Source organism: Apaloderma vittatum, unplaced genomic scaffold, assembly GCF_000703405.1.
Source record: "Apaloderma vittatum isolate BGI_N311 unplaced genomic scaffold, ASM70340v1 scaffold16753, whole genome shotgun sequence".
Classification (NCBI taxonomy): Eukaryota; Metazoa; Chordata; class Aves; order Trogoniformes; family Trogonidae; genus Apaloderma; species Apaloderma vittatum.
Window position 1 is genome coordinate 1 of NW_009708875.1, and position 52,507 is coordinate 52,507.

Sequence of the window (52,507 nt, forward strand, 5' to 3'; positions counted from 1 at the left end):
AAAATCAGAGCTTGTTTCGTGCAATCTAACTTAGCCTCATACACGAGGCGTGGTCCGGCTGTCTCCTGTGCTGTGGGGTGGCCGGCGGCGCTTTAACGTGCCGGGTGTTGGAAGGTGCCTGGAATCCTCCGGCACCGCAAGCGGCTGCTTTCGGGCTGGAACAGAGGCAGGTGAGGGTATCGCGAAGGAGAAATTCGGCATTGCGTGTTAGAAAACTGAATCGGGGGGAGGGGGGGGAGAAAAAAGATACTTTTGGCAGTATTTCATGTCTTGTAAATAGAACCCATGTATATTCATGCATATTTTAAGTAGTATGCTGCAATTTCTGCTATCTAAGCAAATATCTTGGTAGAGTAATTTGAAAATGAGCACTGCACCAGTTAAATAGCAATGCTGGCCTGCGTCAGGCGTTCTAAGCCAGGCTCTTGCCAGCTGTATGTAGATAGGTAGGTACGTATGTATGTATATGAAGACGTTCAGGAACTGACCTAGCAATGAGCGAGGTCAGCAGGGGCTGGATCCTACCGCACAGAACTGCGCATGGATTGGGTGCTGCAATGCACGCTGCTGCAGAAAGGACCCATTTAAAAAGCAAGAAATGTAAATCGTTTTCAATTGCAGGCAGCAGGCAGGATTCTTTCTCTGTAATACCCAGATAAACCTCTGTTTATGTGACTGTGTCATTTCTGCAAGTAACTTGTCTTTTGGGTGGGGGTAGGATGTGATAATGGTATCAACACTGAACTACACTTGATGACATTCATTTTATGTAACTTCCAATACATGTACATACCTATTTGCATCTCTTATTTCCCTCTGTCTAAAAATATCCTAAGGTTACACATTCCAGACTTAGCAGAAGACATAGAGTGAACAATAGCAATTTTAAATGTCAGTGACATATGTGCAGAATTATTGTAAGATGGCATGCAGTAGTAACACTAAGTTAAATATTTCAAAATGTAAACAAGACATCATAGTATTATGTCAGTCTTTAAAAGAAATCCTGTGAACCTTGCTCTTTGTTGCTGCGTTCTTAGCATAAATGTGAAGAATTAATGTTTTTGAAAAATTGTGTAATATCCAGTCCCCTGTGGAAACCCCAGTGAGCGGAGTCTCTTGCTCACTGATGCTTTGCTAAAAAGTTCTAAGGTTGCAAAGTTTCAGCCAGCTGGGAATCTCGGATCTGTGCTAGCAGTTATCTCCAGATGGCTGCACTTTTATTTTGTACCAAGCCTTCTAGCATCTCAGCGTTTGCATGTTTGGAATGATGATGTATGCTGTTCCACTTGTTTTTGCCAGAAAATGTACAGAGCATTGTATGATAGGTTTTGACACATGGTATAGCTCAAAGAAGAGGTGAGAGAGAGAGAATGAGAGGGAAAGAAAAGGGGAAAGGAGAGGAGTAGGACAGGAGAAGAAAGGAGTAAGAAAATGCAGCAAGAAGATTTTATGTCAGTGTAATGAATTCAGTCTGACTGGCAAACACAATTTGACTGCAAGTTGTGAATTTCATTGAATTTGATCCAAGAAAGACACAGCTGAGCAATCTGCAGGAAGCAATCTTTTCCTAGAAGTATGCAGCTCCAAACTGTACAGATTCCTCCACTGGTCGTAAAATGTCTGTGCACCACTGAACCTGAGTAATTGGATATTTTTGAAGAGAAAATAGTGTATTGAGACAGTCAACTGAAGGATAACAAAAAAACCCATCACTGAATGTAGAGTTTTGAAAGAAGAAAACCTGTTTGATTTGAAGTTGGCCAACAAAGCTCTAGTGATAAGGACAGTTAATCATTTCTGATGCAGCTGTTTCCTGACATTTCTGCAAAATGTTGTGGAAAAATTAATGAAGGTTGGTTCAGTAATGGTTTCAAGCTTGGCTAGTGGAAAATATGACATATTTCTATCGTCAATTAAGAACAAGCAAGACGTTTTTTGTTTAGTTTTTTCTTTTTTTCCATAGGGGAAGTGGTATGCAGTTTGTACTGCACAGGAAACTGTAGACTTGAGAGCAGCTGTGTGATAGTAACAGGTATGCAGAGAATACGGAAAGGAGCCTGGGCCCTCCTCTCTTATCACACGTGTTTCAGTGAAGTAGAACTATCTCTGTCATATACTGGAAAAAACAGCTTGCACTATCTAGCACGTGGGGCATTCCTTCGAGTGTCCGGCTCTGAAAATAAATGCCCTTCTTGTCACTTCAGTAGCAAAGCTTGTATCAGTAAGATTTTCATCACAATTGTGTTTTGTTGCTGCGATGTCCCGAAAGAATAACTCCTTTAGGCAGAGAGGCGCAGGATTTTTTAAACCAATCTCTGAAATTCACATTGCTTGTGATTCGATCTCGGCATGTATGATTTTCACAGCTGTGCGGCACGCCTCAGTGAGCACGCGTGGTGGCTGCGCTCCCTGGGTGCAGACCGGTGGTAGCCCTGTTGTGAGTGGCTGCCCATATTGTAGTTTTAGGGGCAGAGAGTGGCTTAAATCGGTTTCAGCAGGGACACAGGCTGTGTGCGAACTCGGTGCCACATGTGTGTGCGTTGTGTTGCAGATAGCCAAGGAAGTGTGTGGTTTGGAAACACCAGCATGGCCATGGCGTGCATTCCCATTGCAGAGCAGCATAGCTGAAGGTCACTGTGGCAGCTGAGCAGTGGCCTTTGTCCACTCCTTCACCTCGTAGCCCGCAGCGCCTGGCAGGCGGCCAGCTGCCGGCAGGCTCCTCCATGGCACCTTGGGGCTCCTGCCACAGCTCTGCTGTGCTTGAGCTCCTCCAACTCGACTTGATTTGGGGGATGCTGGATCTGCTCTGCTGTTGGATAGTCTGTAAGTAAAGAGGCAACATCTGCTCTTGAGAGTGACTCAAGCAGACCAGTCCCACACAGTCATTAGAATTAACTTTTTTGCTCACAGGGATCTACATTTTATTTTGTGTTAAAAATGCATTAAGGTGAAAATACAGGGCTGGTACAGACGTACTGTAAATCATTACAGATATGTAGATGGCCAATTCAGGTGCTCGATACCTTTCTGCACTGTGAGGCTTTGTACAAGCTGCCTCCACTAGTAGCTTTTTTCTTCCTCTGACTTTCTGGGATGCTTTGAGCCCTGCCATAGGTATGATTTCTAGCCTGTTTACACAGTGTGTAGATTCATGCTACAGTGGTTGATGGAAAGAAGATGCATTATAATGAATGGTTTACGCTTTTATAATACCTCTCTGTAAAGGAGACACTTACTCAGTGCTCTTCCTAAATTTAGAAGATCCTTAGCAAGCAAAATGTTTGTCTTAGTCTCTGTGATGTTAGCTGTGGAGCATGTATTGACAGGTTTAAGCCAGTGTAAAACAGTAACAATGGAGTTACATCCATGATTTGTGACCATTTGCATAGAAGTCTGCCCAGAGTTCCCTTCTGGTGCAATCTACTATGAGGAGCTTCATTTAAGACTCTCAGTCTCTGGTGCAGGCAAAGCGGTTGCTGAAGTCAATGACAGCTTTACCAGTATCAGAGCGTTAGGGGCAGATTATATATAAAAGCCTATAATTAATCTTGATTTAGGACATTAAAAGATTAGTCTTTCAAGCATCCCATCTGTAACCACATGTGTACTGCTGCTGCTGTCAATACACTGTCGTGTCCACGATGGGACAATGTGTGTGCTGCAGGGTATGCATGGGAGTAAGGAAAAGAGGAGGGCTCTGCTCTTGCAGTTTATCTCATGTGGGAAATCTGAGGGCACTGGGTCAGACATGAGCCACTTTTAAACTTCTCAGCATGAGGGCTGTGCGTACAGCTGCTTAGGAATTTCCCATAAAAACAATTTGTCAGTTGAAAGCAGAATTTCCACAAGAACAAGTTTTCCACTGGAAAATCTCCATATTGCTATTTTTATTTTTTGGGTTTGTTTTCCCATGGAAATCTCTGAATGAAATACTTCCCTTTAAGTCACCTTACTCTATGGAGAGGATCGGTAACTAGCTGAACTGAGCAAAAATGGTTTCAGTTGCCATTAAGTTGCATCTGACTGTTATGTTACTCTCTCATCTCATGGCAAATGGCAGTACAAAAACTTCGTGCTGAGGAAGTTTCTGTGGGCAGGTCACCTTGACAGTCTTTCATGTCCCACACATTGTAGTCACCTTTGTGAAAAAGTCTACTAACTACTGAAAAAAAAGTCATAGTGAAACAGATTATAAAACAGAGGCCCCAAACCCTGGGAAACCGGAGAAGCTTTGGCCATTTGTGACCTTGTATCTTTGCTGTTCAGATTTCCCAAATTTTTCTCTGTTTTACTGGTTATTTAAAATGTCTGTGGGGGTTGTGAAACTCTTGGATTCCATTTGAGATTAGTGGGGAATAAAAAGTAAGCATATATAAGTGATTGTGAAATTGGCTAAGGTCACACAATCAAAGTGATCAAAGTGAAGGATTCCCACACATCTTACTTTATTGCCTGCCCTAACTGTCCCTACGAAAGGCAGCTGGGTGACGACTGGGACATTACTGTAGGTGGCTGGACACCTGGTGCTGAACATATGGGATGGGAGAGGAGTGCTGCTGACACCAAGATGTTCATTGTATCACACAGTGACCTCTTATGGATGAACATTAAAAAATAATTAATCTCATACCACTTTTACTTTTTAAAGTAACAGGTCAAATAGTTGACCAAGTTCTGTGGTAGATGCCGTGTTCTACTTATGATTCCATATCTCCAGAGTTGTATGAATCTTTGTCTTTCTGTCCGTCATCGGTTCTTCATTCTGCTCTCATTTAAATGTGCTTCAAGTTCTGCTTAAAGCACTAAACCTTTGACAATATCGCATGGTGACCAGCTAGCAGATTTGATGATCCTGTCTGGTGGCATGCACAGAGCATTAACCCCCACTGTGCCCGAGGGAAACATCCCCCAGAAGGAAATGGGCTGTACCCGAAAGCATGCTGCGTGACAGCCGCTGCACCGGAGGAAGCTCACTATCTGCATGAGGCTGAAGGCTGGTGCAGATTTCTTCATCTTGTACACACAGGAAGCAGCAGATGTCAGGACTTTCCTTCAGGCAGCCTCCTCTGTGCTTCTCAGAAAGGCACGGGAGTTGTGGTTAAATATTACAGTCTAACCTTTTACTTGCTCACAGACCAAACAGGACCTAAGTAACTTTAAGCTGTTAGCTCCATTTTAAGTATCTCTTCCATGGGACAAAGGGCAGTTGACTCTCAGTCATGTTTAGTCTTCCAAACGAATGACTTAGAGTGAACATCAGGGACTGCCCTTACCTAGAGCAGAGCACGGTGCCAGTGCATCTAATGAAACAGATGATAAGTGCTCAAGTCCTCCTCTGTCCCTCGTTTTGTCCTTCTCATGGGATTCTCTCTAGTCCCTCTCCCTTCTTCTCTTTCACTGGTTTGTTTTGGCCATCGTAATTTTCACTGGGTAGATTGAATCAGATCTGAACCTTCCCACTTCTGGGAGAATGGGAGTGACAGCTTATGAAAGAACTCACTTGGCTGTGAAATTAGAGGGCTTTTTGAGGGCTACCTTAGCCATTAGCCTCTCCAGGATCCCCATTCTCACCAGGGGGTGCTGGGAGCCCCCCCAGCCCCAAACTGTTCTGCTTCCCCACTGCTCAGCTGCCCCAGCGGGACTGAGGATGAAGGAAACAGGTCTGGATCGAAACAAGAGATAGCACAAAGGACTGGTCATTTGTTCTTTATTTAAATATGTCGAAAATTGCATTTAGGAGATACCAGTATAACTCTCTGACATTCAAGGGAACGCAAAATAGATTTTCCAAGCTAACAGCCAAGATTTAATTGTAGCTGAAAAGCCGAACACAGTTGCAAAAATGACACAATGTGACACCACCGTTTCCACGCGTGAACTGTCCTTTGAGGGAAAAAATAAAGCCCATCTCAATTTTAATCCCCTATACTGAAAGACATGGTGTTCCCCAGTTACAGCTGAAACTGGAGATCTCATTCACCTGCTAGAATGTAGAGTAAGTGAAGGAGGGATCATAGCAATTATTCAGACCATTTGGCAAGATGCACATTGGTGACAATCAGTTGTATTTCACACTTGCATTGCAAAAGCTACGAACGTCTCAGTTCTAAATTTAAGATAGGCAGAAATTGTTCTGTTTAGCATGTCCTAAAATTATCCAGCACAGAAATACTTTGGGGAAGTGTAAAAATTATTTCTCAGTTTTTCAAAAGGCAGCTTAAAGAGGAAGGAGTGCTGATGTGGAAGTATGAAATAAATGCCATTTCGGTACCAAATGTAGGGAAGAGTCATACACTTCATGTCCTTGTTACAGGATTCTTGGAGAAAATACTCCTACTCAGAGAGAAATTCACTGTAAACAGCTCTCCTGCTTTTAGAGTTGATGTACTTTTGAGGATGCAGTTGCTCTTAGAAGGAGTGGAGCGTGTTGTGCAATAATGTGACCTTATGTTGCATAGACGCTTCCAGTTTTGGAATGTGAAATGTCTGAAACTGGGAGTGGGTGGACAAGAGGTGGAGCCAGCCAGGAGCCTGGGTGGCTGCGTTTCTGAGAAACTCTCTTCTGCTGGTGAGTACTGCTAATTTGCCAAGCATATGGCTAAAGCCCTGAATAGTGCCAAGCTGAACCACTAAACAACATCGAGTTGCAAGCAGACTTGAAGCTATAGGGTGATATTTTGGAAGTTAAGCATGTAAAACGTAATCAAAACCAAGGCTGAATTCTTTCAGACCCGAAACCACAGCCTCCCAAAATGCGTCAGAGACTCTTGATGCTGCAGCGAGGTCAGCTTCCCTGCCCCCCCTACCTGTGAGTCAGGACAACTCTATTAAAGGAAGTTTTTATTGGAAGCTGTCAATAGAGAGGTGGACAGCATGCAGGTGGTGAGGACGCAATGGGAAAGAGTTTGGATCCTGTGCCTGCATAAATGGTCACAAACAGGGAGAAGACCATTTTTCTGGAGAACAGAGGGATACTGAGGAAAGAATAGTATTTGAGCAAGAGGTAGGTTTGCCTGATTTCACCTTACATCTAATTAAAACTAGGATTCAGAGTCCACTCAAGCTGGCACTGTATCCATTCATCAAGGGGGACAAAGGCTAAGTCTCTCGAGGGCTCGATTCCCTCAGTGCTTGTCCACAGTTCCTTCTGTAGCTGCCTTTGCTGAAAATCACAGAGAAAAGAATCTTAGAGCAGCTCAGTTCACGGTAGAGAGAAAAAGAAAACCAAGGAGGAAACAGAAAGTGTTGGTCAGGTGGGAATTTCAGCAGTGTGATCTTGATTTTCAGGCAATGCAGATACTTTAAATAGAAACTTTCTGAGGGGGAGCCATGCACTTACTCTTTTCTTTGCTATAAATCCAGACTTGCTCATTGGTGGATCAACACTACCGGGGCTTAAAAATGTCAGTGAACAATGCTATCCCATTTATATTAATGCTCCTGTAACCTTTTCCTTGTTTGTTATTGCTGTTATTACCTGGACTTCTCTAGGCGAGTGTTAGTATAGATGAAATTCCTCTACCAAGCAGCATTTTAACGACTGGAACCTGTGGTTTTAGATGTGCTTTTCTTCTAATGCTCTCAGGTGCTCTGTGCTTCCTGAACTCACTGTTACCGGAGAAGAAGTATCTTGCAGCAGCTTTATGATTAAAAAGATACTCCTAAAACTAATTTACAATGTGAGTACTTTTATAGTTCCTATGTGAGATTGCTAGCAGAAGGAAAGAGATCCTGGAAACCAGCTGCAGGGTGTGCACAGAGCTGACATAGCTGAGCTCTCAGTGCACTGGGTAGCTCTGTGTTTGAGTGATTTTCCTGAGAGCATCCCATGTGGGGTTTTCCACTGTCTTGAAAGCTTATGTTGTGCTGGTTTAATCCACGTTCCATTTCACTGGTGGAATATTCCTATTAAGTTTCCCAGAAGTTGATTCAAACTGCATTAAAAGGGGGGAAAAAGTGTTACTCTTGTTTGCACCTTTAATTTGCATGTCAATGTTCAGATTTGGATTTGAATCCATGGGTGGTACATTTTATAAACAAACTCGGCAACACCTTGTTCCTAGAAGTGTAAGTAACCTTTTCTTTAAAAAAGAAAAAACAACTGGGTGCACTTGTGGTGTTGTTCTGACTGCCAGGCATTCGTTAGTAAACACTCAGGCAAATGGGCCTCTTTATGCAGATATGTCTGAGCCCATATGTGGATGTGTTCATGTGTGGAGTTTGAGTTGGAGAAAATAAGCTGCTCTTGATAGACGTTCTGAAGCAAGTTTCTGCCTGAAATCGGATTTATGTTTTCCATTCAGAAAGCGTTCAGTCTAAAGATGGTTGTGAAGGAAAAATAAACAGAAATACATGTTCCGAAAGCATCAAGCAAGGCAGTGGTTTATCCCAGCTGTGTGGTGAAGAAAGGAGGGGGTGGACAGAGAAACCTGAGCACAGCAGCGTGGGATCCCAGAAGGGGCACAGAACTGGCCCTGGGGGCCTCGGTGACAGGCAAAGGGGGCTCCTGAGCATCTGTTGGACAGGATGGAAACATGCTTCCTCTGCCGTCTGCCTGGTTGCCTGCTGTCCAGACCTGCTCTGATCAGCCAGCAGGACGTGTGGCTGCCTCTGACCTCCCTGAGCCTTTTTCTGGCCTTCCTCTGCCCTTTGCACTTTCTGGCAAAGTTAGGCTGCAGGATAGCAATGTAGCTGCCAGCATCTTCCAGATGCCATGTGAAACTGCAGTTTGGTTCACATCAGTTCTGTTCTTGCTACTTTTGCTAAGCGGGTTGACATAGAATATGAAAGTCCAAATCCTCTCTTAAGATTAGATTTGACATCCTTGAACAGATCAAGGAGAAAAATAAATTGTTACCTTGAAGAGAGGTATGAAAAAAAAACCCAACAGACTGATAGCTTCTTTACTTTTAAGTTTTGCTGATCAAAAATCAGAGGCTGAATTTTGGATCAAACATCCGTAGCGGTTTTGCAATCAAATACTCCCAGCTTGTGAAGGTGCAAACAGCAGCTCCTCCAGCTTGCTCTAATGAACCAGCAGCTTTGTTGGTGCTGGCAGAGCAATTAGGCTCCCTGCTAGAAGAAAATCCCAGTTGCATCCGAGTGATTGGGGTTATTCTACTCAGCGGACCTCACTGATCTGCAATTAAAATGGTATTTTTATCTCACACTTAGAGGTTGAGAAAAAGCTTTTGAAGATCTTAGTTGCTCTGATGATGAGCTTGGTAGAGGAACAAAATCAAACAAGGGTCTTTTGTTGCACCAGTTGGGTCGTGACTGAGACAGTTGGCTACTTTATTATAGCAAACATGTAGGTGGCCTTTCTCATGTTTTGAGGTCCAAGAGAGGAGCTGTGACTTTACCAACACCTTTGAGGGGAGTGGAGTCAGTCCTTTGCAGAAGCAGGGTCGTGTCAGCTGTGCCATTTGCAGCAGGTGCTGACAGCGAGCCCTTTCCTCTCGGCTACTTTGAAGATACTGGCTCTGTCTTTCTGGCAGGATCAGCTCTGAGGGGCGAGATCGCCCTGGGTTTGGGCAACTTAAAATCTGTCTGTAATTTTTTTGCACCAGTTTGACTGTGGTATTTATAGCTCATTTTTACCTGTGCTTTCTCTTCAGCATAGTTGTTACCAGCAGCCTTCCCTGGTGGTACTGGTTCAGCTCTGAGGGAAACCCTGTATGTAATTTGGAGGATGACTAGGGTGAGGTCAGCTCTTGAAACTGGAGTCAAGTTAATGATGAAACCTGAGTTTTGTTAATAATACATTGTAATTATTACTGCTGTCAGGGCAGCTGTCTCATATTTCTCATCTTTTAGCTTGAGGATCGTAGTTGCAGTGGTCTAACTTCTTGGACATTCTGCCCTTTGCTCGGGTCTGCAAAAGGAAGGTGTCCCATCTCCTCCACCAGATTTCGGCTCAAGCTTTCCTGGGTAGAGCAGTGCCTCTGCAGACGTTGGTGCATTACACAAGCTGGGGTGCAGAGAGGCTGAGAGGAGGATACGTGATCGACAGATGAAGCAGCAGAACGTTAATAATACAAGACACCTAATTGGACCTGCCCTTTTGCCCAGCAGCAAGGACGTATGTCAGCCCGCAGCAGGCACCAGGCCCGTGGCAACCTGCTCCCACCTGCTACAGGTCTTCACAAGCTAAAAATTGCATTACGAGCTGAGCTGCTCGCCTGCTGTAATTGCCAATAAAGCATTAATCCTAACCTTTTGTAGACTGCATCTATTGCTTGCACCTCAGAGATGCCGGGCCAGATTGGAGAGGTGACATAAATCACGTTGGGGAGTGGGAGGGGAGCGCACGCCAGTGAAAGTGACACCGCACAGAGGCGGGAGGGAGAAGGCTGCGGCAGGAAAAGCAACCTGCGGCAGGATGTAGGAAGATGTGAGATAGCGCAGCCCCTCATTACTTAACCTCGTATCTTCTTACTGCCTCCCGTGGCTCCCGTTGCAGCCCCCACCGCTATCCTGTGCTGGAGCCTGCTGCTTCCATTTCCCCTCAGTGGGGTAGCCCTGTTCAGAGTGTGAAATCTGTGATGCCATCACCGAGTGTAGATTTCCATTTTGTGGATATGAAACTTTCCAGGGGAGATTTACATTGGATATTGGGAAAAATTTCTTAACCGAAAGGGTTACCAAGCATTAGAACAGGCTGCCCAGGGAAGTAGTTGAATCACTACCCCAGAGGCATTTAAAAAATGAGTAGCTGTGGTGTTTAGGAACATGTTTTAGTGGTGGACCTGGCATTGCTAGATTAACTGTTGGACTCAATGATCTTAGAAGTCTTTTCAATCTAAATGATTCTATGACTCTATGAAATTACCATTGTGGAACCACTGTCCCACCTGAGGTGCAGGCAGCCACCAACTCCAGGCTCCCACCCCACCCATGCCACATGCTTGTGGAGGCACAAGTTAGGGACTAATTGACACTCAGGAAAATAACTTTCCAATACACAGAATTTGTGTGCCGATGAAGAAAGCCTATAGCAGGGCTTTATGCACAGAAGAACTGCAGCCCTGTTTCCCTTTATCTTGCCTCTATCATGACCAAGTGTTGTATGTGACACTGAAAAGAGAAAGCTTTTATAGTGTTGAACTCCCCATGGGTGGGTTTTGTACTGCTCCAGCAGATCCTCATCATGGTTTGGCCATCAGAGAAGGTGAGGTGGCAGCCCTGGAGCACCGGGGCAGGAGGGAGCTGGTGCTGAACAGAACGGGGCTGGATGTGTTCACACAACCCCTTGCCCTGCTCTGCTGGGATATGTGACTGCCCCTTCCTGCCCCTGGCTGCCAGTGATGCCCCTGCACACCATTTCTTTCCTGCAAATTATTCTCAACTATGCCCATTTCTTGGGTTTGAATTGAGTTTGTGTGCGGTTAAAGCTGTATCTTCTGGGGGCCCTTAAAGCGCAGAGGCCAAAGGCCCATCTGGGTGTAAGGTGCCTGAGGTAGCATTTTTGTAATTTCATCTTCTCCTTTTGTATATTTTCCTTCAAATAGCTGAAATCTTAAAAAGATAGGTAATATATTGCTGTAACTGCTCCAAGTCTGGGTGGGGAGATAGGGTGAGGTCCTTATCACTATGCTTTTAGCTTTATAACTTATAAACCCCATAGTGGCTGAGGATACATGGTTCTGTCTCCTATTAACTTTATGTAAATGTACTACCAGAGTATGATCTTCAGTATTTAAACCTACTAATAATTATTGTTACATTCGTATTGCCTCTAAAATAACAATTTAATTTCAGATGAAAATTAAATTATCTGAAGAATAATGTCATCAGCTGATTTATCTTGCATTGCAATGTTTATCTATTCTAGTAAAAAAATCAGTGACTATTAAATTTAGTGCTAAGGCATGGGATGAAAAGACAAAACTATGATGCTGAACAAAGAATGGTTGCATCAATGGAAATTAATCACAGCATAGCAAGAAAAGAGCCTGCTCTCAATTTTCCATTGGGTTTAATGATAAAATATATAGTCTTATTAACTTTAGTTACCCTTTTATTAATTTTAAAATCAGAAGAAAATGAAACGTGATGTCAGAATAATCATTTTCATTGAATCTTGCATGTGAAGTTGGCAATATCTCACAGCATTGGGGTTTTTTCCCTGTTGTAAATGAGAGAAAAAGTCCGGTATAAACCTGTGCATTTCTGTTTAACCCCGGCTCTGAACGATTGATGTAAGGTATTTGGAGCCACACAGGAAGGCTGCATAATAATGAAACAAACCCTCATGTATGCATCAGTCAAAGGAGTCATGTTATTACAGAGAAGAACCATAATTGCAGAAAAGACCATTTCCTTTCACAGCTCATGCAGAGCTCTAGAAAGCTGGCACGTGTATTACTTCCAGTAGTGGTACTGCAGCAATGTACTTTAAAGAGTTGCAGACATTCTTAAGAGATTATTTGGTAGCTGGCTTGCCTTCCCTTTCAGTTAGAGGGGGCAAAACTCACACCATGCAGAAGCACAAAGTCACCCTGGGAAGAGAGGTTGCTGAACATCATTGCAGCTCCTCCAGTTGCAGTTGAACCTGTGAAGGTTTCAGGACTTGGGACACAGTGAGGCGGGGTGAGCAGTGGGCTCAGAGTATCCTCAGCACAGCACTGTGAGCAAGGTGAGCAAGTTGATGTTTGGACTTGATGGTATTAAAGGTCTTTTCCAACCTAAACAATTCTATGATTCTGCAGGTCAGGGCCAGGGCTCATTGTGAGCCCTCCTGCTCCCGGGCGTGAGGCGTATTCCCATAGGTGCAGCCGTGTGGAGCAGATGGTGGTGATGGACGTGGTGTCCAAGCACCGACCTCCACTCACCGCAGTGTGTGCACTGGCTCCCATACGCAGATACAGCACCAGCGCTTTGAAGGCACATTCATTAATTCCTGTAAGCACAGATACTTGGGAGTCATTCAAATGTGCGGTTGGAAGCCCTTCTCGATGTTGCTCATAAGATACTGCACTGTATCTCTTGGCCAGATGGTCGTTTGTACTCGTGCCACTTTATCAGGCAGCATAGGAGTGCCTTAAGTAGGAAGCAAGTTGTATTTACACCCTTCCTAAAAGTTCTTTTGAGCTGACGAAGTGATGGCCTCAGAGTAAATGAGACCTGCAGAACAGGGCTGTAAAAGTGCAGCTGCATCTCTCCAGGCTTTGGGCCCATGTGTCTGCTTCTGGTGGGGCACAGCCTTCTCTCAAGGGCAGTGTTGGCTCAGGCAGTAGAGCTGGGATGGGGAGTGTGACCCTGCCTTCAGAGGTTCGTTTCTGGTCACTGGAGAAGTTTGCTGGTACAGCTTCTGTTCTGCTTCTGAACCTATTTCCTAATCCAATAGGCTATATTAGGATATCTTAATAGCAAACTCTTGTCTATTTGTTGTAAGATGTCAGGATGCTAAACCCATGTGGAAGATCTACTTGGTCTTTTGACATTTAGTCTTTTTGTAATCTGAGTGAGAAAGGGACAATGTCAAAATTCGAATTTTGCCCCCTCATGTTCTCAAGTTTTGTTTAGAAACAGGAAGCTGTTTTGCATAAAGGTAGGATTGTGTTTTTAACAAGAAAAGTTGGTGTTAGACTGACTAAATATACCCACACAGTCATACTCAGTGGATAGTCCTGGCTATTTTTAGGCTTTATTTTTGCCTCTCTTTATTTATTTATTTATTTTTTTAAGTGACACCTCCACTGTACCTTCAGCTCATAGTGAGGCACTGCTTCCTGTGCTGGTATGAAACTTGCAATTACAGGAGCAGTCATCTTGTCAGGTGTCATTTATCAGGCATTGCAGAGCGCTGGTTTCAGCAAAGGAAGAACAAAACCTAATAAAAAGAAAGAGAGGGAGAAGCATTCTCTTAATAATTTGCCCTTTGCAACAACAGACCCTTATCTGATCACCCACGCTCATCTGGCTGCTGACGCTGTACTTGCTTCATTAGTACGAGCTATTTTTACACCTTTTGTATCTTTTGAGGAACCGAGTGGGCCTGCTGGCTTGTAGTGATTCACTGTCTCCAGGCGAACAGGGTGTCCTCAAATCCCACGAGGGGGGTAGGAAGAGAGAAGTAAGGGGAAGAGTTCAATTGAATAAGCAAGTTGATTAATTGTGCTAAAACATTGCACTTGAGTCTTCAGGAAAATAGCCTACGTGCTTTTGGTTTGCAGCACAGTTTTTTTGGAATGTTAGGAGCTGTCCCAAGGACCATTTAGTAATTAATTAGTTTAAGCGTAGCTTAGCAAACGTGATACTCGATGTGGTTCTGGGTATGCCGTATGTGTTCATTTCCCCGTCTGTAAAGGGGGTGTTGGGGGCTGGAGTGGAGGATGTTTAAGAGCTGAACTCAATGGTGTTTAAACATCTCTTCCAATCAAAACCATTCTATGATTGTATGCTGGTGATGCATCCCATGCACCCAAGAGACTTTGGGGCCAAATCGTTAGCTGATTTCACTTTCACTTCTGACGATGGAAAGAAAACTAGATTTTGTGGAATGTGCCAAGCATGATGCAGGAGGAGAACCCTATATGAAGTTATCTGGAGTTTTCTAGGGTTGAGCAGTGGTTGCTTTCCCTTTCAACAGGCCATCAGCTCTGAAAATGTCCTCTGGGAGCCCGCTGAGCTCTTGCCTGGTGGCTGAAATTAAGATTTTTGCTGTCCTTACTTTGACTTCTCCTGGGTAGGAGTGATTTGGCGTCCAATTGTGCCACTCACTAAATACAGGATAATCACTTCCTAAATTGATGTGATGCAGGATACAGATATGAGAATTTAAGTGCTGTTTGTACTAAAAGTGCCTGTAGTACCGCACCTTGGCCTAACTTTGTCTGATACAAAGTCATCATGAAACCTGAGCAGTGTCTTTCCCAGAAAATGTTTTGGGTTTTATTGTGTTGTTCTTGTTGAGAATCTGTAACTGAGCTGTCAGCTTGGCCTGTCCCTCAAGCATCAACAGAGCCCTGTGGAATAACAGAGGTTTTATAGGTGTATTCAGGCATTTTGGTAGATCTTCATCTTTTCAAAGGTAGTTGCTCAGGAGAGTAATGCTCATGTTAGCAAACGCAGTTGATTTGTGTTTTGTAGAAAGACACTTAACTACAAAGAGTGAAAGTTCATGTTTACCTACAAAACACGGCAGAAAGTGTATGCGTATTTTGCTGAGATTTTTTAGGAAGTGTTCTGATGAAATTGGATATTATACATACTGACTCCAATGCTTCATGCAACAAAAAGAAGTAAGTACTGTAAAATATGGCCAGAGTAATTTTAAAGAGGTTTATTTATTTATTTTTTCCGCTGCTAGGCATCCTGGGAGTTGTAAAGAAAACAGCATCCTTAAATGTGCAGTCTAATTAATGTACCTCATATTACTGCTGTAGTGGTCAGAATCTTTAGGCAATGCTAAGTGACTAGATTTGTTACAGCCAAATGCCTGTGTTCAGTCACTAGTTAAAACAAAACATTATGGCTGTGATAGCTGTGCAGTATATAAAATCTGAGGCTTAATAGCTGATCTCAGCTGAACTTTAACGACGTATTCAGAATGTATTGAAATAAAACAGCCGCGAAGGCCTGTTCTACTTTGGGTGCAAAAAACGGAAAAAAGATGGTAAGAGCGTGCTACTGATGTTTAGCATGCGTCTGTTTTTGTTTTGACATGTGGTGACCACAGGGCACGGTAAACAATGACAGGTTTTAAAATAAGCTTGTATAATAATTGATGTGAGTGAAAAACAGACACAAGCTCAGATACTATAAATGTCTTCCTATGTAATTCTTCCCGGGGGGAGAGCGTCCGTCAGAGGCCGTGCATTTGCTCATTCAGGAAAGTGTTTGAGAGACACAGATATTTTCATGTGAAATGCAAGTGGCTACTTCTGACATGGTGTGAAAGGAGGCATAGCTGTTCGCAAAATCTGCCGTGGTTGCATAATTAGGATTGTGTAACTTTGAAACTAAAACAGCCTCACTTCCTAGAAAATTCAGCAGTATTTTCCCTCTAAGATGAAAATACTAGGCAAAAGCCTAATATTTGTCTAATATTTTCTTTTGGCAACAGAATAATAATTACTTTGTACCTAAAAACGATGCAAGATTTAGATAAATTTTTATTTTTATTTTTATTTCCTGTGACAGCTTGGGAGAAAGCTGTATAGTATCTTATCAGTGACTTACCAGCACAGGTCTGTTAGCCCCAGTGGCTGCCCAAGGTTGTAGTTCTTGTGTGAAAATGAAGAGACACTTCAGCCTTTGCATGTCATTTCAGTTAGGAAAATTGTTATCTCTGAAAGCTTTGCGGGTTTGAACTCTACAGTGACATTGTTCTTAACCTTCTTACTGACAATGCGGTTTTATAAATCTAGAAATTACTACAAACCGTGTCCGCACGGGAATCTTGCTCTTTGCATATACTTTATCTTTCACAAGTGTTGCTAAATTTATAGTTTAGTTAATCTGTCCTTTATAAGGTACGAAATTTCCCTTTCTGATTAACATGTTTCTTTGTGTTGAACTGAGAAAAAAACTAATATAATCTCAGTTATTTTCACCAGTTCTTGCAAGTGCAAAACTTTCCTTGCAATCCTAATGGCATCATTGCATTAGCGTCATTGCATAGTGTCCGAGCCTTTGTTTTTCACAGATTTTAGATATTTAGCCTTTTTGGGGCTACATAATGCCTTTTCCTTTATATGATAGTAGATTGGGGCCAAGAGCAGGGTAAAAGTTCCATTTCTTTTCTACACTGCAGGTGCAGATTAAAAAGTAACCCTACAAATAGTGATCAAAAATTGTTTCACACTTTTACGGTTTGGCACAGTATCTTTCTATTTAATTTCTGTGACTCAGAAGAAAGTGAGATAGAGTTTCTGCTGGTGAAGAGAGCAGCCCAAGAATTAAGAGCTCATTTGTATCTCAGCACTGCTTTGGGTAATACCATATGTTGTTGATGTGTATTTAGTACATACTCTTTACTCACCCTTGAGAGAAACTCATTCTTCTACAGGTTAACCAGTGGGGTTAGGCATCATACAAACCTAACTTCAACCATCAAAATGATATTTAAAGAAGACCTTAGTGGTGGGCATCTGCTTCTGACTGTTCTCTCCATGGGAGCTACTCTCAACTCCCCTAAGTCACTGCATAGTATGATTCGAAGGAAAATGGGGGACACACATGCGCACAAAGCGACTGTGATATTTTTGTTGCTTTCTGAAATTTTAATAACACTGCAAGTGTTGTCTGTCAGATCTGCTGTTGATCTGCCATCACATTTTAAGGTATTTTACTCGTCTGTTTTAATTTTTTAATTTTATCCCCAAGGAAATAAGTAGCAGTGTGAGGTTAGCAGTTAAAGTAATTCTCTTATTTAGTTTTGTATCTGAATAATCCCAATCTTTTGTATAGAGATAGATTTCGGTTGTCCATGTTGGAAGATGGGCAGCTGGAATGGGTAGATTTTGTGCTGACATGCTTAAGCACTTCCAGCAGAATCTTACGTGCACACCAGAAACAAAATATTTACCTGATCTGTTAAAAGCAGTGAGATCAGAGAGATCAATTAGCTGCTAATTTACTGAAAAGATTGTTTGTCCTGTTGGTTGTTTTGGCATCTCTTTCATAGCAGGTTTTTCTTCAATTCATGGAAAAGAGCTGGGATTTGTTTGCAAACTTCTCTCTATAGAGGAAGTGTTTAAGATGAATTTGGCTCCTGTGTAGCTTTTTCTCTTTTCTTTTTAATAGTCATCCTGTGGAAATAAGTCTATATTCAGTTGGACTTTGGCAACATGAAAGCTTTTTTTTATACAATTTTTCCATCCAGTAGTAATGTATACATTATGTATGATGCTGAAACAGGAACTGGTGATGCACTTCAAGTGAGCAATCCTTGTCATTATAGTGAAAAGGTCAGCGTTAAAGTATTTCTGCTGTAGGATTGTTCTATGGCTTCTTAAAATACACTCAACTTTAATTCAGTTTTTCTGGGGGTGCTATTTTTCTATAGAGAGTGGCAATTTAAAATTATATTTAAGATACTTAACATAGCAAAAAGCAAGTGTTTTGCTGCAGCTGTGCTCTAAGCATTTACCATGCAAGCCACCATCACTCAAAGGAGATCACCCGTGTTTTCTTACTACTGTGTAATTGAATATGTATTGCAATATATGCTACGAATTTCTCTGTAGTCATCTTAGAGGTGTTGGATTACTGTATTTTCACCTTGTAACAAATAACCTCAGATATTTAGTCTGTAGGATCTAAGAGCCTAAACTCAAGTGATGTCTGATTCTGTTTTTATGAGGAATAAATCTGGAATTATGTCCTTGAATTTGTGACTCATTGCTTCCTACTCCTACCAGGATAATACAGAGAAGAATCTATCTCTTGCTTTTACTTGCTATTGGAATAATTTCTCTCCTTTTAGTTACTCTCAGTCAAACCTTGTATCTGTTCAGATCTCCTTGAAGTCAAATGAGAGATGCCTGTTTCATACCTGATTTTTCTGTAAGGTCACTGCAGAAGGGGATAGTGTGCCTGACCTCTGACTTGGTGGGAACACATCCAAAGGGGGGAAGGAGAGACTTGTTCTTCACAGCATATGCCCATTGACATTTATATGAAATGTCTGAGGCAGGTATATGTTCTTACAGTTGAGGTTAACAGATGTTACAGTACAGTAGGTCTGATTATTTGTTTTTCTAGAATAGTTCTCAAAATGTGAGCACGATCTTGTGCGAGCACTGAAATAATAATTGCACAAATAAGAATACCAGTTTCTGTCTCTTGAAACCAGCAACAACTAGGTACACAAATGTGCGTTCATAGAAACCTGAGAGTAAAAGCCTGAAATTGGGTTTGGTCACAGTGAGCTTCATGGGTCGTAACTGGATCTTCTCAGTCAGCCCCCTCAGTTCCTGGCTTCTTGGGGAATCAGTGTGAGCACAGGTGTCTACCCAACATAGCAATGGAGAACAGATCCTGCCCTGTACCTTCTCCTTAAGTAAGCTTGGTCAAGTTTATTTGATCATGTAATAGTAAATTCGCAGGGTACTATGTGTGCTTGCCGAGCAGTATTTGGCTTTGTATTGGCTAGTAATTTAAATGACATTTTAAAAAAAACATTGTAATGATTAGTTCAGCTTCCCAAATTTAAAAATGTGTGCTATTCTAAACCTTTCGAGGTGTTTTCAAAACTGTGATTCTCTGCCTACTTTTGGAGAATGGCAATATATTCCATAAAGCACTGAAATCCGGAGGGCAGGCAGGACATCTGGGGTGCAATTAAATGAACAAATTAGAGTAGTGTCTTCAAATGTAAAGAAATAACAATAGCAATTCAATACAGAAAGTGGTAGATTAAAATAAAAACACCTAACCTGTTTTAAAAGGGCTGCCTTCTTGGAATTGCGTGTGCAAAAGGAAATCTTACAACTCCTGCCAAACTGCAGCAAAAGCACAGGCATCCTTGCATTCCCCAGTAATTCAAGACTTTGCCAAGTGCCAGTGGTTGACACAGGAATTTACAGTCATTCCTAGAGGTGATCAAATAGACAGGTAGAAGGCCAGCTACAAAACCACAGTGACATGAGACCCCTGACCAGGGCCTGTTGAAAATGCAAGAAGAATCTGATCAAGAATGGGAAGCCTTTTTACAAAACTGGGGAATTTGAGAAGTGTTTCTTCTTCCTTATCTTTGTGGTAAGTGCAGTTCAAAGACTGCAAGTGTGGTATTAAGTAGTATTAAAAAAAAGCTTGCAGTTGGTCATCTTTTTTTTTTTTTCATTTGTGTAAAATGCCAAAACCATATACCCCAAGGGCAGCATTCTTTTTGTTATATTGCTACGTAACATCTTCAGCCCATGAATGAATACATGACCTTGCAAAGAAGGATGAACAGATGCTTATCTATCTTCATGCCAGTTAAATCCTTCAGTTCAGAGATGCATGCTGAATGCTGGTCGAGGGCCCTTCTTCAGACCTAGCCCACCTGTGACTTTGCCTGGGTAGTTTCAGTAGGACTCCCAATTTTTTTATTTTTTTTTTTTTCCCCTACTGGCAAGTCAACACCAAACAGCTCTTATGGGAATACCATTAGTGGGACAGAGGGAAGCAGAATAGAACAGCAAGCTGAAGGTGTGCTGTCGTTCGTCCTGAAAGGCCAAGGTTGTTTTCCTCTCAGTTGCAGGTGGGGAAGAGCTCAGAGGTGGCCTCTGTTTCTTGTAACGCTGCTTGACTGCTAGGCTTATCCCAGACGTAAACGAGACTTGCCTAATAAGGGTCTTGGCAGAGGTTCGTGCGTGAGTGTAAGGATTTCATAGGAGTCACTGCAGCTTGTCTGTGCTAACGCTTGCCCTATAGAATATGAATTCTTCAGGGGCCAGTTACTGTGGTTTTAGCCTGGCTTTGTGCTGGCAGAGCTGGACAGAAAAGATTTAAAACATGGCCGGATCTGACCCTTAGTCCTTACGCTAGAGTCAATATTTATTCTGTATGGTGCACTCAGGATTTATCCTGGAAGACATAAGCTTCCAATTTGTTCACTTGCAAGAGCTGTAATGTGAGCTACAAATTGGGTAGTAAAAGTTGTATTTTGCCAAATTTTATTTTAAAGCTGTTGCATGTAACCATTTTAATGCTGAAAATAAACAGGGAAAAAGAAAAAAGAAAGGAAGGAGTAATCTTGGAGCTCTGCAGTCAACCAGATACACGTCTTCTGCGTGAGGCTCACAAAGGCACTTTACGAAAAGGAGTGACGGGATAATACTTCCTAGAAAGTTTTAAAAGTCTTGATTTAGTAGGTGCATCTGACACAAATACAGCTCCTGGTTTCCCAATAATCTTCTCATGTTCAAAGTTTTCAAAGAAGTAAAATGTCCTGGGTTGAGGTGGGTAGATAGTGCAGTTAGTGTGGCTGGGGAAGCTGGCTCCGGGGCTGCATTCCTACTGGGAAACCTGGCTTGGCCCCCAGCCAGGCAGGACTTTGCAGGTCCTGTCAAACCATGTGCTCAGTGCAAATCCCACACGGCTTCTGATCCGTGTAGGTGGGCTCCTCTTAGTCACTCCAGCGGAGCTGAGCCGTGCCAAAGGTATTAAAGAAAATGTGCATTTTTTATCATCCTTAGTTCCTCGGTTTCAAATATGTAGGACTTGAAATGTAGGGAGTTTCTGTCTGTTGAACAGTACCTGTTTAATGAAGAGCAATATTGAAAAGTGTATTTACAGTGTTTTCTAATGTAGAAACATTAATCCGCTGAAAAATGTTGGCTTAAGCTAGGCTGGGAATGTAAGCAGATGAGATAGACACTTGACTGGAAAGAAAAAGACATAATGCAAACTAGCTTTGCAGTGTCTTAGATTTCACCAGTTAGGTCAGTCTTCCATTAGGGAGGAGGGGGGAAAAAAAAAAAGAAACCAAAAGAAATAATAATAAAGCCATCTTTGACAGAGGATGTATGGCAGCTCAAACCAAACCAGAAATTATTATGTTGGTTCTGGAAAGAGATTTATTTTCCCCAAGAGAGTGACTCTGACCAAAGTTAAGACATCAATAATCCCTGTAATTAGTCTTTACCTGTTCCATAGTGTAGGTTGAAAAATTATATAGAACGTTCTGAAAATAGCAGGACCAGAGAATGGCTTGAACTCTGTAAGACAGGTCTTAGTCCAGAACGGAAAATTGTTGAAGGTGTATTAGCATCATCTTCTGCTCAGATGAAACCATTGCTGTCACAGTTCCGTGATTGGCAGATTTCTCCTTTAAAGGTGCTCGCAATAGAGGAAGCGTGGAACAGAAAGAATACTCCCATCTTCTAGAAATGTCTTCTTCACCATTTGCAAAATAGCTTAATAAGGAGGAAAGTATTTTTCTTTGAAGGTGACTAATAACTTTATGCTCTCTCAGTGAGGAATGCTTCCTCTCACCCTGTTTCTGCTTCTCAAGCTCAAGATGTTTTTCCTTTACATCCACGCTTGTATATTGGCATCATTACTGACCTGCAATTCAGCTTCGCTCAGCTGCCGAAAATGATTTGCCACTTAACTGCCATTTCCCTGTAAGGTACTGCAGGGGTGCTTCATCCTAACCACTTCTGATATATTGTAAGCCATGCAGGAGGATTTCTTTTTCGGTTTGTAGCAACACCTTTTATTTGAGGAAGTTGATCAGGAAAATTTTTAAAAACTTTTGTTTGGATTACCTTTTTCTTTTCTATTTTAAAGAATCAGAACAGGAGGGTTATTTAAAAAGCCATTAGTGCATCAAGGCTGAATGGCATTGTGACCTAAAATATGCTGATTTTATTTGATAGCTTGCTATTAATTTGTGCAGTAGGGGGTTTCTCTGTAGTTACAATTTTAAAATATGTTATCCATATTTGACTAGACCAACAGCCCATTAACTATTGCTGTCCGAACTATTGATGTGTTATTTGTACTTTTAAATAAATAATTGACAACAGGTGGCACATGTCAAATTACAGTGCTTTACTAATGTCCATTTGTTCTTTGAGAGCGTTACTAATTATGAAGAATTTTAAATTATTTTTCAATTTTGATGATTTTTTTTATTTTAGAGACTTTACTGTTTTATCATCAGTTGGTTTTATTCAGTGCAGAACGCATGAGTGCTCTAGCTGTTTTTCTGAGAGTTTCTAATTGAGGATCATTACAGTAGCCTATATCCCATCCTTTGAAGCTAATACTCCAGCTATTTCTAAAGATCCGTTCTTAAGCAATACTCTGAATTTCACCCTGAGTAAAACAAAAGCCATGATCTTGCTTTTGTTATCACAATTGAGCAAACATCCTTTTTTAACGAAGCAAAAGCTAAAAATCTGTTTTCAAGATAATATTTCTTGAAAACTGGAAGTCAGAGTCCTCCTTTGATGGGAGAAATGCGCTTTAGGGCAGTGAGATGAGGTTCAGGCTCCCTGTTCTCTGTGCTGGTCTTTTTGGTGATACAGAGAGTCTGGAGGAGGTCAGACCATCTAATCCTGGCAGTCACAGAACTCTTTTAACCATGTATTTGGTCTGTATGTTTCTTCTTTGAGAAGGCAGCCATAGATACTTGAGCAATATCCCACTGGTGTGAACTGATTTGGAAACCCGGTCAGGTTTCATTACATTTTGTTGAACCTTAATGATGACACCCTGACCAGGATTTTGTTCCGGTCCCTGAAACATTTAATAAGAGGCCTGGAGTTTAAAAGTATTAGCTGGAGAGAGGCAATGAAAGAGGATTTGCCAATAGGATTCAGGGATAATCCAGGCTTAACAAAGGCATAGGAATGAAGAGGGACATTGGCAGCTTTTTTTTTTTTACTGATTCAGGAAGGTGAGACTGCATTAGTTTAGACTTGCAGTTATTCGTGTACACAACAGAAACCTGCGTGCTTAAAAGAGACGCATGCTCACAATCTTCAAAATGTGGTTGCTCAGACCTCTAAGACACAAAATGAATTTTTTCCAGTGGATGGATAAATTAAATTTGCAAGCCTCTGCTCTGAAGAACAGAAAACTTTCTTCAGCATCTGTACTTAGTATCAAGAGTTTCTTATGACTGTTTTTTCTCTTTCTTACACAGGAAATTTGAAGATAGTCATGCCTGTTAGATGCCTACAATATGCAGGTAATTGTTTTATACTGAGAAAAAAAAATAAGTTCCCATTAACTGTGTATTTTCTTCACTTTTCTAATATTTATTCAAGCCAAATTAACTTTTTTCGCTGTGGGAATGAAAAATATTCCAGTATCTCTAATACCTTTTCCTTGCTGCTGTAAAATCATGATTGTCTTTGTAATTCTCACTGTTTCATCAACAAAATGTCCCATGTTTGGATAATATGGAAGCAGGAAGCCTATATTGCGCTTCAAGTTCAAATGCTCTACTTGTCTATGAAAATCGTACCTCTGAGCTTTTCTTCTTTATAGTAGAACTGTGGAAACTTACTGGATTTAAACATAAAAAGTGCATGCATAGCTGGTTGGAAGTGCTTCAACATTGAAATTTAAAATGCTAAAGTCACATAAACACAGTCATAGCTCATTTCCCTAGTAAATGTTTTATCTCTGGCAAGACATTCTCACTAAAATTTAATGTAATGATTGGAAGGTGGAGATGTGGAAAGGTACCAGTAGTGCTGTTTTTGAATGCTTATGTGATGTCTCTTTTCTGACTGTTTAAAAGTAGTTTAAAAGGGTGATCAAAACCTTCTTGTAAAACCCGTTAGATGATCTAAGGTAAGAACTATCTCACTTTGGCCATCTTGAAATTTGGTATGTACTCCAAGGTAGTCATCTAGGATTTCTGCCTAGCTGACAGTAGGAAACAGGCAACTCCATAGTGAAGGGCCATGAACGTAGACATCCCCTGTGTCTGAAGCACCCATCACGATATGGGAAGATTTCTCCTCTGGAAGTACAGATCACCCTCCTCTGACTTTAGAGGAAGGCCGGGTGACTTAGAGTGCGTGTCTGAACTGTAGGCGAGTAATACTTGGTAAGGTAATTCCCACCCACAGTGTTAGGACTCTATTTTCAGCAGTGATTTGCTGAAAGAGCTTTAAAAGTAGGTGGTGGACTTTCTGAGAATCGAGTCTTTAAACTGTCCCCAGAAAGCCATCTAAAGCTACTGTTTAATTTGGAAAGTGTAGGTCTCTGTTTTTATTGAGTAGTGATTGTGCTTTTGTGCAGTCTCTGGAGCCAGTCTTTACTGTGTCTGCTCACAAAAAGGAGTTTTGTGAAATATAGTTACCTCTGCTTAAGTCCATCAATACTTTTCATATAAGGCTCAATAAAAGTGCAACTGACTGCATCAGTTTTATTTAGCACAACTGTATTAATCAGTGCGGGGGGTTTCTTTGTTTTTGATTTTTCCATACAGATAGCTGTGTCACCATGGAGGAGATGAAGAGAACTTTCTTCTAGTAGATCACAAATATCTCTGGGTCGTTCTGCATCTCAGTATTAAATAACAATGAAAAATGTCCAAATGCTATAACGAGTCTTCGCAAATGTGTAATAAACTGCTTAGGAAAGTTCCTGCCATGAACAGAACTGTGTAATACTCACGTTAGTGTACAGACACAAATCTAATGCCTATAGACTACTGTGTGGAAAGTTCCAAAGAGAAAGAAAAGTCTGTGAACTTACAACAGCCCTGGAAAAATGGGAGCAACAAAACTTTAAAAAGCACAGCTCCAGACACACTCCATGTGTCTGCACAGCTTTCAAGTGAACTAGCACTTAAGACCTTGTGTAACAAAATGGACTCTGGGGACACAGCTATAGGGCAAAAAGCTACCTCAAGGTCTGGGGAAACTGCTAAAGTACCAAGTAGATGGAGGCAAGAACATTCAGCTGTTATTAAGATGAGCACTTTTGGCAATCAAGAAGTACAGAGGCAACCACAAATAGATCATGAGCAAATAGGAAACACAGCATCAGCACAACTTTTTGGTTCTGGAAAACTGGTATCGTCAAATGAAGCTACGCAGCAAGTCACGGAGAAGCAATACCCACAGCATCATCCAAGTCCTTACTCATGTCAACATTCACTTTCTTTCCCACAGCACTCATTGCCACAAGGCTTCTTGCACAACATAAAGCCACATCAGAGCTTGGAAGGCCCTCCGTGGCAGTTTCCTAGCCACTTGCAATCAGTTGCCTCAGAGGACTTGTTCCCTTTCCATGTGCATAGCCATAGTGGAGGTTTCTCCAGGAAGAAGATTTCAAGTTTGAACCCTGCATACAGCCAATATTCACAGAAATCTTTAGAACAATCAGAAGATGCTCACAAAAAGGAGCACAAACCGAAAAAGCCTGGCAAGTACATTTGTCCTTACTGTAATCGGGCCTGTGCCAAACCTAGCGTACTTAAAAAACATATTAGGTCTCATACGGGGGAGCGGCCGTACCCTTGTGTTCCTTGTGGTTTCTCCTTCAAGACGAAGAGCAACCTTTACAAGCACAGGAAGTCACATGCCCATGCAATTAAAGCAGGACTGGTACCTTTCACAGAGTCGGCAGTCTCTAAATTGGACCTAGATGCCAGTTACATCGACGTCGAAGCTGAAATACATTCAGACGGCGAGCAGAGCACGGACACTGATGAGGAGACCCCTCTCCTAGTGGAAGGGTCTGACAAACTGAGCCCCGTCCCGCAGATCCCCCTGGACATTGCTGGCAGGAGCAGTTTTCACTCCTCCATGGAAGATTCCTTGGTGGGGCCAATGAAAGTGCCCATTCTGATTATCCCTAAAAGTGGAATTCAGTTACCCAGTGAGAGTTCACTGTATATTGGCTCCGATATGTTGCAGACCCCATCCTTAAGTACTAAGTCTGATGACTCTCATACAGTTAAACAGCGACTTGCACTAAGACTCTCAGAGAAAAAAGGGCAAGATTCTGAGCAGTCATTAAACCTCTTGAGCCCACACAGTAAAGGAAGCACTGACTCTGGTTATTTTTCCCGCTCAGAAAGTGCTGAGCAGCAAATTAGCCCACCAAATACTAATGCAAAGTCTTACGAAGAAATCATCTTTGGGAAGTTCTATAGGATTAATCAAAGGACAGCAGTAACAGTGGCGACAACAAATCAGGAACACAGTTTAATGGGTAGAAAGGGCAAAGCAGAGCCATCACCTCTTTTAAATAACAGATTAGAAATCAAGATGCTTGAGGAACATATTTCTCAGCTGACTCCAAGTAAAGAAGAACTCCTCGACTCCAGTAATTTGAGCACTATTAAATCTACACAAGTTTATCCAGGCAGCAATACAGAATCCAGACAATCCCACACCACCACGTCATCCATCAAAAGTGAATCCAACCTATACCAAGTCAGTCAGCAGGGTGATGTGCCCGTCCTTCTAGAGCCCCCAGCAGATTCCTCTCCTCTTATTCGAAGTAACTCCATGCCAACCTCTTCTGCAAACAGCCTAAGTATTCCCCCATCTCTGAGAGGAAGCCATTCATTCGACGAGAAGATGACTGGCTCAGATGATGTATTTTACCCTGGGACAGTGGGAATATCCCACCAAAGAATGCTGAGGAGACAGGCTGCCTTTGAACTGCCCTCTGTGCAGGAGGGGCACTCAGATGCAGACTATCACGGAAGACCAGGGAAAAACATCATTATTGCTTCCAGCAGACAGACAGCAGGTGACAAAGGACCATCTTTAAAAGAAAAGAAAGGAGACAAGAGCTTTTATGACTATGATGCCGGTGGTAAGCACTACAGAAAATGGGAAGAATTTGAAGTCCAGAGGCAGAACTACAGGGACTCACCATCCTTAGGTGGGATGAATAAGGCAGGAGAGTACTTTGTTGATCCGCTTGGACAATCTCAGGCGGTGCCATCCATGCTCGGAACAACGCTCGAAAACAGAAAGCGCAGGAAAGAAGAGAGTGTCGGAGATGAGGAAGACAGCCCCATGCTTTGCAGCACTATGACTGGCACCACTGGGGGAATTCAGCCTTTGGACTTTGATCCCAAATCCCAAATGCAGGAAGTGCCAAGGAGTGGATTTGCCCTTCAAGGTCTAGACAATGCTGCCCATTGCCACACGGAGCGTTTTGAAATCTGCAGACCTTACCTACAGTCTGGAAGCCCAGCAGCTTCTCTGGAAGAGTCATCCTTAACTGCAGAACAAGAAAAGACTGCAGAGTCCCTGGCTAGAAAGCCCCCTGGAAATGTCATCTCTGTCATTCAGCACACAAATTCATTGAGCAGGCCAAACTCATTTGAAAGGTCTGAATCTACAGAGCATATTGCATGCCAGCAGGAAAAGATCTATTCACCATCTGAAACATGCGAGAGTGAGATTTGTGAGTCCCCAATGAGCCCAGACCGAGCTCCACAAACAGAAAATGTTGACGCCAGTAAACCATCTCCATCCCAGCAGCCTCAGCCATATCATATGCAGCCCAGGTTGGTTCGCCAGCACAACATCCAGGTACCTGAAATTCGGGTCACAGAGGAACCAGATAAGCCTGAGAAAGATAAAGAAGTGCAGAGTAAAGAACAGGAGAGACCCACCGAGGAATTCCAGTGGCCCCAGAGAAGTGAGACCCTTTCACAACTTCCAGCCGAAAAGCTGCCACCCAAAAAGAAGCGTTTGCGACTTGCTGACATGGAGCACTCCTCTGGAGAATCCAGCTTTGAGTCCACAGGTACAAGCCTCTCTCGCAGCCCTAGCCAAGAAAGTAATTTGTCCCACAGTTCAAGTTTTTCAATGTCCTTTGAAAGGGAAGAGAACATGAAGTTCGTCACGCCTCCCAAACAAGATGAGTTTGGAAGACAGTCTGAGTTTTTAACAGTTCCAGCTGGTGCTTACTCACTTTCCGTCCCTGGGCATCACCATCAGAGAGAAATGAGACGCTGCTCATCTGAACAGATGCCCTGTCCTCATGCTGCTGAAATCCCAGAGATCCGAAGTAAATCCTTTGATTATGGGAACCTGTCTCATGCCTCTTCGGCTGGGACACCTACTACGGCACTGTCTCCATCCCGAGAACGAAAGAAATGCTTCTTGGTTCGCCAGGCTTCCTTCAGTGGTTTTCCAGAGATTTCCCAGACTGATCAGAGCACAGAACAAGGTATAAAGCAGGAGCAGATGGAACATGCACAGGCTGGTCTTCGTTCCTCCCAGCTTGCCTGGCATCACTCCCCTTCCTCTGCACTTCAGCCTATTCAGGTAGATGACTCTGGAAAACAGGCTATTGGCTCTTGTGCTCAGCTTAGTAACAGCTCATCCCATCTTGCCCAGCAACAGGCTCTTCTTGCAGACAGCCCAGAAATGTTAAGGAATCCCTTGATCCAGCAAGCACCTTATATTCCTAGCAAGCATCCGTCAGAGCAGCAGCTATTTGCACATCAGGAAAAAGTCCCATTTCCCCCTATTCACAGCACCTTGTTTCAGTTCCCCTATCCAGCTGTCTGCATGGTTCACTTGCCACCATCTCAGCAGCCTGTCTTGTGGCAGTCATGCACAGAACCTCTACACTTCCAGCATCATTTTGTACAACAGCTGCAGAAATCTTATGTCAAACAGCCTTTCCAAACAGACCTTCCTCCGAGTTATCACCTGGAACATGTGCCAGAGCTTATTGGAAAGAAACCAGTTGATTATGTGCAAGCTAAAGAGCAAGCCTACCAGCATTACTCAGGAACATCTGGGCAGTTTTCAAAAAATACTCTTGCTAAGTACCAATCAGACCATAGTGTTAAACCAACAGATACCTCCTCTGAGCAGCATCTTCAGACAGACTTTGACTCCCCCAGTGATGGATCTGTACAGTCTTTGCCAGGAACAGTTGTGCCCGTCAGGATTCAAACCCACGTGCCATCTTACGGTAGTGTCATGTACACAAGCATTTCCCAGATCCTTGGACAGAGCAACAGTCCTGCAATTGTCATTTGTAAAGTTGACGAGACTGTTTCTCAAAGAACATTGGCGACTAATGCAGCCATGCAAGGAATTGGATTTAACATAGCTCAGATGCTGGGTCAGCATGGAGGGCTAGAAAAATATCCTTTGTGGAAAGTGCCACAGACACTACCACTTGGACTGGAGCCACCGATTCCCCTGTGTTTGCCTTCCACTTCTGACATGGCTTCTACCTTGGGAGGAAGCAAACGAATGCTTTCACCTGCCAGCAGCTTGGAGCTCTTCATGGAGACCAAGCAGCAGAAACGAGTCAAAGAAGAAAAAATGTATGGGCAGATAGTGGAGGAGCTAAGCGCAGTTGAGTTAACTAACTCAGATATAAAGAAGGATTTGCCAAGAATGCAGAAGCCTCAGCTAGTAAGGCAAAGCTGTACTACAGAGCCAAAAGAAAGTCTGCCGTCTGTGTCATCCTCCTCACCGTTGTCCTCATCATCTCAAGATTTCCCAGCTGTCAGCATGCCAACAGCTGATGCTTTCCCACCAAGCAGGGAGAAACTTTCCAGTTTTGATTCCACATCACCAGGGCAGAAGTCCAGTGGCCCTTCTGAAGGAAGAGACTCACCAGAAGAACTGGATGTGGATGAAACAGCTTCGGATATGAGCATGAGTCCACAGAGGTCTTCATTGCCGCCGGGAGAAATTCAACCAGAAGACCAACTGAAACATCAAAAATTGCCTCTCGGGATGTTAGTCCAGATGTCATCCAATGCCAGTGGGAAAGTCACGGGCTCAACCATTCTCCTGACAGATGTAGCAGATTTTCAGCAGGTCCTTCAGTTCCCAAGTCTGCGCACTACCACCACTGTGAGCTGGTGTTTCTTAAACTATACAAAACCCAATTCCATTCAGCAACCAACGCTCAAATCTTCTGTTTATGCTTCGTGGTGTATCAGTTCATGTAACCCAAACCCATCTGGGCTAAGTACAAAGACCACTTTAGCACTTTTAAGGTCCAAGCAGAAAAACACCACAGAAATCTACACTCTGGCTGCTATGCATAGACCTGGAGCTGGTAAACTGACGTCATCAAGTGCATGGAAGCAGTTTGCTCAGGTAAATAAGAGGCTTTAATAAAATTAAACTTGCATAGCTTTCTTTGAGAAAACATTAGTAAAATAAGTTAATGATTTTTTTTAGAAAAAAAGATTTCCCTTTGGGAGATCAGACATTGATGTCTTCTCATGACAACTTTTGAGCCTCAGTTTACCCTTCTAGAAGCTCTGCTACTTCTACTGTCTCTGTTTCCATTTTCAAAATCAGACATAAAAAGTGAGGCTTTTAAAGACCTCCCTTCATGTGTGCCAGAGCCTGATATATTATCTCCTTTTATTTTGTCCTTTGTGTTTGCCATGTTCTGATCCAAGCAGTAACAGATGCAAAGATTAAGCTAAAATCTGAATAAGGATCTTCAGATCCATTTAATGTCTTTTGTATACCAACTCTTCCTCATGAACTAAGCATTAGATCATGGTGCCAGGGAAAATTCTGTAATGACAATAAATTACCTTCTAAGGCTTTTCCATCTCTATTCTCCTTGATTTTTTTTTTTTTCTGAGGAAAGATATGATGCTCTCTTTTCTGTCAAGATTCTCATAAAACTTTGTCCATGCTGCCCCCTCTCTTATTCTGTCTTGAATTAAATGGGACAAATTAATTCATCTTATGGAGTTGCACCAAAATGAGAGTTTGGCTTTGACCTGGAATGTTAAAAGTACTTGAAATGAAGTGTACGTTTGTTGTGTGCTCCAGCAGTAACACCCTTCCTTGACTTTGTTCTACAGATGAAACACGAGCCATTCTTCTTGTTTGGCAGCAAGCTTGAAAAGAAAGTAGTGGGGAATATTATAAAAGAAAGAGTAAAAGGAGACATTCATGGAGATAAAGACATTACATCCAAACAAAATGAGCCGATACGAATTAAAATCTTTGAAGGAGGGTAAGAAAATGCAACTGGAAATTTCAAGCTCAGCCTGTCGTTTTAAAGAGATTTAAAAATGAATATGGATGAATTAGTATGTGAACAGTCTCCTGTATTCCTGGCATGTGTTGTAGCTCCGAAGCTGCTTTGTTTTTGTGTGTGTGTCAGTCTTAAACCAAGCTACAGAATACCTGTATACTTACTCTTGGCTCTACTTTGCTATTCGAACAATTACATTTTCTATCTGTGTGATAGCACTCACTCAAAATTACTACTCTCATTCCTTAGATCATAAAAAGTGGCTAAATGGTTAACATTTTGATATTTTCTATACCATTTCTTTGTATTTAATGGCTTCCATGAGGATAACTTTCCATTTTTAGACTCTGCCTACCTCCTCTTATGTGAGTGGGTTAGCTGGGCATACTTATTTTTGTAATTTTCTATTATTTGCTGAAGTTGGATTTTGGAGATAAAATGTAAGATGACAGTGAAATCTGTGATATCTAGGCCTAATCCACAGATCTGTCATGCGTGGTTGATAAAATACTGTTCAATTTTACCGTGGCCATCCATTACACAAGTGATAACAGAAACAAATAACAAAGAGAGGGAAAAGGAAAAAGCAAAGCCCATTAACATTGTTTTGAGGCTTATGAAGCTTGCTATAAGAAGCAAATGAAATGGACACTTGTTTGCCTTTGCAGGATACTCTAAAATGGCAGGTATTGTTTAATTTGATTTGCAGAATTCTGACGCAATGCAATTAATTTGCCAGTTGTTAGTAGTGAATAATTAGGTGGCTGAACAGGTATGGGTTTCAGTTTTTCCAAACTCAAGTGGCCTCAGAGCACTGTTTTATTGGGGTAGCTAAATAGATCAGGATGGAGATGTGAGAAATTTACATATCCTTTTCCGTTTCCTGTCAGTTTGGGCACTTTAAAATACCTGTTGTCCTTCATTAACATTATGTGTTTTGGCGCCGCTTGAGTAGCCTCCACGAACTGAACGGTGGCATTTCTCTGTAGTCTGCAGCACTGAAGGAGTATAGCCTACATCTGGCCTGAAAGCCTGAAAATGTTATTTTGGAGATTGTTATAGGAATGCTGGCCCAGACCCCCCGATCCTGGCTGTTCTCTGTAGTTGTACATTGCCCTAGTACCCAAGCCAGTAGGCTAGCTATGCAAAAGGGACCCAAATTTAGGGGTGAGCCTAAGTTTACAAGAAATCTAAGAGTTATTGCTTCAACTCACACCCACTTTGAATATAAGATTTGCCTGCTTCCCAGTACATATTGTTTCTGAATTTGGATCACCCAGCAGGAGATAGTCTGCACTGATGTAAGCTGTGTGACAAGAGGTCAGAAGAGTAAAAGTAGGTTAAGAAAAGCAACTTGAAGGAGGATCCAGATCAGTGTGAGTGCAACAGGTCACTATGAAATGTCTCTACCATCTAATACCTTCTTTAAGAAACTTTGTGTCTTACACCATCTTAAGTTTCCCCATACATCAGTAAGGTTTATGGAACTGTTTGTGTAAAGTCCCATAATTCATACGTCACCTAGAAATGTCTCCTGGTGATATGTGGCTGTGTTTAGATATCCCTTGAGTAAAACCAAACGTGAGAAACCTTGATGTGTATGTTAATTTCTGGTGTGTGGGGGACAAATAATCTCTGCAGTAGACTGGGACTTCCTCAGGTTATACCTGAAGAGTTACAGTCAATGAGGTGATGTTGCGTTAGTGGTGTGCACTTTCCTTACACATCATAATTTTATCATGATACATTTTTTAGGAATTATTTGTGCAAGAGTAGATTGATTCTTTTGATTAGCTTGACTGTTGGGATTTTTTAATGGATGTAATATTCTTTAGATAACTACATCTTTCATTGTTTTCTGTCCTGATTATTGAAGTTGTCCTCCTCTTAGGTTTGTGCTTATGAATGCTGGAAGCTAGTTTTCAACATGGGTGGCTTTCTGTGTTTGCTTGTGCTTGGCTCTTTGTAGAACTGTTCTGTTCTCCTCTATTCTGTTCTACCCTCATCAAGCTCATTTTCGTATCATCTCAGCATGTGCATAGTGCACTGATCTATGCAGCAAAATGTCTTATCATCTTCATTTCACATTTTCTCCCCTGGACTGACAAGTGGTGATACCTTGTTTCAGCAGGGTGTCTGCATTTTGTTTTCATTTGTCTTGGGGAGTGGATTTGCTTGGGCTTCCTGATTGTTTTCGTTCTCTAAGTGCAAAGAGAGCAATTTGGAATTGGTAGTTGAAAAGGATCTGTGGCTGTCAGTGCGGCTGCCTAGTGCCAGGGGAGCGGAGTGCGTGGATGGCAGGGGGGCAGAAAGCAAACAGATGGGGCTGGGGATGAGTGAAAAGCTGTAGGAACAGAATGAATGGAGTTGAGGAGAAAAGCACATCACCACCTCACTGCAGCAAAGCCCGTCAAGAGCAGTTTGCAAGCATCACAGCAGAGGGGGTTTTGAAGGAAGAAGCTAACAACCATATTATTACTTCTGGCAGGTGGCTTGATTCAAATTAAATCATCTGAATCATGAAATCTGCTTTCCATCATCTGAGGCTGCAAAACCCTGATGGGATGTGTAGCAGTGTTCCTCAAAGAAAAGCAGCAATTTGAAGTTCAGTACTTGCTGCAGTACAGTTAGTTACTAATGGTGTGAAAAGAAAGTGAAAAGAAAGGAAAAGCAAGGGCAAACATGCTCTCTCATCTGACACCTGGCTTAATGACATTATCACCTGACAGCAAGAGTTTGCTTATGTTTGCTGTTTTATATCTACCAGTAATAGACTCTAATTGAAAATCCCCAATAAAATAACATTTTGGATAGAAGTTGCAGGACTCAGGCTTGTTAAATGCTTTTTAATTCTAGACTCCCATTCAAATCATGCTCAGAGAAGCAGTGACCATAGTCCTTAGAGGAAAGTTATATAGTGCGAAGAAGGAAATTACTGAAAGCTTTGAGAGAGGCAGGAGTTAATGGTAACATCTAACATTCCTGGGGGCTAGAGAGATAATCACCATAGACTTCTGTTGTTTCAGGTTTTGAGCCAGGCCTTCTTTAAATGTTTAGGTTGTGTGTGTCCTTTCTCCTACAGTCGTCGTTAGAGTGAAGTATACTTAGAGAGTGAAGGTCAGTTATGGTACAAGAATCATCCATATGAATGGTGCAGAGACTAATCTTGTCTAATTGTCTTTGTGCTCGATGGGATCTGACAGGTGACAGAAGCCGATGGGATGAGGTCAGGCAGAGGAACAGCAGAGATGGAGCAATAGAAAAGCACATGTTATAACACAGCATTTATCTTACCAGTGTCAATCAGGGGTGATATGGTAGACTCCATCCCAGCAAAATCAGACTGGAAGGAGAGATGTCAAGAAGATAAAATGGCAGTTTTAACAATATGACAAAATGGCAGTTTCAAACAATAACAGGTATTTTTTTCTGTCTGTGGGAGAAAGCCTAGAGGTGGTTGATGAGGAAGTGGATAGAGAGATGACTAGGAGTCATTGGCATGTGTGTGTGAAGGAGAACCTGGGAAATGGGGCAGACAGAAAAGCAGAATCCCAGAAATGTTGTACCAAAATACCTGCTAGAGAGATGGCTAAATATTCAATTACATTAAACTATTCCAATTTGGCCCACGGTGTCAGGAACAATGAAGGAGATGGGAGAAGGCCAACTTAATTGGAAAGGAGATGTAAAAAACTGAATTGAGGCATCCACGTTTGAAAGAGGAGCTGATGCGTTTAATGTAGAACAAGATGGCCATGAGAAGAGGGCAGTGGTTTATATATTTCTGAGATATTTGCTTCAGTGTTTATATTGCCAGTGATATAGCTGAACATATGAAAGAAATGTTCATCCAAGAAAAACACACTGAAAAATGTTTCAGCTCTGTAACCTCAAAATTTCCACTTGTTTCCTGTAGAGTTATCATCCCATTAACAGAATCTTTCACACAGTCCCTTATTTATTTAAACTGCTGACTGTCAGTACCAGCCATGTTTTGTGAGCTGTGCATCCACGGGGTCATTGAAAGTACTTTGTACTGCTCAGGGACAGGACGATGGCAAACAGAGGGCGGAAAAAATGTTAGTTCTCACAATTTCTGAATTTTACTTTGGGTGAATGAGGATGAGATTCTCCCTCTAGGTAATGCCCAGCATGCTTCAAACTTTAGAACAGCCTGAGCAGATCCCCTGGGCCTTTTTAGACTTCAATATTAAAAATTTATCATGATAGTAAATGCAATGTACAGCTTTACATAGATTTTCTTAATTTATTATCTAACTACACGCTATGTAATCAACAAAAATAGCATGGAATGCTTACGCTGTGCTAAGCAAAATTTCTTTAACAGCTTTTTGCTAAGTGTGCAGCTTGGAAGTTTTCTATTTTATTTCTAAAGCAGCTCATACCTGAGTGAACTCAACTTGGTGTCACTTAGGGAGGCATCCGTCTTCAGGAACTTCAGGCATCTCTAGCATAAATGCATACATCCTTGCTAGTCATCTACATTCCCTTTATGCTTAATGGGCATTTCCAGGATGTGATTTATCTGATCCCAAGGGATAAATATACTAAAATAGTTACATGAACCATGCTGCAAAGCGATGCTCTTTTCCGTGATGGTAGATGCCTGTGTTGTACAAGACTACAGTTAGATGAAGAAGTAAATCCAACATGCAGACTCATATTTGGAGTTGTGCTGTGTCTGTAGGAATGGTAGCTCATCTGTTTCCTGACAAGGCATTCGTGCTGTTCTCGTACTGCAACCCTTTGGTCTCATATTTTTAAAACACATTTGGGACCAGGACATTCCCTGAAATATAAACACTTTGTGAGTTCCAGACTGAAATTCAGTAGTTCCTATGGTCTTCTGTGGATTTGTGGATGAGAAACATACAGGATCAGATGCGTAGAGGTGATGTTTGTGCATGTATGTGTCATAGAGTATGTATGGTTTAATGCTTGCTCTCTTCCAACAGGTATAAATCAAATGAGGATTATGTCTATGTCAGAGGTCGTGGCCGAGGAAAGTACATTTGTGAAGAATGTGGAATTCGCTGCAAAAAGCCAAGCATGCTCAAAAAACATATCCGCACTCATACTGATGTCCGGCCTTATGTATGCAAGTTGTGCAATTTTGCCTTCAAAACTAAAGGTACTTGGCCCTTTTTGCTGACCTCTTGCTACTTTCAAAACAAATTTTGACCTATTTTGCCATCTGGAGTCCAAACACCTTTTGCAGTCAAGGAGGGAGTTTTCTTCAGAAAAAAACCTACCATGTTTATGTATACAGGAATTCATGAGAGAGATTTCTCTCTTCTATTTAATTGATCCAGGGATTTTTTGAGACAGTGAGACTCCTTGGATAGCTTCATTAAGAACTATAGGCTCTTGGCTGGTCCATCTGTCTGCAGAGAAAATGTAGGAGCATAAGAACCACCCTTACAAATAATACTTTCTGCCAAAATTGTTACATGGTGCAAATTTTAATTGCAATAGCACTTAAATGCTATCAGGAGAGTACACTTGTTATGACATAATGTGGAAGCAGAGCATCAGCTGCTGAGGAAAACATGCCTTCACGGGCTTTACGGTGGGTCAGTTTCAAGTTTATAAATAATGTATGTCTCCCAGATGGGCTGCTCCATCCACTGTGGCATTAATTATGAATAGAGATCTGATAGCTTGTGTTCACATGTATTTATCAGCACAGAAAAAGCTTCCATTTGTCACCCTGGGGCCACAGATAATGATATTCTTTGGAATTCGGATTTGTGTTGCAGCTATCTCATTAAAAGGAGAAAATCCTTCTCTTTAGCAGCAAATGAGGCTTACATTCTCAGTTTCTTAGCTTCCCTTTGGCAGACAAGGGAAATGGATTCTGATCCTGGTGTGGTGAAATTACTCGAAGGGAGAGAGAGCAAGCTGAAGGAAATATCTCCCAAGATCCCAGTGCAGCTTCATGGCTGTTTTGAGGATGGAGGGTTGTAATAGCTTCCATGACTCTAGTCCTTCTTCCGCTGCCAAAGACGGGAATAGCTGTTGGATGGTAGTAGACCCATCAACCTAATTTAAGATGAGGATTTTTCATGAGGATGTAGAGACAAAGACAAGGAACTGCTCGTTTGTAGTCCCAACAGACCCTCTGGTGAGCTGTTCTCAGGTCATTGTTTGCATTTGACATTGCTGGAGGAATAGGGTTTGAGGCGGGACTTGAAGGAGGGTTGTGGTTTTGCAGCTGTGTTCAGAAAGGACATTCCAGGCAGAAGAGATGTCATGGAAAGAAATGTGGAATTACTTGCTGAGGCTTGCATTTCTGGCAGGGGAGAAAGAAACAAGAGAAGGTGGTATACTATTGTACAAGAGGGGCATGAGTAGGAAGAGACTAAGTTCGCCTTCGAAGTACAAGAAGTGTTTAACTGGTGTGTTACTGCTTATGAACAGCTGTTAGCCTCATAACTATTGTCACTATTTTGCTGAGAAAGTATGGGACAGACCTTCAGAGTTACTCAGCTTTCCAGTGTACACCCTGAGCATTTAGTCATCCAGACACATCAGTGGCCAGTTAGACCTTTCATGCAGTGCGCAGGTGTAAGAAACTCTGAGAAGGGAATCACTTGAACCAGCTGAGACTGGAAGTTAGAGGAGAAGAGCCTAGCTTGTGAGCTTGTAAGCACACCTCCACTAGCCAACGGAGTGGTACGGTGTTCCTGCCTCCAGGTTGCATGTGTTACACGCACCATCTGGAGATGCTGGATAGGGTCGCAAAAGCAGCACAGGTACATTCACAGAGTGTTCTCCTTGAGCTAAGAAGCGCTGTGGTTTGGGTTTGTTTTCTGAATTGGTGTTGCAAATGTGACTCAGGTGGCTAGTAGATTAGAGCGATAGTCTTGTTTCTCCAGCTTTTGATTTGTGCTCAAAATTCTTTGCCATGAAATATCTCTTGGGGCCAGTCTCAACCGAGTTTTCTTATCTGTGAAAAGACGGACCAAGACAGGCACTCCAGAAAGTCAATAGTCTAGTGTTAGATTGCTCCCTCAGCGGAATAGGAGATCTGATTTCAAATCCCTGCTGTGTCTGGTTCAGATCCATTCAAATCCAGCTGAACCTGGATTTCCCACATCCCAGGTGAATGCTGTACGTACAGCTCCTCTCAGTTCAGAGATTGCAGCTAGAAGGCAAACTTACTGAGAGAAGTCTTCCATAAATTTTGTGGGGTGCTTTTGCTCTCAAATGCTTCAAACACACTATACATTTGGAATCTACATGTGAACTAAATGGGAGAGCCCTTAGCTTGAAACTACCACTGTGAAACAGGAGTATGAGCCTTGAACGGCTGGTGTGCGTTGGACTTACTTCACTGTCCAGGCAGTCTGTACATACCACAAACACTGAGCCTAGGGATAGATAACAACCAAAAGCGAACTTTTTAGCTCACTGGGGTGCCTAAATGTCATGTGCAAAATTGGAGAGATGGCTATATACCTCTCAGGCCCTGAAATATTTTAATTTTTTTTGGAAGATATAAAAACCCACTCTCATTAAAACAGGCTCTGAGGGCAATGGGCTGGATGAGTCAGCCCTATCTGTTGTGGTTTTGTTTAAACTAAAAAACCCCGTCTGCAGGATAATGGAATTAAGTTACACCGAAACCTGGCTTGGAGAGTGATCTTTGCTGTTGTCCATTAATTAGATTAATCTCTGATCTATAGGAAATCTGACAAAACATATGAAGTCTAAAGCACACATGAAAAAATGCCTGGAGCTTGGAGTATCAATGACATCTGTAGATGATGCTGAAACTGAAGAAGCAGGTATGTCAGAATGATTTAATTTGGTTGGAATGGCCTCTGGAGTATGCAAATGACTCACTGCACTTCAGCACAGTGACTGGCATAGGAAAATACATTAAGAGTATTTGGGGCATTTTTTAATTAAGAGACATCCTTTTAATAAACAGGAAGTATAAAAAATAAATCTGATCCATTTGTCTGAGTTACGTAGGAGGAGCTAGAAACAAAACTATGACCTGTCTCACACAAAGTTCCCACTCTTTTCAATTTAGATGCGAGAGATTTAGAGAAGTTGCAAAGTGTGGTTGGGTGAAGTATAGAGTTTCAAGGGGTTTTTTTTGAAAAATTATGGTTTGAGACAATGAAGAGTGGCTTTATGCAGCCATCCCACATGAAGAGCATCTTGCGATGGCAGTGCGTGTGCTGGGTGGGGAATGAACGTGGCAGAAGGTGTAAGAGAGAGGGTGTGTGCTCACCGTTTTGACTTGACATGGCTCTTTCAGAAAACACGGAGGACATGCAGCAGGAGGCAGAGAAGAGCAGCAACCTGGCAGGCCTGTCAGCAGAGCACCAGTTTTCTGATGCAGAGGAGTCAGATGGCGAGGACGGCGATGACAATGATGATGATGACGAAGATGAGGATGATTTTGATGATACTCAGGGAGACTCGACACCAAAAACCAGATCAAGAAGCACCAGCCCACAGCCCCCTCGGTTCTCCTCCCTGTCGGTGAACTCGGCTGGGACGTCGCAGGGGGCTTCCCCCGAAGGCTCCCTTTCCATGGGACACTCCTCCCTCATCAGTTACTTGGTCACCTTACCTAGCATTCAGGTCACTCAGCTTATAACGCCAAGCGAATCCTGTGAAGATTCACAGATGACAGAATATCAGAGGTTTTTCCAGAGCAAGAGTACCGATTCGGAGCCCGATAAAGACAGGTTGGACATACCTAGTGGCATGGATGAGGATTACGTGCTTTCGTTAGACACCAGTTCATCTCCGAGGGACTTCTCGCCCTCCAGTCGACAGTCGTCACCCGGCTATGATTCTTCGCCCTATAGAGATAACTCACCAAAGAGGTATTTAATGCCAAAAGGGGATTTGTCACCCAGAAGGCATCTGTCACCCCGAAGAGATATTTCACCCATGAGGCACCTTTCCCCACGGAAGGAGGCTGTGCTGAGGAGAGAGTTATCACCAAGACGGGACGTGTCACCAAGACGTCACCTATCGCCAAGGAGACCAATGTCACCAGGGAAAGATGCGTCTGTTCGAAGAGATTTGTCTCCTAGGCGAGAGAGGAGATACATGGCCTCCGTTAGAGCAGCATCTCCCCGGAGAGGCTTATACCATAATCCAGCGTTGTCCATGGGTCAATATTTACAATCTGAATCTATTCCAGTAGGGCATTCAGTAAGTATGGAAGAATACTTTCACTCCTATTGTCAAAAACAGTGCTCTTACCTAATTTGTCCTTAATATTTTGAGAAAGTTTGCAGCTTTGTAGAAGAAGGTATAAGCTTTGAGACTTGGTGGGAAGTCCTGGAACAAATGCAAGAAGTTTGAAATAGATGAAGACCAAGTCAGGATGTTGATTCAGTTAGATGCAGTAGAGTCAGACTGAGGGTCAAATCTTCCCTTGGTACAAGCCTGAGTAGCTCCATTAACTTCAATTAAATTAGACCGACTTATATTAACTGCCCTCATCTTTATTTTATATATATATATGTATGCATATATATATGTACATATATATATATTATATTGTACTATTTTGAAACAGCCCAGGAAGCTTACCTGGTGCATGGGTCTTGTTTCTGCATTGTAAAACCTTTTACCTCTTAGACTGTTAAGTGGGACTGAGTCCAGATCGGGACTTAAGGCCCTGATACTGCAGTACAGTGCCCATCATTGAAGTATTGTTTAATGGAATAAAAATGTTAGTATAAATGGAACCTTTTAGAAAAGCAGAGTGCTCATCAAAACTGGGATCTGTGGCAGGGGGTTAAAGGATATTATCGTGTGGCAGGAGCAGGCAGCTGTCTGCCCCCCAGGAAACACCATCACAACTCTCTGTTTCGGCAGGGACGTAACTGTCTGGGTAGAAATGGAAATATGCAAAACTTGCACAGCTGCTGTCTGTGCTGTTCCCTTTCAGTAAATGAGCTCTCAGAAACTGCTGACTTGGCACTTTTGGCCAGCCCTAGCATTCACAATATCGTGTGGCAGGAGCAGGCAGCTGTCTGCCCCGCAGAAAACACCATCACAACTCTCTGTTTCGGCAGGGACGTAACTGTCTGGGTAGAAATGGAAATATGCAAAACTTGCACAGCTGCTGTCTGTGCTGTTCCCTTTCAGTAAATGAGCTCTCAGAAACTGCTGACTTGGCACTTTTGGCCAGCCCTAGCATTCACAAAGTACTCTCTCCACAAGTAAATTTGATCTTTAGCGTTAAGAAGCGACCTCGCTGTGTATGCATCTAATTATTTATTTAGTCTGCTTCCCTCCCCACATTTGATGTTGCTGCCCTCTCACTGCCTGCCTCCTCAGCCCATCCGTGTGGGTTCAACCCAGGCAAGCTGTGACAGACTCACATTGCCTCAGGACTCCTGCCTCCCTGCTCTCCTCCTGGCAAGGCTCTCCTCCCCACTTCCCCATTGCCAATTTTCTCAAACTTTTGGGTAGTCTTTGTGGTATTTCTTTGTAGAGGAGGAGAACTGAACCCTAAGCTCCTAAAATCAGCATTTCCAGAGCTCTGGGGTGAACTTCTCTGTGGAACCAGGTTGATGTGTTACCTGCACCTGGGAAGGGAGCGAGGGATGCATCTGGGCAAAGGTGGCTGGAACAGGAATGGACTGAACAGAGACGAGATGCCACCAGCCTGGCAGATCCGAAAGCGGCTTTCCCAGCTTTTCAGGAGGATAAGGGAAAGCTTCGATGTGAGGAGAGAGCAGTGGAGAGTTACTTCTTCCATATATTAGACATGGCCCCATGGCCTGGTGTGTTGTTGGCGAGAGCAGTAGAGAGGGGTGGCTGAGCAGTGGCCTGAGCGGTCCTTGAGGAACGACATTCTGAAACCCTGCTGCACTGTCATAGGGGCAATCACTGCAGAGCTGAGAGTGGATGCAAATCCCACCAGCAGTTCTACTGACAAAGTAAGGAAGAACAATGAGAGGATAAAGAGCCACCAGTTTAACAGTCATGATGTCTTAGTATCAAATGGAAGAAATTATATGAGATGCCACAGCTCACATTGTGCAGGGACCCCCAGTCCCTAATGCCCCACATGAGGGGCTGCCAATGGCATCCTGAGGTAGAGATTTTGGGAATGTGATGATGCTGGCAAAAGGGCATCTTATCAGTCACCCTTGGCTACCTGACAGTTCTCACTCTAATGTCTGACTTTTGTGTTATGCACACCTTCCAGCAAGGCATTTAGCACATTGTGAGGACTCTTGTTAGCACCTTTAGCTCCTTCTTTTGGAAAGTCCGCCATACCAGATGGGCTTTTAGCACTTACCTTATTTCTGAAGTAGGATCAGGCATGTGGCAGTGAAAAACCCAATTTTAAAGATCATTTGTCCTACAGAAAGCATTGGTAACTCAGTGACATATTGAGAGTTTTGAGGGAGAAGCCCAGACCTTAGTACAGTCACTGGAACCAGCATCACTGGAAGCAGAGCCCGGGCAAATTTAAATGAGGAAATTACAAGCAAGGATGATTGCCCATCTCAACAAATGGCTGAATGGAGGGGAAAGATGGATTCCTCACCTCTCAGTGCCTTTCTGGAGGACATACTTTAGCCAAATAGTAGTTGAGTTTAGGTGAAACACAAGTCATTATACTCAGTGTGTGGGAAGACAAATAACACCTGAGCTTGCTATAAATGAAAGCTGTCAGACAAGAAAAAGGAATAAAGACCGTTTTTCACTTTCAGAGAATTGAAATCCAGCAAATTAAGAGTATGATCAGTGATGCACATCAGAATGCAGCTTAGAATCCTGCTTCCTCTTTCAGAGCTGCATTGGGTTCCCAGTCCTTGCAAGAAAAAGAGTGGCGTTGTGTTTCTGATGGCTGCAGTACCCAGAAGCAGCCAGTTTTCTTTCTTCTCCATTTAAATTGATGTATTTGCCCTGGTCTTTTTGGCCAGGGCTGGTCTAGTTCCCCTTCAGGTTGCTTCCCCTTGAACATTTGTTCATGCACTTTGGTGGTCTTGTGCAAAGAGCTTGTAAAGTGTTCTGGCACTGAAAGTACCACACAGAAAGCAATTGAAATTATTTCTTTAGGAGGTGGAAAAGAGCATGGCGTAAATAACTTATTTATGTGGATAGTACAAAAATACAGAAAAATATACTTATTTTTCTTTGACAATTAATAACAGGATACACTCTTGCAACAAGATACTCTCTCAAAGTAACCCAAGGCTCTGGTTGATGCTGGTGCACGCTTTGGCAAGTTAAACTCGTGTCTCTAAATTTAAAGGCAGGTCCCCATTGCTCTCTAAATACAATCAGGATATTCTCTTCTGTGAATACCAGAGATTTCATTCCTTTCTGAGGAGGCTGGTGCTGTTATCAAAAGGATTCTTCTCTGCAGTCATTTTATGCCAGTCCTGAGAGAAAGAGGAAAGATGGGAAGGCTATTTTTGTTCACCCTGAGTGCATCTCTGTTAGCATTTTAGTTTGGATCAGGCGTATGTCTCGTTGTCACATTTACTGTGCTTTGACTCACATTACAGAGCAGTCTTGCAGTAAGTGACCTGAATTGTCTTCAGACAAAATTAAACTGAAAAATATTCTCCGAGAGTACAGTGAGTGCACTTAAACTGTGAGTGAGCATTCAAGTGAGTAAGAGACTATATAGAGTTAGTCTGAAGTAACCTTCCCTTCCAACCCCCCAATGCTTATTACGCTATGAAGATGGGATCCAGCATGAACAGTTTCACTCTGTCCCACTCCTAGAGCACCCCGCCGCTTCCTAGTGCAGAGCGGAACTTTTACCTCTTTCAGTCTCAGGGCACAATGAGACTGTGAATACATATCTTACAATATATGAGCGATACAAACTTCTCCCTAGCAACTGTTTTAGCTTCTAGGAGGTAGTGGATTTTGCTGGTGTTGCTGTTTTGTTGCAGCTCTCATTAATTTTTAAGTCCGAAGCCTGTCTCAATATATTCAGAAGGGCTGAAGGGAATTAGGCACCTCTATATCCACTTGAAAGTCAACAGGACTTATGGTCCTTTGATCATCACAGACATATGGGTATTAAATCCCTTCCCAAGCACTCATTACTTTATCACCTTGAGTGAAATGTGTTCCTGTACAAAGAACCAGCATAAAATTTCTAAAGTTCAGGTCAGCTGTAAATAGGTCCACTGGTGTGTGTGGACTGCTATGGTGCATTCCCAGTAGGATTACAAGTCGAGCTGATCCTGAACCTGAAGTCCACACAGATTTATCGTCCCTTTATTGATGATCATATCTTTTAGAAAGCACATCAGTAACATGCTCTGTCATTGAATTTCGCAACAGAGTTCAACATTTTCTGGTTTTTAACTTTAAAAAGCCTCAAGTATATTCTGTTACGGTAATCAAAGAGGTTGTTTTCCACCCACCATCTTTTTGCAAGCTGTGGTCTGAGGCTGCCAGGAGGATATCTGTGAAGGGTGCTTGGCTTTGAAATGCAATCTGCTTCTTAATCCCCCACAGCCTGTTTTGGGTGATGTACCAGATACAGGGTAAACCCAATCTCATCCCTGATGCATTCTGGGGGACCTGTGAAGCTGGATATGGCTTTCCTTGGGGATGTGGTGTGGCAATCTAGCCTTATGACCAGGCCAGAGAGTTTAGTGAAAAGTTCCTACAGAGTATTGTTGCTTGGGAAATTGTATGTCACCCGAAGTGGAAAGGAAATATGCTAAACTCCAACAAATGAGGATTAATAGGGAATGAACTGGATTCCCATCACCTGACAAAGAGGGGAGCTCATCTCATGGCACTGGCAGCAACCTGTTCTGACTGCCCCTCAAAAAGATGCTGTGACTTTCCACACTGTGCTCAGTGATGAGATGTGATGCTCACTCTCTCAACAGAATAAAGTCTCTGGATTTTCAGGATGTCTCTTAAAAGAAGACAGCTCCTCTAGTATTCAGTCTGTCCCTTCAGTACATATATGTGTGTCTGCTTGTAGGTATGAAAATTGTAGATGCTGGTAAAGAGTGTAAAAGCAGGGTAAGAGGGATGAACAGTTATTTATGCCTGTAACTGTTTCCATTGTCTCCAAACTTATCTGCCAGAGCTAGAGAAAGATAATCTGGTATGCGATCAGCCAGGCTTGGAAGGCATCCAGTGGACATGCACACACTGTCACTATCTGTGTAAAAATTAGGCATATGAGACATATATTGGATGATATTGCTGATCTTGAAGTGTGTAGCAATTTCTATCATGTTAGCCACCTCTATCTGACAAGGACAGGCTGTTGCTCTATTCCCTTTTGAAACTGTGGCAGGATGCAAGATGAAGCCAGTGTCTTTCTCAATTAGAGATTTGTGTGTGACTAGGTTTGTCCTTCAATGAGTTTTACTCCCTTTTTTTGGCCGCTTTTTCTGTCTCCCTTAGCCCAAGTTCACATCAGATGCAATAGTGATAAATGTCATGGCTTAGGAAACAGCCAAGAGGACAGTATGACTGAGAAATGGGTTGACAGACCAAAGATGGAAAAAAAAAAAAGGGGGGGCGGGCGAGCAGCTGTGCAGAGGTGAGGTTAGCGGTAGGAAGGACTGACAGGGTAGGTGAACTATGTCTTGTGGTTTGGCAACTGCAGTTTATTCTGTAATTTTTTCACCATTCAGCAGTATAATGTGCTGTCACTCTGCTTTCTTATGACAGTTTCTCTTTTATAAGACTCAAGTGCCTCACTTTCTGAATAGGAAAATTCCCAACATAGATTAGTCTCAGAAAAATAACATCCCTCAAGTTCGAGTCTGATGATTATGGGTCACCCTGCCTGTCTCGACTTTGATTTATATCAGATGGGACAAAGCATCTGAGCACAGTGAGATTGAGCCCCTGGGTAGCACAGAAACGGAATCTTTAATTGCCCCCTAAACCAGTTCCCCAGGATGGGATCAAAAGGTTGCTTAATGCCTTGAGAGCTAGGATTTCCCAGCAGTGAGGTGCTGCCACATTAATGCATTGGCATTTAGCAGCGTGGTCCTCAGGCGACCACACTGAGACCATGGTAGCAGTATAGCTCTGGGGCAATTGATAGGTGTTTGGTCAATTTGCTGAGCAGAAAAGAGCATTTTCATTCATTTAATTTCCTATGGGAGTCCTCGAGAGTCGTGTGGCCAAATCCCACACACAATTATGAAAATGCCATCCTGCACTTCTGTCATCGTTATTCCTCTGGTCAGCAATAAATGATACTTAATCATCAGATGGAAAACAAATTTTAAAAGTTAAGAATGAAAAAAAACAACAAACAAACAAACCCAAAAGCCCAGGGCATATTTAATACTGAGTGGAGATGGATCTATTCATTCTTCCAAGGCAAGAACTAATGGGAAGGCAGTGAAAATGTCAATATTACCAGATTGGTTTTTATTAGCTGTTACAAAATCCCTCATTCTTCTCAATCCCATTATGAGTGGGTGAGTCTCCCTGTGACAGAATCATCACTTTCACTCACAGCTGATGCCTGTGCTTTCGTTATTATTTTTTGTTTACACTACGCATAGGCCAGAGTGGTTCTCCATTGTCTTTACGACCATAAAAATTTGAGTCTTCATTGCACAGAGGCACTTGGACTTCTATGGAAATTCCTGTCCCCTTTCATCAAGGATTGGCTAAAGCTCATGGGGAGCAAGTGCCTTCTCTGGGGCTCCTGTGTAGGACCTTTCAGCAGGCAGAAAACAGGTACATGCAGTCAGGTTTTTCCCGTACTGCCAAGCAGTGGTGGCAGCAGCAGGGAAGTGTTCAGATGTGTGTTTCTCTGCAGCACAGTCTTGATACCCAGCAGAGACTGCCAATACTAGCACAGTGTGTGCAGTTTGCCAAAAGAGGGTAAGATGGGACTCCTGGCCAAATTTCTGCTGGGGAATGAAACTCTATCTACCCCAAATTCTCTCCGCAGTTTCAGTTGAATATAATATTCTTCACTTCCTGACCTAAATTGCTGCATTGTGTTACTGAATGCTCTTAACTAGCTCCTGCCTTTCGCCTCAGAGGGATGAGCCCTGTAGGGCTGAGCTAAGCAAAACCTCCTCTGTTGTTTGGATAGGCAATTAGTGGAGTTTTCCAAATGCTTTGGGATCCATCTGGATGAAAGGTGCTGTGTGAATGAGAGGTTGTGTTAGACAGGAAAGCAGATAGGTGGTTTGGCAGCCGGACAAGAATTTCGCAAGTAGCAGCGCTGACTTTTCTTTTGTGTTTTTTTTCTGGTTACAGAGAAGGGGGTTGTCTCAGGGGCCTTACTTCAACGTATATGGAGAAAAAGGAGGTATGGAGCACCGGGGGTCTAGCCCATTCCCCGAAGGTCCGAGTGACTACGTCTTCAGTCATCTTCCACTACACTCCCAGCAACAGATCCGAGCACCCATCCCCATGATGCCCATCGGGGGTATCCAGATGGTCCATTCAGTACCAGTGGCCCTTTCAGGTTTACATTCTCCGTCCACTCTGGCCCTGCAGAGAGAGGGCTCCGAGGAGAAGCAAAGAGGAACTGCGGAAACCTTTCTGAAAGAATCGTATGGTATTTCTAAGCATCATGAGAAACGCACCTCTCCACACAGCTTGCACCCCACCGCTCCCTCCAGCACGCCCTCCTCTCCGTTGCTATTGCTGGCGCAGAGCACGTCAGAGGACAGTGTCGTAGCTACTGAGAGAGAGCAGGAGGAGAACATACAGACTTGTACAAAAGCCATAGCCTCTTTGCGAATCGCCACAGAAGAAGCCGTTCTGCACGGGGCGGAGCAGCTGCAGAGGCCTTCTGAGCCTCACCAGAAACCCTTAGAAAGTGCACATTTTAGCATTAAACACTTTAGTGGATCTGAGCCGGGCCAGACCTGTGCCTCAGCCACCCATCCTGACTTGCACGGTGGTGAACAGGACAGTTTTGGTACATCACAGACTGCATTGGCCCATCCCACCTTTTACAGAAAGAGCTTTGTGGATGTCCGGCAGTTGGGCTTTCACAGCAGGAGCGACCCCCCATCAAGCACACAGGAAGGAAAAGATCCGTCATCTGAGAAGAGCAAGCCACATTGATCTGAGATGCATGGAGACTTTCACCCATACATTTACCCCACTTTTTTTTTCCTTTTCTAGAGATAGAAGAAGTATTCAACTTTACGGCATGCCTGTTCTAAGTTACAGTAGTTTGCTTTATATATACTTTTGTTATATCAAAAGAATTAGATAAAAAATAACAAGTCATCATGAGCCTGACCAAAACTAAATTTGAAGTTCTTATTGGGTCTGGTACTTTTAAACTGTACAGATGTTTGTGCCTTTTCTTTACTTTGCTTATATTCTTATAAGCATTTTTTTAGCAGTAATTTGTACATATTTTAGAATTTGTGTATCTGCTTTGTAATAAATGTAATTTCTTTCCTTTTTTGGACACTTGGATCTAAATGATGTAAAGCAAAACAGCATCAATATATGTGAGGTTGCACTAAAACATATTTTTATATGATTAAAACTGAACAGCTTTTATGTACAGCTCTGATTCTGTAATACTAATATTTATTTACTTTGTTTCATAAATTGTAAATTTTTTTCTTAATGTTGTGGATTGCTTTTCTATGTGAAGCATGGGATTTACTGTTGCGTAATTAGAACAAAATGTATATTGTAAAACAAGATATTTAAACTAGAGTATCCTATCTTATTCTGCACTTATGCATTAGTTAAAAAAAAAAAAAGATAAAGGATGTATCAGTCAGTTCTTAACTCTTGTAATTTTTTTTTGTCTTGTTTGCCGGATTGACTATAACTTAAGTGCTGATTGTGATTTTAAACTGATAGTACCGTAAAGCATTAAAGTAAAACAATGTGCTATTGTGAGTTTTTTCAAAGCTTTATAAAACAGTTATAAATATATTAAAAGTATTTGGTCTTATGTGAACACGTTGATCTATATACTCCTTTAAAAAAGCTATGGGTAAACATTCCACCCCGTGTAAATATGTGCATCACTGGTGCTGTCTGTGTAACTCAGCGGGATAGGTGAGGTTTGCCATGCTGCCGGGCGCCAAGCTGGGGCACCGCTGGCTGATGAGGGGCTGAGTCAGCCTGGCTGCAGTGCCACCCCCTCCTCTGCCCCCCACAGCGGGATGGCGGAGTCCCTACAGCCCCACGGGGCTGGGTGAGGAGCTGGCCCTCTGGACTCTCGTCACCCCACCAAGCCCCGGCAGTCCCCTGCTCACCAGGGTTGGCTGTGGGGTGTAGGTGCCATGCAGAGGTGCCCCGGGTTGTCAGAGAGGGGTTTGGAGCAGGGGATAAAAAACACCAAATGTTTCCTTGCACTTGAACAACATGACTGGTCACTCCCTGCTGCAGTACCTGGGTCAGCTTCAGAGGCTCCTGTTCAGTGCCATCCCATCCCATCCCATCCCATCCCATCCCATCCCATCCCATCCCAACCCATCCCATCTCAACCAAACTCATCCCAATCCATCCCATCCCAACCCATTCCATCCCAACCCATCCCGTCCCATGGGTGGAGGAGCATGGCCCAGCCGGCGAGGCAGAGAGCACTTCCCCCCTAGCCTCTTCAAGGAGCAGGGTTCATGGGCAAAAGGGTGGCAGTCTTCCAGAGCAGAGTCTCCATCTGAGTGAGGTTTGCTCCAGAGGAAAGCCAGGAGGAGCCCAGGCATGTGTTTGAACGCGCGCAGTGGGGGGTGCCACCACCACCGGCAGCAGGCGCGCGTGCGGGCGCTCGCACACGCACTCATGCACGCGCAGGCAGATGAAAGAAATCAACGACCTGGATTATATTTTGTGCTATTTAGTGGATTATAAATCTGTGAAACCAAGTTTGTATATTGACTTACAATACATTTAAGGAGTGTTCTTTAAAAAGAAATAAACATACAGTTACATGCATGAGGTGTCTAGTTTTCATGTCTTCTTTGAATTTCCCAAGTTTATTGGCATTCCATTATATTGTCAGTACCTTGTAATCCCGAGTGCTGCTTTCCTGTACAAGGAGTGGTGTTAAGTGTGTGAGCAGCAAAAAAATGTGGATCATCTTTTGGCCTCTTCAGCTATTATCAAACTAAACCAGTTTATTTCTCCAATAATACTATGTGGGGGCAGAGCCACAGCTGGTACATTGTTGTAATTTTAGCATGACGGCATATGACAACCATAACACCATAATGGACAGTGACCATTTTTAACCATTAGTTTCTCATATCCGTCGCAGCTTTCCTGCTTTTATTCCATAAGGTAACCCTTGCCAAGATAAGCGTGTGCCAGAAAACTGGCTCATCTCAGACTGGAGAGGAGAAGCAGTATAAGTAGTTGGAGGCCAGCAGCTTGTTGGATCATGCTTCCATTAAAAAAAGAAGTCAATTATACATTTTAAATAAACAAGCCTTATCTGATAAAAGCCTCTCTCTTCTCCTTGGTTGCATGGCTCTATTGAGAACAAAATGCTCTGCACAATGATCAACTAATCAGGTAATCACAGACATTTCATTAAAAGGGAACCAGGCAACCCCCAATGGTAAATGCTCTATTAACATTGTTTTATAAGGCAGTCCCTTAGTGTGGGAGTTACCTCTGGCTTGTTTGATTATTTTAATTAATTTGCAGCTGCAATTTACCATCCATATTTTCAGCCTTGAGGCACTTATTGTTGATTTTCTTTTTTATAATCGTTGAACAAGTATCACTGAAATCGCATGTGATTCTTTTGGGGTTGCAATGGAGCAAACCTAAAGAGGTTTCAAGTACTTACAGTCTTAACTGTATTTTCTTAATGAGTTAATGTTTATACAGTGCTTTGGAAAAAAAAATCCTCATCAATGATGACCACTTGTCACGTGAAGGAGGAAGGCAAACACATCCAGCAAAATCTTCCCAGGCCAGAGCAGTTTTCAGAACCAGTGTAGTGGGCACAGCAACCAGGGTAGGGGGGCAGGTAATTTCATGAGCAGTCTGCCCTGCCCACTCTGACCTGGTGCAGCCTGCTCCGAGCCATAGGCAGAACGGAGGGAGAGCGGGGCTGCACCTTAGCCCTGGGGCGCTGAGCCAACAACTCCCCTTCCAGCCCCCAGGCTGGGCTTGGGGCTGCAGGAAGGTGGCTGCACGGCTCCCCAACAGGGGTGATGGTGTCCAGGCAAGACTGGCAGTGCCTGAACATGCTGACAGCCCCTCTGAGGGTGCTGGGGAGTGGAGTTGCTCCAAAATGCTTAGTGTGGTGGGTGTGCATGGGTCTGGTGGGAACAAGAAGAGTAACTCTGAGGTCTCTGGTGTAAAAGTTCTGTGTTTTTTAAAAGGAGTGAAAAGAAAAATGCAGAAGCAAATGAGGATTTTCATATGCAGTGTGCTTTAGAATTTCTAAGTCAGGAATATAATTACCTATTATATTATTCAAGGAGGTTCTAATTTTCTGTGAAGATCCATATGTCTTTTCTGTAAAGCACAAGGGAAGTACAGATGCTCTGGCAAGCTCTCTTTATTCCCTTCTTGCAGAATACTGTCACCAGAGTCACTTCAGGATTTATTTGCGTCAGCAAAACAGAGAGTGTGTTGGTCTCATATAACTGCCTGCACAATCCTCTTAGGAAGCTTTAGATTCTGACTCAGGGTGGCAACTCGGCTGCATGTTAAATACCTTTATGTGGGCTTCCCCGCTGCAGAACACATTGCCAACGGGATGGAAGAGTAAGCACCAATAAAGGACATTGGTAACTATACCAGATCCAAGCAGGGTCAAGCTACTTAAGCACAATAATTTCGATCCAAAAATGTTGCAACAGGCTCCCATTTAACTGCAGCAGCACCTCGACTTTCAAGGTAGCTCCTTGTTTGAGTCAATTTCCTGCTTTTCAACATGAGCTGAACATCTCTCTTGGAACTCGCTCGTGCTTCTTCACCTCCCAAACTGACCGAGACACTAAAACTTAAATATTTCTTGGCCTAGATTCTCCAAGGGACCTGCCCTGTTGAGTGGGTCTTTGAAAATACCTGGCATATGATGAAATGTGCCTCCCTGTTGAATTGTATTTCTGACAAGTGCTGTCATCACCTCTTACTGATTAGCCCAATGATTTGGTCTCTTTCC

At 42.8% G+C, this 52,507-nt stretch overlaps 1 protein-coding gene across 2 annotated transcripts; it reads left to right on the plus strand.

Moving 5' to 3' along the window:
• The first annotated feature begins 25,103 nt into the window (after positions 1–25,103).
• HIVEP2 (human immunodeficiency virus type I enhancer binding protein 2) lies at positions 25,104–49,416 on the plus strand. 2 transcript variants are annotated; one of them, XM_009866721.1, is made up of 7 exons: positions 25,179–30,512; positions 31,241–31,395; positions 36,393–36,568; positions 39,126–39,227; positions 39,710–40,613; positions 45,044–45,056; positions 47,659–49,416. In XM_009866721.1, the coding sequence occupies exons 1-7, from the start codon at positions 25,275–25,277 to the stop codon at positions 48,475–48,477; spliced, it is 7,407 nt and encodes a 2,468-aa protein (XP_009865023.1). In that variant the 5' UTR covers positions 25,179–25,274; the 3' UTR covers positions 48,478–49,416. The 2 variants fall into 2 exon arrangements, with proteins under 2 accessions (XP_009865022.1, XP_009865023.1); XM_009866720.1 differs by lacking the exon at positions 45,044–45,056 and having other exon boundaries at positions 25,104–30,512; positions 39,710–40,620.
• The last annotated feature ends 3,091 nt before the right edge of the window (positions 49,417–52,507 follow it).

Bases quoted from the DNA above. Each gene is read 5' to 3' on its own strand.
- HIVEP2 (XM_009866720.1), top strand. From the start codon at position 25,104: ATGCCTATAGACTACTGTGTGGAAAGTTCCAAAGAGAAAGAAAAGTCT. The intron at 36,569-39,125 runs GTACTTGGCCCT...TCTGATCTATAG, and splicing joins TTTTGCCTTCAAAACTAAAG to GAAATCTGACAAAACATATG. The intron at 40,621-47,658 runs GTAAGTATGGAA...TTCTGGTTACAG, and splicing joins CTATTCCAGTAGGGCATTCA to AGAAGGGGGTTGTCTCAGGG.